Here is a 72,089-nt window from a genome sequence, read left to right as displayed (position 1 = left end):
GTTAGTCAGAAACACAAACAAAAGAAAGTAATTATATTTGAATACAAACCCCTCCCTTTCTGTTTTTTTTAAAAATTTTAAAATGTGGCCATTGGTCCCCGGGCCCCCTCCCAAGTTGTTTGCCTCCCCTAGGGGTAAGTCACCCCTGAGGGAAAGGTCAGGAACCCGGGGGAAAGGGGGGCCCCTTTCATGAACCGTTTCGGCTGGGGAAGGGCCCCCAAAGGGGAAAAGGTGGGGAATGGATGAGGCCCTGGGACTCAAAAAAATACCCAAACCTAATTATGTCATATCATCTCCCTGTTTAACCTAATTCAAAATTTTTATTATTATGTTTTAAGGGGTTTGTTCTGTATATTGTTTTTAAAATTACCCTTTTTTGGCCCCCTGCCCCAACCTACCGGGAAAGGGGTCTCTCTTTGAACCCCTTTTCCCGGGGTTTTCCCCTTTTTTTCCCTACAAGGTTTTTTAGGGGTTTTTTCCTTGTCTTCTCAGAGAGTAAAGGCTGGGGGCTGTAAAAGGTAGGGCCTGAAAAACCCATTGGGGCCATTTCCTGTGTGTTTGGGGGCGTAAAAAATAAATTTTGTATTGTATTTATTTATTGTAATGACTAATGTCTAGTGACCCAAAAAATGGCTGATTCATCACCCAGGTGGTTTACTTAGTTTTTAAAGTTCCCCCGGCTCTCCCTCTCCATGTAATCCATTTTGGGGGTTTTTAAGCCCTATAAAACAATGTCTTTTTTTTGCTGGAGTGGGAGAAAAGGGGATTTTTTGTCGGGGAGGAGGGAAGGATGGGTTTTACCAGGGCTGGGGTGTTTTGGGGGGGGAGGAGGATGTCCTAAAATTGCCAAAAAGAAAATTTTTGGGGGCGTGAACTAAAAAACCTGTACTGTAGTGACAGGGAATATTTGAAAGAAGCGGGATTCAGATTTCATGTGAAAAACATTTGTTTTGATGACCCCAATTGTATTCCATTGAGGTTTTTAACTGGTCTCAAAAAAGAAAAACTTTTTTGAATGTTGAGCGGGCTTGGCCAGTTGATTTTAAGTTCATTTTTTTGTTATTCTTAAATCACAAAAAAAAAAAAATTTAAAACCCTTGATCATAATGTCAAATAAAAAGCATTTTTTAAATTATAAAAAAAGGGATTTTGGAAGTCTAATTTTTTTAAAAAATTTAAAAGAACTGTAATTAAAAGAAATTTTTTTGGTAAGTGTGAAAATTTTTTAACTAGCAAATGTAAAAAACTTTTGAAAATAAGGGGTGGAGAGGGAATTTTAAAAGCTCGGGCCCTTTCCCATCACCTCATTTTTTTATTTTTTGGTCCTTCTTTTGGACTTTTCCCAAAACAGTCGCCATCCCCTGATGTCAATTTTTGATGTCCCTGATTTTTTTCTTCTAGACTCTTCTTTTCAGACATCAGCCCCTTTTAAAGGTCCTCAAAAGAAAATCAGCAGTGACGGTAAAGCTGGTGAGTCTGCATCGGCGGAAAAGGCACAGCGGATAAAAATTCTGTAAAAGGGAAAAGAGGGAAATGAAAAAAAAAAAAAGAAAGGTTTTTTGGGAGGCTTTTCCCTGGGGTTAAAAAGGGATCTTTGTGGTGAACAGTTGACGCCTTTAGGAGTAAAAAGGTGATTAAAACACTACAAAAAGCGTCTCCAGCCCTGGTAATACTTGAAACGTTTCGGTTTCCCTGCGTTTTCCCCGGGTCATGTGGCGTCACCCTGTTTTTCCCTCCCCTGGTGTTGGGGGGGGAATATCTGTGGGGGAAAGGTGACCCGCTTTTACTTTTGGGTTAATTCAAATATCAAAATTGCTTGAATTTAATTTTTTTTTTTTGGGGAAATTAAAAAAATATGATTTTTAAAAAGAATTTTTGGGTTTTTGGTTTTTGGGGAATGGGGCATTTCATTTTCTTTTATATCTTTTTATTAACTTTTTTTTTGGGCAAAAATTTTTTCTTTTTCCCGGGACTTTTTAAAGTTTTTAATTGTTTTTGGGGAGCAGTTCATGATTATTTCATTTAAATTGATCTATTTATGTGGCCCGGGCCTTTTGGGGAAGGTAGTCTCTTTGTTGTCCACCCAAGGGGTTGTATGGACGAACTCAAAAATTTTTGTTTTTTTGTGTTTTTTTTTTCTTACATTTCAATCGGTTAACAAATATGAACAGAAAAAGGGGCTCCAGTGTTGTTGCCCTTTTTTTTTTTATGGGTTTGCCCAAAGCTTCAGAGGTTCGGGGGAGTCAAAGCCCAACGGGCGTGAGCGTCCAAAAAGTTTACACGAAGGTGGGGCTTTTCATTCATTTTTTTGGCTATTTATGAACAAAATTTCTTTTTCAGTTTACAAATTTTATCTATGACAAAATTTTACCTTTGGTATCATTTTAAATTGGCAGGTAAGGGGACTGGGGGTGCATTGGGCAGGGGGGTGAAGGGGGCTTACCTTTAAAAACAAAATTAAACTTTTTAGAAAATTTAAAAATGGAAGACTTTCACATCTTTTAATAAAATTATACAAGCCCCGGGGCTAGAAACTGTACGATGATCAACACGGGTCCCCAGGGGCACCCCACCCTCAAGCGGGCAATTGAAAGAAAAAGGGGGAGGCTGGGTTATATAAACCCACTATGGGCCAGGAGGAATTTCAGTAACCTGCAAAAAAACACCACGGTGAGCCCAAATCAGGGTATTGTTTGCATTTTTTTGTCCCAGATTAAAAAAAATGCCCCTAACAAACAAAGCTCAAAGACAAAAACCGAAATGGCTGTGGGGTCCCCGGGCCCGGCAGAAAATGCTAAAGGGGTTTGAATCTCTCAGTTTAAAAAACGTAGGAAAACTCAAGTTTTTAAAAAGATATGAAAAAGGGGCCCTTGTCATCTTTTTAAAAACATCACTTTTTTAATTTTTCCTTTAAAAGGTGAATTTTTCACTTTGGAAGACCTTAAATCATGGAACAAGTTTTTAATGGTCCAGATGAAAACAACAACTTTTTTATGTTTTTTTTAAAAATGTGAAAAGACTTTTGTTTGGGCTGTTTGGGCCTGTTCTTATCATGTTGTAAAAACCCCCCAAGATCTTTTGACTTTTTCCTTTAAATGTTCCCCGGGGTCCCGGGGTTATCTGGGGGCCTCTCCCCAAAAGTGGATGTGGTCCTTTTTTCAGGCCCTTTCCCAGCTCAGCATATCCCCTTTCAGCTCTCGATCTCCTTTTCCCAGTGGCTCCGGGGCTCCTTAAACCCTTCTTTTCTCCTTCTCTTGTTCTCTGATCCTCTCAGCCCACTTTCCTGTAGACCTTTTTCCAATAAAATGAATGGTCGGTAAGTCTTCTATTTCCTCTAATTCTCTTTTTTTACAGAACCTGTTGGTTTAAAAAAAGACTTTAAATTACCACCAAATAACAACCACCAGTCAAAAGAATTTTATTTGGGGTTTTTTAAAGTGTTTGGGGGAAAATTTAAATAAGGGGGAAACCCCTGGGTGGGGCCCCCAATTATGGAAAGTGCTGGGTGGCACCCTTTTACCAGTCCTCCCTTTTGGGGCCCCAAGAAGGATGGCATGATGTATGTTTTTTCTGAACATGAAAGGGGGTCAAAGCTAGGGGAGCAAAGGTGGGTTATACCCTGAGGCTCTCCCCTTCCCCTTATATTGGCCCAAGTAAGACTAAGGAGAATGGGGTTTAATTTTTTTTAAACCCTTTTGGGTTGTGGAGGGAAGGGGTCAGGATGGGTGGCATTTAAACAGAGGAGCAAAAATGTGGGTTTAGCATGTGTCAATTTAATTATTGGAGCTAATTTTAAACAAAATTCAGTGAGCAGTCAGCATGAGCTTGGAGGGGACTGGGGTCTCCCGTTTCTTTAAAGTAGGAATTCTATTGGGACACAACAAAAGCCACAACCCCTAGAAGCATAAAACTACAGAGGCTGGCTTTTCCAGGACGGCTCCCCCTTCAGTCCTGCCCTTCCCCCAATGTCACCTCTGTGGGGATTGGACTTCCGAGTTGAGTGGGATTTTGAACTGAACTAGGAAGACACACTTGGTGGTGGAATAGTTTTTAATTTTACTTTTTAGGACAGTAGAGGGGTGCTAGACCATTTAAATTTTGATTATGAACCTAAAAAAGCAAAAAAAACTGCTCATCAAAATGAAAAAGAACAGAAAATGTGTTTTAATACTGTTTTGGGAAATCCTAAAGAAAGGATAAAAGGAAAGTCCTCAATTCAGGCGGCTTGGGCCCCTAATGGGAAGCAATCCTGGACGGTGTGCCAGTCCTTTCATGGCAGGCCCTCAAAACCCACACGGGAATCATAAAGGGGCCCCTTTTTGGTCAATGGCAATTTAAATGGACAATGGGTTGTATTATGGCGAATGGGAAAAGAAGGGTAACCTACCCCAAAAGGACGTGATGGGCAGTGGATCAGAGGGCAGCAGAAAAGGCCCCCTGGACCACCCCCTATCCTGTGTCAAAAAAAATTAAAAGCTGGTGGAGATGCACACACAATCAATTATTGGGGGCACCTTAAGTTTCTGGTTAATAAAAAGGGAGCCCTGGAAAGCAGTGAAATTAAAAGGAGGACAAAAACAGCATATTTTTTTTGTCCCCCTTTTTTCCCCTACGCCTTTTACCAGTGAAGTCCTGAAGCTCTCCTGTTTTTTTTTTATTTGGCCCTTCTTTAAATATGAAGTATTTTTTAACCCTCCCCTTCCCATCTGTTCCACGCCCCCTGTCTCCTCCAGTGTCTTCTCCCCCCAAGCCCGTTTCCTAAGCGTCCCCCCAGCGTTTCTGTTTGTAGACAAAAGGAAGACACACTTGGTTTAGCGAGTTCAACGCCCCTTTTGATTTCATTATTTCTTTCTAAGTCTGCCCCTTTCTTTTTTATGTTTGGTGACACGACTAATGACTTTTCTCACACTTGCCCATGTTGACACAGAAAGGGTGAACACAAGTTTAATTTAAAAAAATAAAGCAAAAGGTCAAAAAAAAGGTTTAATGTGACAAACTGAAGTTTGGAGTTTGGGCGAAGAAAAAAAGACTTTTTAAAGGCACACTGGTTTTGTATCCGTAGATCTTGGTTTAAGGGGAAAGACTAAAAGGGTTATTTTTTTAAACTTCTTTTTCCCTGGTGTCCCCAAAAAGTTATCATTGGAAAGGTTATGTGTAAATTCTACATTTTTTGACACCTAATTTTCAAATTTTTTTTAAAAATTGTTAAAGGGGTTTGACTTTTTTTTTGAAACTTTACCCAAGGCAAAAACCTTTTTTGGGAACTGTGGGGTATCGTGATGGATTTGAGCCCACACCCTCAGGGTTTTTGGTCAAAAACCTTAAACCCCAACCCTCCCCTAAACAGCTTTAGTTTTTTTCCCGGGTGCCATTTTTTTTTTCCTCTAAACATAGCCATTTTTTTTTCCTTCCCAATTTGGGGGACCCTTTTGGGGGTTTGGCCCTCAGAGGGCTGATGCCGACTCATGGGGGCCGGGCCCGGGGCCTCCCCACCCCCGGTTTCCCCCCTCTGCTTAAAAATCCGGGGGAAGGGGGCTGCACAATACCCCCCTCCCTCCTTTAGCGGGTTTTTGCCCAATTTACAGTTATTCCCAAACCCCTCCGCAACCCTAAAAAATTTAAAGGGAAAAATTCTTAAAAACATATAAAAAAGGGGGGGAGCCCCAGTGCTATTACATTTGGCGGTTTTGGGGGCTCTCCCAGCTTTTTAATCATTTTTTTTCAACCAAAATTCCCCCCGTGGGTCGTCAATGAACTCAAAAGGGTAAATCGGGGGGTTGGGGAAATAAAGAGGGAAAAAAGAACAGGGAATTTGACAGTATTAAAGAGATGAGGGAATTATGGACTAAACTTTTTAAATTTGGGGGCTGATAAAAGGTAAAATTTTTAGTTTCCCTGTTTGGGAGTTTTGAAAAGGGAAGGGAAAAGGAGGGGGGGTACTTATTTTGTGGTTTTTTTAGGCCCTTAAAATTTAAAGGGGGAAAAGAGGAGGATGAGTCAGAATCCTCCCAGGTTAAGCTAAATAAAAGAAACCCAAGAGATGTGTTTATGGGTTTTACACCCCCACTATGCCCGGGAAATTTCGAAAAGCATATAGCATTTAAAAAAAATAAGAGATGTCAAAAAGGATGTTAGTAATCAGGGAAACGTAAATGTCCAGTATTGGGGAAAGCTCCACCAAAATAAAAAAGGAATCAGAAATGTTTTTGGGGCGGGTGACTTTTTTCTCCCCCAGTTTTTCTCGAGCCCCAACCGCCCAATGGGTTAAAAAAAAAAATATTAAAAAGGCCCAAAAAAAAGAAAAAAAAACCAAAAATGTTAGTGAGCCCAAACAAACATCAAGAAGGTTTGCAGAAAAATGACAAAAAAAATGGGGAAAAAAAACCCTGGGGGACACAAGGGAGAAATCTTTTGGAAACAAAAGGAACCTTTGAAAAATTTTTCCCCGGGGGTTTAAAAAGAAAAGAAAAAAAGGGGAATTCTCTTGAAAAAGAAAAAAACACACTTTGGCCCATAGATTTTAAAACAGATCAGTAAAGATTTGCGGTTTTGGGGAAAAAAAAAAAAACCCCAAAAGGACTTAAGGGGAAATTTTCCCAAATTTTTAGAAAGCAAAAAAGGCTCATCCATAAACTCTTTTTTGGCGTTTTTTGCTGAGCGTGTTTCCCTCTAAATTTTTCCCCTTTTATTAAAACCTCACTGCAAATTATTATCATTTTTGTTGATGGTTTGTTTTTTAATATTCATAAAGATGTGAAATTCACACCTTTAAAAAATTTTCGCCTGCTGGACTTGGGGGGGTTTTTCGCGAAATGTTTAAAGGGGTTAAAGTCCACCTCCCCGGGTCAGACTTTTGGGGCCATTATCAGTGGGGGTGTTGACATTGAAAATTTTTTTAGTCAATCAATAAAACAACATTTATTTAAAAGCACATATTCTTCAAAAAAAATGTAGCTAAAAAGTGCACAAAAATAAAAAATAAAAAAAATAAAAGACACAATAAAAAAATAAACATAAGTCAACATTTTTAAAAAGGAATAAGAGAAAGGTCAGAGGGGCCCCAAGGGTTGGAAAAAAAAAAAAAATCTCAAAGGCTGGAAAAAAAAAAATTTTGGGGGTTTTCCAGACCACGGGGACCACCCAGCCCCCTCTGGGCAATCTCCCAAACCCAATAAGTAAAACAGTCCTTTTTGTTTTTAGGGTTTTTCATGGGGACCCCCCAAATGATGATGGTCCGTGACTTCCCTTTCCAGTCCATAATTTGGTCCCACCATGATGCTTTAAAATGGGGTTTGGGGGGTAGGGCCCCCACCAAACGGAAAAAAAAAAAAGAGAAAAGGGGGTCATTTGGTTTTGGAGCCACTGTGAATAGTTTTTATGATGAATATAACATACAAGTATAAAAGGTTAAAGTTAAATTTAAATTTAAAAGTAAAAATTAAAAAAAGGGCCATGTTAAAATAATGTATTTTCAGCGGTTTTTGGCCTCACAAACCCCGGCAAATTTCCTAGGCAGGCTTTAAAATTTTTAAATTTCCCAACAGCAAAAGGCCCGCCTCACCCCCCTTTTTTTTTAAAAATTTTGGTTTTTTTGGAATTATAAAGGAACCTTTTCAGGATCGGGGGAAACGATTTGGAATAAAACTTAAAGGCTTTTTCCCGATTTCTTCCCCTTGGATGAAGGTGTTTTAAAAAATTAATAATAATACAAATTTACTCTACTATATCTACTACTTCTGCTACTAAATAATAATAATTTTTTAATATTAATAAAATGACCTCTGATCAAAAATTGGGTGGTGATTACAAAAAAACTTATTAAGGTGAGATCATCTGTCTACAACACTGCACGGGGTTGTTTTAGGAATCTTAGATTTAAATTCAAAAAACAATACAACCCCGGTGAAAACGTGTCTCAACAAGTCTCTTAACTCTTTGGGGGTGGATGACAGTTTTTGTTGAGAGGGGGGGTTGAGGTGGGTAATAAACTGAAAAGCGGGGACCAAACCCACCATTGTTTTTTTGTTCTGCTCTATTTGCTAAAAAGGAAAGTTAATTTTGTTGGGGGGAATGGAATTCCCTGCACTCCGTAAAAAGCAAAGAGGGGAATCAAAAGTGAAGGGGAAAAACCAAAATACTCCATGGAGGGCTTTTTGAAATTTTATTCGAGTTGGACCCCCGATTGTAATGAAAGGGTCAAAAAATGTGGGTACATCAGCTGATCTGGTCTGAACACTTTAATTTCGGCACCTACAGGGGGTTTCCCTGGGATGCCCACCCCCCAACAGCGGGGGGTTTATTAAAGCAGATTGCATGGCTTTTCCAGGGACCACTGCCCCTGCACCGCCCCCGGAAAAAACCCCCGTCAGCCTGCCAAAATTCCCAACCAGCTGTTCTGGTGGTTTGCGCCCCACCATCTACTAAAAAGCACGTGATTTTCCCAAAATGATAAATTTGGTTTAAAAAGCCAGAAGTCTGTCCCAATTAACATAAAATGACTCTTGAGAACCTAACTAAAAAGGGACTGTTTCTTTTTATTTTAGGTAGAATGACCAGAGGGACTGGGGGGGCCCGGGCCCGGGGAACCCCAAAATTTTATTTTTCCCCACCCGCCCGGGTTTTTTTTGTTTTTCTCTTACCCCGGCCGGCCCTTTTCTCTTTTTCTATGTTTTTTTATTTTGCCGTTTTTTTTTAATTTGTCTTTTTTTTCTATTCTTCTTTCAAAGCCCCTTTTTGACTTTTTTTGGGTTTTTCAAAAAATTTTTTTTTTTTAAAAAATACCTCGGGCCTGAATCCCCCAATAAAAATCTTTGTACCCACTTATGGGCCTGTTTCTGTGAATCCCAAAAACCCCCTAAACCCAAGCCTAAAAACTTTCCCTTCTCCACATTTCCTCGGCGGGCCCCCTCATCTCCCAAATCCACGCCAACAAACACTGGGGGCCGGACCCCCAAATTCCCAAACACAGAGCTTTTTGGACCCCACAGGGCCGTCTGTAATGTCATTGGCAGTTTGGGGGGCCATGTTTTATATCCCCTTCCCTATCCCCACAACTGCCTTTTTCTGGACAGGGGGCCGGGGAATTGGGCCAAAAGTAACTTGCCTGCCCCTCTAATGTCCTAGAGGGAAAAAATGCATACTTTATAAAAAATTGAAATTTTTAAAAGTTGGGCAATCTCTAAAAGTATTTTTTCCCCAAAAAGTAGACACTATTTTTTATTAATTGTTAAGTTGTAAGAGTTAAGTAAGAGGATTTAAAAAAGCTCATGTTATATATATATATATATATATATATATATTTTTTTTGATGGGGATTCTTTTTAAAAAGTGTTACAAAAAAAAATTTTTTGGGCCCATCCCATAAAAATTGATAAAAATCAAAGCACGATTCAAAGTCTAAAAATAAAAAAAAAATTTTCCTGGTAAAAATGGGGCTTTATAGGGGGAAGGATTAGGGGAAAATGGTTGGGCGGAAATTTTGGTTAAAAAACCCGGAAAACCTCATAAAGGAGGGGGGCCTTGAAGGGGAATTTGGGATGGGGGGGAGGCGTACCCGGGGTTTGGCCCCGGAAAGTGGCGTCGTCGCGGTTTTGGAATCCAAAAGGGGGAGGGTTTTTTTTTTTTGGGGTTTTCCTGGGGGAAAAAGGGGTTGGGAAAAGTGCGTGACAACCCTCTATCCTGATTTTTCCTCCCCTTTTAAAGCTCTTACACTGCCCCCCCTTGTACAGGGGCCGCCCCCTCAGCCCACCCCCCTTTTCGGGGGGGCTGACCTCACCGAAAAGGTGGACCCAAGGAGAGCATCGGGGTTTGGTTTGAAAAAGGAAACCCTTTTCACGTTTAAATGAACGAAGCAATAAGGTTGAAGTTTCCCAAAAACCCCCAAAAAAATTGATAAGGGTTAGTCTCTGATGAAGGACACCCCTGTAAATGTTGATCCCCCCGGGAAACTCCCCCCCCAGTAGGGTGTTCCTCAAAGGCGGGGAACCCCACTTAATCCCCCAAGGCTTCTCGGTCCCTGCAGCATGCTGGTCCCCGGTCCAGCAGTTTCCCAAAAGGGTACATAACGGTGTTCAGCACCACCCGGGGCGTGGCTAAACCCGGGGCCCCCAAGCCTGTCCCGATCGTGGTAAAAAGTGGAAAAGGAATAGAAAAATCGGAGATGTAAAACGGGTGCTGGGGGAGGAAACTTTAAGTCCCCAAATGCTTTCTCCGGAACCCATCCCCATTTTGCACCCCGGCCCTTGTTCCCCACCCTTACACCCCCAAGGGCCTTCCGGGGATAATTTGAAATTTTCCTGCCCAAACCGTCCCCTCCAGATAAATTTTTCCCACAATTCCCCGGGAAAAATGCAAAAAACCAGTAGGCAGAATGAAAAATTCCAGGAATAAATGTTTTTAGATGGAAAAGGAAACCCCCAAGACAAATGCCCCAAATTTCCTCCCCCCCCAACAACCCCCAACCCCAAACAAAAATATATATATAAAAACCCCCTCCTTTCCAAAACATATAACACACCCCACACGGAAAAATGTGAAACAGAATGATGGGAACTTGATTGACGTGAATAACTGTCCTGAATCTGGTTCTGATTAAAAAAAAAATTTTGTGATTTTCCGATTTTTTGGAACAACCTCCACGTGTTTTCCTCGGGCGGGGCGGGGTAAATTCAAACCCGGGGTTTGAAAGGGTTTTTCCCGGGGGTGAAAAAAAAACCGGATCGGCCCCGGTAAAGGGTAAAAACAAGTTGTAGTTGTGAATGGGTTGGTTCCCTCTTTCTCTCTCTCCCCCGGGTGCTATTTCCCCCCTCGTCTCCTTTTTTTCTCCAAAAATAGTCGGGGCCCGGAATTGGATTGTTAATACCGGGGGTCTTTCCAGATTAGAAATTTGAAAACTCCCCCTTTTCCCCTTTCCTTTTTCGGGGACCGGTTTAACTAACATTCAAGGGGAAAAAGGGCAAAAGACACAGGGCTTTTTAAACACTATGTGGCACCGCTACAACTTTTAAAGGTGCTCGCTTTCTGTCAAATTAGATAAGGCGCAGCAATTTCTGAGAAATGAGGTACAAACACGATAGTAACCTGCCAATCCCAAAATGCTTGTACGCTTATTCATCGGACGGGCCAATTAAGAATGGCATCAATTTTGGAACATTGTGGTTTAACAACACCCTCCTACTAGGTAGCCCAAATATTTGGCTTTCTTAATCCAAAAAACATTTCTTGGATTAATTCAAGACCAGCAGTCGCTAGCGTGGAGAGTATTGTTTAACCTGCCATACATGATCCTTCCACGTGCTGGAATAAATGACCACATCATCTAGGTAGGCAGCACTATATGAATTGTGGGGCCTTAGCAGTGTGTCTACCAGACGTTGGAAGTAGCTGGTGCCCCGCAAGCCAAAAGGAAGGACCCTGTACTGCCAATGTCCACAGTACTAAAAGTGTTTTTCTTTGGAGTCCGCTAAGGAATTTGCCAATTACCCTTTCGTCATGTCAAGAGTAGTTAGGAATTGAGCGTTCCCCAACCGATCAAGTAAATCATCTCCGCGCATGGGATATGCATCAAATTTAGAGACCTGATTAAGTCCGAAAGTCATTACAAAACCTCCACACCCATCAGGTTTAGAAACTAAGACAATTGGACTAGACCAAGGGCTATGGCTTTCCTCAATAACCCCTAATTCTAGCATTCGCCTAATTTCCAACTCTACTTCCGCTTTCTTTGCCTCCGGAGCCTATAAGGTCTCTCTCTGACAATCACTCCAGGGTTAGTAATATCATGAACAATCAACGAGTACGTCCTGGTATCTCGTCCACAACTTTAGGGACAGACAAGATAGCCGTCTCGAGATCTTGTCGTTGTTTGAATGTCAAATCGGGGCCAAAATTAAGGTGGGCACATGACATAAAAAGAGAACGAGGCTGATTGGACGGAGGGATCAGGTTCCCTGTCCTTCCATGGTTTCAGCAAATTAATTTGATATACTCGTTCAGTAGGTCGCCGATTAGGTTGTTTAACCAAATAATCAGCGAGACCTTTTCTTTCTTTAATTTCATAAGGGCCTTGCCAATGTGCTAACAACTTTGAATGAGAAGTTGGGACGAGTACCATCACACGATCACCGGGACAAATTCGAATGGTGGTGTTTCGTTATAATAACGGGACTGCGCTGCTTGTGCCTTTTCCAAATTTTCTTTTAGAATAGGTCTGATTTTCTCTAGTCTATCGCGTAATTGCGCGATATATTCAAGAATATTTGAAGTTGGGAGGACCTCCTCTTCCCATCCTTCTTTTAACATATCCAAAAGCCCTCTGGGTTGTCTTCCATATAATAATTCAAAGGGAGAGAAACCAGTAGAGGTCTGAGGGACTTCCCAATAAGCAAACAAAACGAGAGGAAGCAACTGATCCCAGTTTCTTCCATCCTCGTTAACTACCTTGTGTAACATCTGTTTCAAAGTTTGATTGAAACGTTCTACCAACCCGTCAGTTTGGGGATGATAGACAGACGTTTTCAGATGTTTTATTCGGAGTAATTTGGCTACTTCCTGAACGTCTCCGAGTGAAAGGAGTCCCTTGGTCCGTTAAAACCTCTTTGGGGATCCCAACACGAGCGAATATCCCTACTAATTCCGTGCGATGTTTTTGTATTAGCTGGCGCAATGGAACAGCTTCCGAAAGCGAGTGGCATAATCTACTAGCACCAAAATATATTTAAAACCTTTTAACGAGGGTTCCAATGGTCCCTACGAGATCGATACCGACTCCTTCAAAAGGGATATCAATAAGGGGAAGGGGAACGAGAGGAGCTCGCGTCCTTCTAGGAATCTGGCGAAGTTGACACTCAGGACAGGAAGCGCAAAATCGCCGGACCTCCTCGTTAATTCCCGGCCAATAGAATCGGAGCTTTATTCTCTCTAACGTTTTTTCGGAGCCTAAGTGGGCTCCTAGAAGGTGAGGCGTGTGCTAATTCACACACCTTTCGCCGAAAAGTGCGTGGAATTAACAACAACGTTTGCACTTCTCCCTCGTGTTCTGCCACTCTATATAATAATTCGTTTTTAAGTACAAAGAACGGCATCGGTGGCATGGGATCCAGGGTTGTATAACCCTCGGTAGATACTACTGCATTCCTAATATTTTTTAAGGAATCATCGTTCCATTGTTCCCTTTAAAAGACGATGGTGTTAATAGAAATTGAGCAGTTAAATCTTGTATAGGGTCTTGTGCGACCTTAAGTGGTGGTTTCTGTCTCCCGCCTTCTGCGTTAACTGCACTGGTTCCGCAGAGGTCGATGGGACATCAATTTCTTCACATTGGGTACCCGTATGGGTCCGTGCTACTACTGGGACATGGCGTGGAGGCAGTCGGAGCAGTATTCTCCATTACTAAGCCTAAATGTTTCTTAGGTACAGTTACGTTATTACCGCTGGTAATTATTCCAGTCTCTACCCAATATAACTGGAAAAGGGGGATCCGGTAATACAGCCATGGCCATGCTCGTTAGGTGATGATTCACTGATATTACACATCTGGCCGTTTTATAATACCTGATATCCCCATGAATACATTTTAGACTAGTTTTTATCCTAGTCCACTGTTGCGGTAAAACGAAACGGGTGGCAACAATGGAAATGTTACTCCCGGAATCAAACATTGCTCTTACCTTCCTGCCATTTATAATAACTGCACCTGTATATGGAAGAGATAAAGGATTAGTCACAGTGGCACAATACCTTTCTCCCTTAACTAATGAGCAATCCATGGCTCGATGGTACAGTTGGGGACAGATGTCCAATCTCCCACACTTGAAACAGCGGGGAAGACTAGCACCTCTGTCCCGCTACTGACGGCAGGCTCGGGAGCTTGTCGGGTGGGCTCAGGAGTTGCCCCACGTGCCTGTTGGGTTCGAGAGAACCGCTCTGATTTCCCTGATTTGCAAGCCGCCCAGTGACGCCTGTGATCTGGATTAAGGAGTCCATGTCCTCAAAATTATGTTTCTGGACTTGCTGGGCGATATGGTCAGGGAGGGCATGCACAAAAGTTTCACAAGCGAGAAGTTCTGCCATTTTATGTGAATTATTAATATCGGGCGTAGCCAGCGACATACTTTTCCCCAGGCTTCAAAGCCCTGGGTTCTTATGGTCTCTCGGGATCAAACTGCCACTCCCTCCATTCTCTCGCCTGCTGTTCCGGAGATACGCCGTAGCGCTTGAAGACCTCCTTTTTTAGAGCGTCATAATCAGCTGCCTGCTCCTCAGTTAGATCATAATAGGCTCTCTCGCGCCGCTCCTTCAGGTAGGGAGCCAGTATGTAGCCCATTCCGACCTGGCCATGCGTTCGCTTAGCGATACGCTCGAAAATCAAAAAGTATGTCTCATGTCATCCGACTCTGTTAGTGTAGCTATAGCAACAGGTGGTGGCCGGCGACCTCCGTCCGTGCACCTGCAGTAGCAGCAGCAGCAGCGCTGGCTTCTGCTACTTGGGTCCTTGTTTCACCCATCTGTAGCTTCAGGGTTTGCAGATCGTCATGATGGTGCTCAGAATGGTATTAAGGTCCTGTTCTTCCGACATCTTTAAACTGACGAGAACAATCCTGTCACTACGCCAATGTGATGAGGATTCTTCTTTAAAAGAATATTACACAAACAAAAAAAGTTTTGGGGACCGTCCCCATATATTGTCGTCAGACAATCAAAGAAAACACGATTCAAAGTCTCAAAATAAAACAATGAACAATTTCTTGAGTCAAAATGGCGACTTTATAGAGGGAAGGATTATGGGACAGGAAATGGTTGGCAGAAGTGGAGTTGAAAACAGGAACCGGAAACAACGCCATCAGGATGGGACGGAAGTGAGGTGAATTGATGGAGCGGAAGTGACGTCATCATGGTGGGCCGGAAGTGACATCGTCGGCCATTTTGGAATCGGAAGTGGAGGAGTTATTTTTCTTCCAGTTTTCTGTTGGGCAAAAGAGATTCAGGTAAGTACCCGCGTGACAACCCTCTATCTCGCGATGTTTCACTCACCTTTAGGCTCTTTGACTGCCTCCTAATCGCACATGTGTGACAATATATATATATATATACTGTATATATTGTGAACCCGGCCCGACACAGACAGTAGGACATGCTGTTCATCAAAACCACCACATGTTTGTTATTCACAATATATACAATGATTTGGTCACTCAGACCCAGTCCACTAGTGCACAAAACCCCAATACTTAGTCCTGGCCACAAATGCCTGCTCTTCGGGCCGCCTCCACACTCTCCCTCATGCCTCGTCCTCTTCCACCCGACTCTATCCTTGAATGAAGGGAGACGGCCCCTTTATACAGGACCCGGATGAGCCCCACGTGTGTCCGCATTCCTCCCTCTAGCCACGCCCCAGCATGGCGGAAGTGCGCTGTCCTCCCGCTGCTCTCCGGCGCCGTCTAACTTCCCCACAGCACTTCCTGGTGTGGCGGAAGTGCTGGTGTAACAGGTCCCCAAGGCATTGGGCGCCTCCTGGCGTGACCACGGGCCCCTACAGGGTGGAGCTTCCATGCCTTGTACCCGTGGCCCCAGAGCAACCAGGAAGGCACCCCACGCGATCCAGGGTGGGCGCAGACCCACATCCGGTCCCTCATGGTGTCCCGGCTGGGTCATGGACCCTGGCATCCCTGACACCGTCCCACAGCCAGCCAAGACCACTCGGGGAAAGAGCGCCTGTCCCACGAGGGCAGCGCCAGCCCCAAGGGGGTCCTACTTCAGGATAGCCGGGGTCCGGTCCTGCTCCCCAAGCAGGGGACAGGGGCGGAGACACGCCTGAGAGCACCACCACTTGGTGCCCTCTGCGCCGCACAGGTTGCACTCCCCTCTTACCGGGCACCCTGGGGCCTCCTGCTCGCATCCCCTCCGAGGCCTCTGCCTTTGGTCAGAGTTGCTCGCTCCCTTGCAGCCTCCTCCAGCCGTAGCGGCACCCGTGCACCAGCAGAGAGATCCTTCCGCAGACGGTCCAACATCAGAGGGCAGATCCCAGCAGAAGGGGGTCCTACTGCATGCCTGGGGTCCATCCCTACAAAAAGAGAACACAGGGTCAGAACTGCTACCAAGGCACTCTTCCTGTGCACACACGGGCAGCGTTATCCACTCCAATCGGCACCCCGGCACTTGCCAGTTCGGCACCCTCTCTGCGCTTCGTGTCCTCTTAACGATGGAATCGCCGGCACCGCCTCTGCGCTCTCTCCGCCTGGCCTCAGGGATTCCCTCTGCCCTGCAGAGGGCGTCCAGCACCGGACAGCAAGTGCACCCAGCACCGCGTTCCAACCTATCGGAGATACCGGTACCCAGCCTGCCATTCATCCTGTCACTCTGGGACGCCCCGACGGTTTGAGACTACTTACTGCAAAGAAAGAGCCTCTTTCCCGTCTACGTCCCTACAGTGCTGCGCGAGACCGTGGCCGACTCGCGGCGGAGGGCGCTAGGACCCAGGGCACTCAGCAGCCTGTGTCCAGGCAGCATCCTCACAGACTCCCCCTCGCCGCACGCGCAGCCTGCTATACCCCGCACCTCCTGTCGGAGGGCTGCTTACTTGCAGCTGATCCTTAACATCACAGCCATGTTCAGAAGACCCTCCCGCATGCTGCACGGAGTCGGTTGTACTCACCGTCTCCGCCAGTATCTCCCCCGGCTGGAGATTCCAGCGTCACACCGTCCCTGTTGTTGCTAACGCCTTCAGCGCCCGCGAGCGCCTCTCCAGTACCAGCACATCAGCCTGGAGGGCACGAAGTACTCTGCAGTAAATGCTCAGCGGGCTGAAGGCACGCCCAGCTCCGCCAGAGCAGCCGGTAAAGACAGGAAGTTAACCGACGCCGGAGCCTACCTGTCTGTCAGCCTCTGACGCCGCCACTTCCTGTGGGCCTTCTCCTCCCGGCCCAGGTCGCCCCCCGCCCGTGATGGACATTCCTTGGTCCCGCCTCTCTGCAGTCATCGGCGGGCACACAAGACACTAACCGCCCAACCGCGTGCCTATCAGGGGGAGGGACTTCTGGTCCGCGGCCATCTTGCCTCCCCTTCTGCGGCGGCGACGTGCTTGTCGGCAGCCTTGCTGTTGCCAGCGCCTCTCGAGCTGCAGCGCCTCCTCCTCCACAGCCCTCGCGGCTGCCGCCGTGCCGCCGAGCTCCCACAGACCAGCAGGCGCCTGCCACTGACGTGGCTCTGGGAAGTCCCTGCCTGGAAAGAAGAAAACACGCCCGGCCCCCACGGTCGGCTGCCACTAGGTAGGGAACTCACCTCCCTGGACTCGCCCAAACCGAGGACACCTGCTCGGCGTGGCCTTCTCGACGCCATGCGTCCCCGGCGCCTCCAGCAACGCACGCTCGTTGGAGACCGCTGCACTCTTGGTAGACCGCACGCCCGCCCGCATCAGGGAAATATGGCCTTCCTGCGGACTCCTGGTGGTCCGTGGGGTTCCTTTACCAGCTGGGCTGTGTGCCGCAGCACCCGTGGTATGCGTGGGTGGGGTCCCCTCGCTGCTTCAGGCCATCCACAACAAAATTTTCTAATTCAGGTCCCTGCCTTGAAACAGACGCAGCATCCTGCCGACTACCCCAGATGTGAACCCGGCCCGGACACAGACAGGCGGACATGTTGTTCATCAAACCACCACACGCTTATTTACACAAATATATACAAGTATGGTCACTCAGACCCAGTCCACTAGTGCACAAAACCCCAATACAGTCCTGGCCACAAATGCCTGCTCTTGGGGCCGCCTCCACACTCTCCTCGCGCTTCGCCCTCTTCACCCCGACTCTAGCCTTGAATGAAGGGAGACGGCCCCTTTATACAGGACCCGGATGAGTCCCAGGTGTTCCCGGCATTCCTCCTCTAGCCACGCCCCAGCATGGCGGAAGTGCCGGCTGTCCTCCCGGCAGCTCTCCGGCGCCGCCCTAATTCTTCCCACAGCACTTCCTGGTGTGGCGGAAGTGTTGGGGTCAGGTCCCCAAGGCATTGGGCGCTTCCTGGCGTGTGACCACGCTGCCCTACAGGGTGGAGCTTCCATGCCTTGTACCCGCGGGCCCCAGAGCAAGCAGGAAGGCGACCCCACGTGATCCAGGGTGAGGCGCAGACCCACATCCGGTCCCTCATGGCGCCCGGCCGGGTCATGGCCCCTGGCATCCCTGACAATATATATATATATATAAACCTGAAGCCACAGACCACCATTACCTCTGAAAGTTAAAGCCTGGACCTGCAAGAGAGTTGAGAAGACCCCTTAATAAGGAGGGGAATTTAAACTCTTGGGTTGTAAATACTTGGTAAGTGCTGGAAAAGAAGGGGGTGCAGGTAGGGCTTGTCAGACAGATATGATGGCCGGCGAAGAGTTTCACACCCACCTAGCTGAGAGATAATGGTAGATTAATTAGAGGCAGGACTAAAGTGAAATGTTGAGGAGTCAGATGAGGAAGAATAATGGCTTAAATTATAAGAATTATAATAAAAGAAAAAGTGGGGGGCCAATGCTGGGGGCTCACTGTCCCATCTTAAGTTATGTATGCATACCATACAGTAAAGCTTAATTCTGCTGTCTGTTCTGAAGTCTCCGAGTGCCTTCATTGAGACTGAGGACACTCCGCTGCTAATTTGCTTCAACAGATTTTTTGGTGAGCCTGAAGTGAAAGAAAAAGGCCAAATGCTGATCTGAAGGTTATAACGAAGCGTCCGGGAAACACACAGACGGTGTAAAAGGGTAAGCAATATTTTTCGTTGATTGTTTGTGTAGGTTCCATGGAGATCTCGCCCCTCCAGTAGAGAAGTGGCCTTTCTTTTTAAACAGAACAGTATAGTGTGGAGCAAGAGATGGGCACAGAATTGAGGTAAAGCTGGCTGTGCTGTGATGATTGGCACTGTCTGCTGTGGGATCACGTGATTGACTGAGTGTGTATGTCTTAGAAAACTCAAGCTTTAGGGACTGATGGATACGCTCTGCCCTGGTGTGGCAGAAGGCTGAATAGGTAATGAGTGTCAGTGGGATTGTGTAATTGAGCTCCTCTTTCATGGAAACACATTGAGAGCTTTTCAATGAAGACATTGCTGTTAGGAGGTATAACAATCATGGTAGAGGAGGTAGGTGTGTGCTGATTGAGATACCAGGAAAGAGGAGAAGAGGAAGGAATAAGAGGAGGTTTATGGATGAGGTGAGAGAGGAACATGCAGATGATGGGTGTGACAAAGCAAGATGTAGAGGACAGGAAGATATGGAAGAAGATGATCTTCTGTGGCAACCCCCGAAAGAAGAATAGGTGTGTGCTGATTGTTCACATTCAGTATACTAAAGATCAGAGAGAGAGAATACTCTGCTAAAATGCATCCACAAAATCTAAAGGAAAAAAAAAAGTTTAAATGTATTTTGTTTTGCTTGTATTCAGGAAAAAGGAGTAAAAAAGTTTACTTGACAATATTTTTAAATTACATTTAATACCGTGAACAAATATTGGAGTGCAAAGAAAAAGTTAAGTGACCAAAAAAATAGATCCAGAGAAAGTGGGCTCAGCTCTTGCTGGGGGACTAACACAGAAAAACAAAAAGGAACCCAGAGAATCCTACTTGTGAAGGGTTAGGGTTGTGAAGGTCAGTGTCCAATGCAGATTCAGAGCCAGTGACAAATAATGATATTGAGGTGGTAAAGTGTTACTGTAATGATATACACTGGAGCTGCATATACACGTCAAAGAGGGACACAATGCACCTTCCCATGTCTGGAAAACATTTTAAGATGGTGGGATTCTCAGGACAAATGCAATTAATACCTTTGACAGCTCCAATCAAATTCTGATATTAGCTCCTGACAACTTGCCGGTAAATTTGTTGAGAAGGGATGCATTGTGCAAGTTAAATGTGACTATTTGGAGGGTCAGACTCAAATGACAATGTGAGTTATTGCAGTGACACTTTATCTAATAGTGGACAGACCACCTCATTCTATCAGCCAAGCGGTAACTGACCTCTAGAAAGTGTGAGGTTTGTTTATTGAGTTTAAATTACTAAAAACTAGAAAGCCCAAATTGGAGTTTAATTGCCCAATGATTCATGAGACTACAAGTGACAGTCAGCTGGAGCAGGAATGGCTCTCTTGTCAGGCTGGTCAGCTTGCCTCGCACTACGCAGTGATTGGAGAACAAGGAGCCGCAGTGCAGAGAGATCACAAAGGATTTACTAAAAGGGGGTTAGAAATTCCCTCGCCGTGCCTCACATAACTTTGTTGGTAGTGCAAGGGTATGAAAGCAAAAATGTAGGACCCGTAATGAAGAGTGCAGAGTAAGTAAAGTGGAATTCAACAAATTGTCCAATCTATACTAATAAAAGGCAAAGCCCTCACTGACTGACTCACTCACTCACTCACTCACTCATCACTAATTCTCCAACTTCCTGTGTAGGTAGAACCATATGCCATGGCGCAACGCAGGAGGCTTTCACCTCTAGCACTGACGTCCAAGGTTCGATTCCGAGAGAGGGGTGCAATGAGTGTGTAAGCCTGATGAGCCCAGAATTAGGGCGCAAACACGTGTTATGCATTGTTTTCATTATTTGACAGTAAAACTATTTCTATATATATATATATATACACACACACATATATGTGTGGATGTATGTGTATATATATAGATGTATATATGTTAATATATGTGTGTGTATGTATATATATTGTGGTCTTTGGTCAAGCTTGTTATCCCGGCCAGTACCCCCAGGTCAGCCAGATGGAGCCTCCCCTGCAGTATGGAGGTGCCCCAAAGACCAGCAGGGAGTCATGGACTATGTAGTTTTTATACACGACCCTGCTGGATACCACAGGGCTGCAAGAGGGAGCTGCAGGGAGGACTGAAGAATCATTGTGCCCTATAACCCGGAAGTGCCACTGGAAGAGTGACAACTGGAGTGACGCGGCTTCCAGGGTGAGAAGAAGGACTTGTACCTGACCCGAAGTGATAGAGAGTCACATGGACTGGGGACTGGGAACACTTCCAAGTCAGGGTATATAAAAGGATCATGGGAGCTCACAGACTACAAGCTGAGCGAGTGGAAGGGTGGCAACGATCTGGGAGTGGAGGATTGTATTTGTGATTAGTGATTTGTATTTATATGAGTATAGTGGAGGAGAGGGGTGCTTTGTGCACTGTGGCATTTAAATAAAGTCGATTATTGGACTTTTACCTGGTGTCTGGAGTCTTGGACAGGGGTTCAATGGAGCGATACAGCCTAATCTGTCACAATATATGTGTGTGTGTATATATATATGTGGTTTATATGTATGTATGTGTGTATATATATATATATATATACTGTATATGTATGTGTATGTATATATGTATGTATATATGCATATGTATATGTGTATATGTATATACAGTATATGTTTATATGTGTGTGTGTGTATACATATACTGTATATATGAGCGGTAACACTCATAACAGTGACAAAACAATTACATTAACAATCATGTCACGTTATTATTAAAATGTTTCCTTTTCTTTTCTATTACTTCTTTAACACACTACTTCCGCTGCGGTTGGTATTTTGTTAGTGATTAATAAATCTGAGAATCAAAAGCTTCTAAGAATGTTATATTCCTCCATTATGGAAGGAGTGTCTAAAGTAGCCGACCTGCCAGCCTCCAGACAGTTAACCATAAAACAGAGAAACAGCTGCTGAAATCTGAGATGGAGAGTGCAGTCCTGAGCAAACTCAGTCTACACGTGACACAGACGTAGGCTTAGTGGTCACGGCTGATTCAGTTGAGGTGGGAGTGAAGCCTGAAAGCGGAGCCCTTGGAAAATTCAGTATCCACTAAAACCAGAGGTCAAGGGAGGAATTTACAGCAAATAACAGGCTGATTGCAGCAGGAGTGCTAAGAGAGACACCAAGCATTTGTAACACACCCTTCTGAAAGCTGATGGATCAAAATGGAGGTTAGTGCAGGACTAAGAGCAGTCAATGAAGTAGTGCAGGATCGGCCAGCAGATGTCTCTAACCCCACACGCTGCTCACAAATGTTCCAGAGACTGCAAGATATTTTTCAGTCATTGAGCCGTGTGCAGCTTATTCCAGCGTTCTGTTAGTTGAGGCAAATCAGCCACTGGTCACCTTTACATACAGAAAGGCTTTAAACATTCATGGCACATCTTCAGCCGAGTTCTTCAAACTGACCTGGGAGATTTAGTTTTAGACAGCACATCAATCCAGCAGGCTATGTGATGGTCTATTGTTCTGCTCATTAACACTAAAACCAGTGCCATGCAGATTCTATTAAAGTGTTTGAGAAACTGTCAAAGGGGGGTCACAGGGTCTCAAAAGCAAAACTTTAATATTGTGAGCCTGAGGATGAGGATCAGCAGAGCAACGGCTCCGTCACAGCTGGAGGGAATAAGTGAGGTACCTCAGGCAATGACAGTGGGGCAGATGGGGACATTTTGAGGAGACTTTCATGTACTGGCTTTAACTTATACTGATTCTGGAATACATTTTAAAATCAACTCTCTGAGAAACACAATGAAGGCTGCAGGGTTACAAAATGTGAAAAATCATTTGAATTGGACAATTGCTGCTAATGTGCCATTTATCTTTATTAAGTAGGAGCTGCAAACAGCTGCTTTTCTGAAAAGTATAAAATAATAATGTCTTAACATGTGATAAACTGAAAGATAATATAATGAACCAGAGAGTTAAAGGATGTGTTAATGTGTTAAATAGTAATAATACTGAGGTGAGTTTGAGTGTGTTAAATACAGTTTGGTTATTTATGTGTGTGTATGTGTTAAAGAGATCCCTGTGCAGGCATGTACAAACAAGCATAACTGTGTCAACACAAGTGCTGATGTTTGAGAGATGAGTACATTGATAAAATGTGTGCAACAATGGAAGTATATTTGTTTGTTTAAATTGTTTAAATTAAAGGAGCTCTTCATTCTAAATTAAAGAGAGATGAATAGGTTGTGTAAAAGGTCTACAGATTAGACATGACACTGAATGAGCACCACATTCCTTTAAGTACTGGCCAGGCTCAAATGGAGAGAGGGATTTTAATAAATAAATAAATCTTCTTCTTCTTCTTTTGGCTGCTCTCGTTAGGGGTCACCACAGCGGATCATCATCTTCCATATCGTCCTGTCCTCGCCATCTTGTTCTGTGACACCCACCACCTGCATGTCCTCTCTCACCACATCCATAAACCTTCTTAGGCCTTCCTCTTCTCCTCTTCCCTGGCAGCTCTATTGTTAGCACCCTTCTCCCAATATACTCAGCATCTCTCCTCCACACATGTCCAAACCAACGCAATCTCGCCTCTCTAACTTTGTCTCCCAACTGTCCAACTTGAGCCGACCCTCTAATGTCCTCATTTCTAATCCTATCCATCCTTGTCACAGCCAATACAAATCTTAGTATCTTAACTCTGCCACCTCCAGCTCTGTCTCCTGTGCCACTGTCTCCTACCCATATAACATACTGTAGCTGGTCTCACTACCGTCCCTGTAGACCTTCCTGCTCACTCTTGCTGATACCTGTCTGTCACAAATCACTCCTGACACTCTTCTCCACCCTGCCTGCACTCTCTTCTTCACCTTTCTTCCACAAACCCCATTACTCTGTACTGTTGGTCACAAGTATTTAAACTCATCCATCTTCCGTAACTCTACTCCCTCATCCTCACCATTTCACTGACCTCCCTCTCATTTACACACATGTATTCTGTCTTGTTCCTATTGACCTTCACTCGCCTCTAGAGCAGATCTCCACCTGTCCAGAGGTCTCCCTCAACATGCTCCCTACTATCACTACAGATCACATTATCATCAGCAAACATCACAGTCCATGGGACTCCTGTCTAATCTCGTCTGTCAACCTGTCCATCACCATTGTAAATAAGAAAGGGCTCAGAGCCGACCCCTGATGTAATCCCACCCCCACCTTGAATGCATCTGTCACTCCTACCACAGTCCTCACCATTGTCACACTTCCCTCGTACATATCCTGTACAACTTTTACTTACTTCTCTGCCACTCCCAACTTCCTCATACAATACCACAGCTCCTCTCAGTCACCCTGTCATTTGCTTTCTCCAGGTCCACAAAGACGCAATGCAACTCTTTCTGGCCTTCTCTAAACTTCTCCATCAACACCCTCAGAGCACACATCACATCTTTGGTGCTCTTTCTTGGCATGAAACCACACTGTTGCTCACTAATCATCACCTCACTTCTTAACTGAGCTTCCATTACTCTTTCCCATAACTTCATGCTATGGCACATCAGTTTTATCCCCCTGTAGTTACTGCAGTCCTGCACATCCCCCTTATTCTGCAATAAGATGCTGCAGATGCTCTACCAGATGGTTGTGGTGTGCTGGTGAGGCAGCATAAAGAAGAAGGACATCTCATGCCTGGACAAATTGGTGTGAGAAGGCAGTCTCTATTGTAGGAATGAAGCTGGACAGCTTAACATCTGTAGCAGAGCCACGGATGCTAAGCAAACTCCTGTCAATCATGAAGAATCCACTGCATCCACTGAACAGGATCATCTCCAGACAGAGCAGCAGCTTCAGTGACAGACTGCTGTCACCGTCCTGCTCCACTGGCAGACTGAGGAAACCCCACACTATGCGACTCTTCAATTCCACCCAGAGGAGTAAATGCTAACATTACTCAAAGTTATTGTCTGTTTTTACATGCAGTTTTATTACTCTTTCATTTATTTATTTTTTTTTGTATCAGTATACTGCTGCTGGATTATGTGAATTTCCCCTTGGGATTAATAAAGTATCTATCTATCTATCTATCTATCTATCTATCTATCTATCTATCTATCTATCTATCTATCTATCTATCTATCTATCTATTCTTAAACATCAGCACCAGTACTGATATAGTTAAGCTGCTCGATCTTACTTGTACGAATACTCTGGATCTAGTCACTACACTTAAAAGTAAAGGAGAGCCGAGGTAAAGGTCAGTGTTCAGCCCTGGATAAATGACACCAACAACAACAACAACAACATTTATTTATATAGCACATTTTCATACAAACAGTAGCTCAAAGTGCTTTACATATTAAAGAATAGAAAAATGAAAGACATAATTATAAAAAATAAATCAACATTAACATCGAATAAGAGTAAGGTTCAATGGCCAGGGGGGACAGAAAAAAAAAAACTCCAGACGGCTGGAGAAAAAATAAAATCTGTAGGGATTCCAGACCATGATACCGCCCAGTCCCCTCTGGGCATTCTACCTAACATAAATGAAACAGTCCTCTTTGGATTTAGGGTTCTCACGGAAGGGCTTGATGATGATGATGGTCACGTAGACTTCTTCCTTTTAATCCGTCCATCATTGTTGGAGCATCATGAAGCTTTGAGTAGGTGGAGGTGGCGCAGGCCACCACCACAAAGAAACCGGAAAAAGAAACAGAAAAGAGAGTAGGGGTCAGTACCGATTTTAGAGCCACCATGAATAGTTGTTATGATGAATTGAACATACAGAGTATCAGGATTAAGTTAAATTAATTAAAATGAAGTTATAAAAGGCCATGTTAAAGTAATGTGTTTTCAGCAGTGTTTTAAAGTGCTCTACTGTATCAGCCTGGTGAATTCCTATTGGCAGGCTATTCCAGATTTTAGGTGCATAGCAGCAGAAGGCCGCCTCACCACTTCTTTTAAGTTTTGTTCTTGGAATTCTAAGGAGACACTCATTTGAGGATCTGAGGTTACGATTTGGAATATAAGGTGTCAGACATTCCGATATATAAGATGGGGCGAGATTATTTAAGGCTTTATAAACCATAAGCAGAATTTTAAAGTCAATTCTGAATGACACAGGTAACCAGTGTAGTGACTAAAAACTGGTGTGATGTGTTCTGATTTTCTTTTCCTAGTTAGGATTCTAGCAGCTGCATTCTGCACTAGTTGCAAACGATTTATATCTTTTTGGGTAGTCCTGAGAGGAGTGCATTACAGTAATCTAGTCGACTGAAAACAAACGCGTGAACTAATTTCTCAGCATCTTTCAGTGATATAAGAGGTCTAACTTTACTTATGTTTCTTAAGTGAAAAATGCTGTCCTAATGATCTGATTAATATGTGATTTAAAATTCAGATTACAGTCAACAATCACCCCTAAGCTTTTTACCTCCGTCTTGACTTTTAATCCTAATGTATCCAGTTTATTTCTAATAGCCTCATTGTATCCATTATTGCTGATCACTAAAATTTCAGTTTTCTCTTTATTTAACTTGAGAAAATTACTATTCATCCATTCTGAGATACTAGTCAGACATTGTGTTAGTGAATCAATAGAATCGGGTCATCAGGTGCTATTGATAAGTACAGCTGTGTGTCATCAGCATAGCTGTGGTAGCTCACGTTGTGCCCTGAGATAATCTGACCTAACGGAAGCATGTAGATTGAGAATAACAGCGGACCCAGGATAGAGCCTTGTGGAACACCATATTGGATATCATGTGTCTTCGAGTTGTAATTCCCACAACTAACAAAATATTTTCTCCCTGTCAGGTAGGATTCAAACCAATTTAAGACACTGCCAGAGAGGCCCACCCATTGACTAAGGCGATTTCTAAGAATGTTGTGATCAATGGTGTCAAATGCAGCACTCAGATCTAAGAGGATGAGAACAGATAAATGGCCTCTGTCTGCATTTACCCGCAAGTCATTTACTACTTTAACGAGTGCAGTTTCTGTGCTGTGATTTGTTCTAAAACCTGACTGAAATTTATCAAGAATAGCATGTTTATTTAGGTGGTCATTTAACTGCATAATGACTGCCTTCTCTAGAACTTTACTTAAGAAGGCAGGTTAGAGATGGGTCTAAAATTTTCAAGAGCAGGGGTCAAGATTATGTTTCTTAAGTAGGGGTTTAACTACAGCAGTCTTAAGACAGTCTGGGAAGACCCCAGTATCTAGTGACGAATTTACTATGTCAGAACATTATCAATTAGCACGCCTGATACTTCTTTGAAAAACCTTGTTGGTATCGGGTCAAGGACGCAGGTGGAGGGTTTTAATTGAGATATTATTTTTGTAAATCAGGTAAATCTATCCTAGTGAAAGAGTTTAATTTGTTTATAACAGGATGTTGGGGTTTAGGGGATCCTTAGTGTTGGGGAGATATACTATGTTATTTCTAATATCATTAATTTTTGATTGAAAATACAGCGACAGCCTCACAGGTTTCACTGGAAGCACTTAGGAGGCATTCCTTTGAGCTACCTGGGTTTAGTAGGCGATCAATTGTTGAAAATAAGACTCTGGGATTACTAGCATTGTTATTTATAATCTTAGAGAAATAGCAGCGTCTCTCAAGACGGACAGTGTTATTGTATTCTGTTATTTTGACTTTTAATATTTCGTGGTGGATAGTAAGTTTAGTCTTCCTCCATTGACGCTCAGCTCTACGCATGTTCTCTTTAAATCAGACACTCTTTGGGTCTTCCATGGTATAACAATGCTAGAAGATTTTTTCACTGTCTTTTCAGGTGCAACTATGTCAACAGCAGCTCTCACTTTAGAATTAAATCTTTCCACCTTACTATTTACATTGTCCTCGCTATTATAGCTGGCACTATAAACGGACTGATTGCTTAAAATGTTTGTAAGTTTTAAAGCTGCTGCTGAATCAAAGAAGCGTTTTTTAACAATATGCTTCTCATGAGTGTTTTTATCATTATTTCTATATTAAAAAGTAGAAGAAAATGGTCTGATAGACCAATATCAATGATCTGTTTTATATCAACTTTCAGTCCTTTAGTAATCACTAAGTCTAATGTATGACCTGCTTTATGTGTAGGCTGATTTATGAGTTGTCTCAAATCAAAAGAATCCAGGAGGTTCATAAATTCTTTTACTTTTAGATCACACTGATTATCTATATGAAAATTAAAGTCGCCAACTATTAGGAGTGTGTCATAATTAGTAATTAAAATTGACATTAAGTCAGAGAATTCCTCAAAAAACGACGTTATATTTAGGAGGTCTATACACGGATAGTACTAGAACTTGAGAATCTCCATGAATAACAACGGCGTAGATACTCAAAGGACTTGAACTTACCAAAACTGACATCTTTACATTTTAATCAGCTCGAGTAAATGTTAGCCAATCCGCCCCCCCCTTTTTCCCTGGCGGTTTGCATGAGTAAAACTGTAATCCGGAGTGCAGATTCGATTAAAACTGCCGTGGCATCTGAACTAAGCCATGTTTCATTTAGTGCAATAAGATCTATTTTTTATCACTAATAAGATCGTTGATAAAAAACGTTTTGTTAGTTAAAGCTCTAACATTTAATAGTGCCATATTTAATGTTTCGGAGGTGCAGAGATGAGTACTATGTGCGTTATTGTTATTTGGAATAGGAACTAAATTATTATTATTAGCGCCGCTCTGTGTGTATTTTTTGTTTAATCTGTGATCTGTTTTTATAGTTTTAATACATTGTTCCTCTAAAATAGTGATTTTAATTAGATTATTGGAGTTTATGCCGTATTTCCTAGGTTTTCTACGTGCATTGAGATTGCTTATTACAGTATTAATGGTGTGAACTTTAACGGAAGACTCTATTAAACATTCATCATGTCCTGGCACAGCAGTATTATTTCGGAAGGGGTTAAGAGCAGAGATAGATAGTCAAGAAAAACGAATTACCTTCGATATGTTTTCGGAGAGGACCCGGGCGCCGAAACTGTTCGGATGCAGGCCATCACGCTTGAAGAGACGCGGCTTTTCCAAAAAGAGATTCCAATTGTTGATGAACCGACATCCTTCTTCTTGCAGAAACCCCTGTAGCCAGTTGTTCAACCCTAGCAGACGACTGTAGTACTCGTTGGATCGCCTGACGAGAGGTAGTGGACCAAACGAAGATCTTTGCCGATGGGGTCCTCTCCTTCGTGTCTCTAATCAAAGCTGCGAAGTCAGCCTTCAGGATTTCTGATTGTCGGTGCCTTATATCGCTTACGCCGCATGCAAGACGATTGATCCAACTGCCCTCTCCTTGTGTTTTCGTAGACTGCTGGCGCGCTTCATTACATCTCGGACACGAGCACCGGGAAAACAAGAAACAAACGATTTTGCATTAGGGCATGCGACATTAAGGTTTCTAACGATGGAATCACCTACCACTAATACATCACCAGGTGCTGAAGGCGAAATGGGGACGCGGAGAGGGTCAAACCGGTTCTGAGATAAAATGCTCGCCTGTGCCGATGGAGGTGCTCTGGCCTTGAACCCCCGCCTGCATAGCTGAAATCCACCGAGGTCAGCAGCGGCCGCCCTACGAGACGCTGGGTGAGGTCGGCACAACGCTGGGTTGATGTTTCGCCGGTTCCAGATGGCAAGGACGGTTTATCCAACAGCCGGGCCTTCAGATTTCTCAGGTATTTCCGTCGGGACAGGAGTTTCTGAATCTTTTCATCAAGTGCTTGGAGTTCCTCAATTACGATTTCAACGCGAGTTACCCCACTGTCGGCCATTTTCTACTTCGTGCCCTAGGAGAAATGAGAGAGAGAGAGAGAGAGAGAGAGAGGTCAGATAGAAGTACAGGCAGGCTGAATGGAGATGGAAAAAGGACAAACTGCAGATATCTTATGAAATTCTCAGAACTCGCTGGAAGTCCCATCAAGAGGCTGTGAGATCAGCAAAATCACATTTTTTTATCGTGTTTAATTGAATGCTGCCTCGAGACTCTGGGTGCTGTTTAGCACCATTAACACTCTTTTAAACCCACCTGTCAGCGGCTTGACTGTGAGTATGCCTGAGACCTGTGAGCTTTTTCTCAACTATTTTATAATTAAAATCCAAGCCATTCATTCTAACATTACTCTTACATTTGTTGACTACTGTGGGATGACAGCAGCCCCTCTAAGGACAGTGCACAGCCAGTTTATTTCTTTTCAACCTGCTGACTAATCCTGCATATGAAATCTTCCAATTATCTGCTAGATATCTTACCCTCATGCCTATTTAAAGATACTTTTAGAGTGTTTAGTCCAATTGTGTTAGCTGTTATAAACAACAATCTAACATCTGGTATGTATAATGCCAGACAACTTTAAACATGCAATTGTTGAGCATTTGCTGAAGACGCCCACACTTGATCCTACAGCTCTTTCAAACTACAGGCCTATTTCTAAGCTCTCATTTCTGTCCAAAATTATGGAGAAAGTGGTTTCTTTGCAGGTAATTTCATATCTGGAGGATAACAATGTGTATAATGTGTTTCAGTCAGGTGTTAAAAAACTTCATAGTACTGAATCGGCTCTGCTGAAGGTAACAAATGATATTCTATTAACTTTGGACTCTGGCTCTTCTGCAATATTAGTCTTACAGGATCTCAGTGTGGCATTTGACTCAGTGGACTACGGGGTTCTGGTAAAATGGCTTGAAAATGAAGTGGCCATTCAAGTCTGTGAACTTAAAGGGTTCGTGTCCGACCTGAAAGGCAGAACTATGTCTGTTAACACAGATGAGAGTTTCTCTCAGCCATCTCCCCTCACACGAGGCATCCCTCAAGGTTCTGTCCCGGCTCCCCTTCTTTTTTCCCTTCATCTGCTCCCCTTGAGGGCCATCTTTTACAAACACGACATCGCGTCTCATTCTTATGCTGATGATACGCAATTGTACCTCAAAGTTAGTCCTGACTTCACTTCATCTGTAAAAAAGCAGTTGAAATGCTTTGATAATATTAAATATTAGATGGCACAAAGTTTCTTGCAATTAAACGAAAATTAAACAGAGGTCATTATTTTTGGTCCTACCCCATCTGCAGTAGAAATCGGCATGCACTTACGATCTTTGGCAGCAATGATTAATAATGATGTTAGAAACCAGGTATCATATTTGAGTCATCACTAAGTTTGGAAAAACAAATCTCCACGGTAGTAAAGTAGTTTTTACCAACTGAGACAAATCTCTAAACTAAAATCCTTCTGTCACAGAAGGACTTGGAAACAGTCATTCATGCTTTAATGACATCTCAGCTGGATTATTGTAATTCCTTATATGTGGGTCTGCCCAAATCTGCTCTGTCGCGCCTTCAGCTGGTTCAAAACACTGCAGCGAGATTCTTAATTAGGTCAAGAAAAAAGGATCACATCTCCGCCATTTTAGCCTCTGTCTCCAGTGGCTACCAGTGAGGCATCACATTGAGTTTAAAATCTTGTTAATTTTTAAAGCCTTGCATGGTCTCGCTGGCTCCAAAATACATCTGTGATCTCCTTCACCCCGTGTGCCACCAAGAGCACTGAGGTCATCTGAACGACTGCTCCTTGTAGTGCTGAGATCTCAGCTGACGTCGAGGGGAGATAGAGCTTTTTAAGTTGTTGCTCCAACGGCTTTGGAAAGACTTGCCTCTGCAAATCAGGTCTTCATCCTCTATGAGGTTTTTAAAAGTCGGCTTAAGACCTGCTTGTTTTCTTCTCTTTCATTGTGTATGATGGGATTGTGGTGGATGTACAATTGGTTGTTTTATTAATCTGCTTTTTTATGATTGTTTGTATTGTGTTTATTTTAATGCTTTTTTGTACAGCACTTTGGCGCAACCTCTGTTGTTTGAAATGTGGTTTTATAAATAAATAATCTAATCCAATCAGTACACTTCTCCACTCCTCAGGCATCCTCTCACTTTCCAAGATTCCATTAAACAATCTGCTTAAAAACTCCACTGCCATCTCTCCTAAACACCTCCATGCTTCCATAGGTATGTCATCTGGACCAACGGCCTTTCCATTCTTCATCCAGGCCCCAGTCAGCTCGGATGGGCTACAACACTTCCAGCATCATCACACTGAGCACTGGAGCACCGCAGGCTGTGTGCTTAGTCCATTGCTCTTCACCCTGCTGACTCACGACTGCAAAGCCACGCACAACACCAATCACATCATCAAGTTTGCGGATGATACGATGGTGCTGGGACTGATAAGCAGAGATGATGAAAGAGCATACAGAGATGAGGTGAAATGGCTGACCGCATGGTGTGAAGACAACAATCTATCTCTCAATGTCGACAAGACAAAAGAGATAATCGTGGACTTCAGAAAATCACGTCCTGCCCACATCCCGCTCAGCATCAACGGTTTAGATGTGGAGATTGTTAGAATACCAAGTTCCTCGGTGTGCACTTAACGGAGGAACTTAAGTGGACACATAACACCTCATCACTAATCAAGAAAGTCCAGCAGAGACTACACTTCCTAAGGCGGCTGAAGCGAGCACGTCTTCCCCCTTCCATCCTCATCATGTTCTACAGAGGCATCATTGAGAGTGTCCTGACCAGCTGCATCACTGTCTGGTATGGCAACTGCAACATATTCAAACACAAGCGCCTGCAAAGGATAGTGAAGACAGCAGAGAACATTATTGGGGTGCCTCACCCTTCACTACAGGACATATTTTACAAATGCAGTGTCCGCAAGGCCTGCAGCATTGTGTAGGACCTCTTAAACCCCTCACATGGACTTTTCACACTTCTGCCATCCAAGAGAAGATACTGCAGCATCAAAGCCAAATCTGCGAGGCTGCAGGAGAGTTTTTTACCCCAAAGCTGTCAGACTCCTTAACACCAGGCTGCCCCCTGGGACCTTCCACACGGGCTCATCCACCACTAAAAACAGAACTTTTATACATGAAAACCACTATCCTGCTAAGATGAGTGTGCATGTAGAAAAGAACTGAAAATCTCATACTGACCTCTAAGGATTTTGACACTCTTGATATCCTTATGCTATGAAACATTCTGACCTGTCATTGTTTACACACGTCTTAAACAACTATTATCATACACTGATCATTTCTGTATTATCTATATCTATTATTTATTTATTTATTTATTTATTTATTTATTATTTATTTATTTATTATATTACATATCTTACACATCAATATTGCTGCTACTTGTTTGTCCTATCTTTGCACAATGTCTTGTCTTGTTTGCGTTTTAATTTAAAATTTTAAAATTTTTATTCTTTTTTTAATTTACTATTTGCACATCATATTGTTACACTGTGGACCCTGAGCTTCGCAATTTCGTCTATCTGTATACTTGTATATGGTTGAGATGACAATAAAGTTCACTTTGACTTCCTCCTTGCTAATCCGTTGCACTTCCTGATTCACTATCTCCACATCATCCAACCTCTTCTCTCTCTCTCTCTTCAATCATCAGCCTCTCAAAGTACTCTTTCCATCTGCTCAACACACTCTCCTCACTTGTGAGTATGTTTCCATCTTTATCCTTTATCACCTTAACCTGCTGCTCACCTTTTCCAGCTCTGTTCCTCTGTGTAGCCCACTGGTTCTTTTCTCCCTAGTTAGTGTCCAACTCTCATACAACTCATCATACGCCTTTTCTTTAGCCTTCGCCACCTCTCTCTTCACCTTGTGCCTTATCTCCTTGTACTCTTGTCTATTTTCTGCATCTCTCTGACTATCCCACTTCTTCTTCACCATCCTCTTCGTCTGTATACTCTCCTGTACTTCCTCATTCCACCACCAGTTTCCTTTTCCTCCCTCCTCTTTCCAGATGTCACACCAAGCACCCTTCTTGCTGTCACCTTTACTACGTCTGCTGTAGTTTCCCAGTTGTCTGGTAATTCTAAACTGCCACCCAGTGCCTGTCTCACCTCCTCCCTAAATTCAACTTTGCAGTCTTCCTTTTTCTACTTCCTCCATTTGATCCTTGGCTCTGCCCTTACTCTCATCCTCTACTTGATCTCCAACATCATCCTAGAGACCACCATCCTATGCTGCTTAACTTCACTTTCCCCTGCCACCACTTTGCAGTCTTCAATCTCCTTCAGATCAACTCTTCTGCATAGGGTGTAATCTATCCGTGTGCATCTTCCTCCACTCTTGCACATCACCCTATGCTCCTCTCTCATCTTAAAATACATATTTACCACAGCCATGCCCATCCTTTTCACAAAATCCACTATCTTCTTACCTTCTTCATTCCTCTCCTTGACACAATACCTACCCATCACCTCCTCGTCTCCACTGTTCACTTCACCAACATGCCCATTGAAATCCGCTCCAATCACCACTTTCTGTCACTTGGGTACACTGTTCATCACTTTATCCAACTCACTCCACAAATCTTCTTTCTCAGCCATTGCACACCCAACTTGTGGGGCATATGCACTAACAACATTCATCATCACACCTCTAATTTTCAGCTTCATAATCATCACTCTCTCTAACACTCTTTTCACCTCCAAAACACTCTTGACATGCTGTTCCTTCAGAATAACTCCTACCACATTTCTCCTCCCATCCACACCATGATAGAATAATTTGAATCCACCTCTGATCCACCTGGCCTTACTCCCCTTCCATTTAGTCTCTTCACGCACAGTATATCAACCTTCCTTCTCTCCATCATATCTGCTCCCCTTACCAGTCATACTGCCAACATTCAAAGTTCCTAGCCTCAGTTCATTGATGATCATTGGTGTATGTGTGTGTGTGTGTGTGCCCTGTGGTGCGCTGGTGCCATGCCCAGGGATTTGTTCCTGCCTTGCACCCTGTGCTGGCTGGGATTGTTTCCAGCAGACCACCGTTACCCTGTGTTATAATATAGCGGGTTAGACAATGGATGGATGGATGAATAAATAAAATACAAAAATAAATAAATAATTAAATAAATAAAAGGGTAAAATTAACTGGAAGGAGACCTTCTTTAACACTAGAATTACCAGAGCCTACGAAAAAACTCGTAATTCCGTCCCACCTTAAACTGCTTCTTAAATCCCTTCACACCTCTCCGCCAGCGCCCTTTGTCTTCTAAAAGAGCTGATAAAGAGAAGCTCGGGCAGCCGGCTATTCCATCCCCCCACCAATTTAGAACGTGAACGAACTTCTCTCAGCTCATGCCTTGATTGAGTATCTGGGAGTGAAGTGGAGTTTTAGAGTGGAAATAATAGATCGTTGTTTGGAACACACGCATTTCATGTCTGTTCCGTTTCTACAGTAATCTGTGTCAACACATTGTTAAAACAGAAACGTTTGTTATATTCTAGTAGTAGATGACAAAATGTAGGCATAAACTATATAATGTATGAAGCCTGAAGTCCAAATAGCAAAGAAACATTTTCACAAGAATAACACAATTGCACTTTTATTCAAACATATAACTGCAGAAACAAAAAGCAGCCTTAACATGCAACATTGACACCAGTTTACTGAAACTGACTCCGTGGCTCAATAGACTCTGACCCGCTTGGGAATCCAGGGGTCGCGGGTTCGATCCTGCGCCCCTCTGTTTTGAGAAGTAAACTGCTCTTGTCTTACTGTTTTAGAATAAAAGCATACATTTGATTTCAGTCTGTAACAGCCGGTGCAGTTTATGATCCTTGTAAAGGTTAGCTTTTTTTTTTTATTCACTTTTCACTCTCTCAGTCGCGTTCAGAATCAATCCATACAACCCCATCTGACACGGCTGTTTTCACTAAAGAGCGCTCTAGCTCTGCAGTGTACCACGATGCATACTAACGCACAATCACCCCAGCCCCGGTTCTGACACACAAACGCTGGCGAAGCTGCCTTCTTCGTATCTCACCGTCACTTGCTTTTCGTTTTATTGAGTGTTCCTGCCAGTCCCCGCATGTTGCTGTATGCTTTTTCTTTTGTACTACAGGACATGCAGAGGAAAGAATGGTAAAGACCAGTAACTTCGGGCGCTATATGCAATCATCAGACACTCCCCATCTGCCCGTGTCGTTCAAGCACAGGAACATATATTGGTGTAAAAGTATAACAAAAGTGCACTTTTATTCAAGTGCACTTTTTCCATCGCCTTTTCCTGTAAGAAGCAATGTACACACTTCTCTCTATCCAGCATACAGCAACATGCGGGGACTGGCAGGAACACTCAATAAAACTGAATAAAAAGAAAATCAAGTGACGGTGAGATATGAAGAAGCTTCGCCAGCGTCTGTGTGTCAGAACCGGGTGGGGGGGCGTTAGTATGCATCGTGGTACAGCACAGAGCTATAGCGCGTCTGTATTCTGTTTCTTTTGTACTCCAGGGCATGCAGAGGAGAGAATAGTAAAGAGCAGTAACTTCGGCGCTATATGCAATCATCAGACACTCCCCATCTGCCCGCTGTCGTTCAAGCACAGGAACATATATTGGTGTAAAGTATAACAAAAGTGCACTTTTATTCAAGTGCACTTTTTCCATCGCCTTTTCCTGTAAGAAGCAATGTACACACTTCTCTCTATCCAGCATACAGCAACATGCGGGGACTGGCAGGAACACTCAATAAAACTGAATAAAAAGAAAATCAAGTGACGGTGAGATATGAAGAAGCTTAGCCAGCGTCTGTGTGTCAGAACCGGGTGGGGGGACGTTAGTATGCATCGTGGTACAGCACAGAGCTATAGCGCGTCTGTATTCTGTTTCTTTTGTACTCCAGGCGCAGAGGAGAGAATAGTAAAGAGCAGTAAGTTCGGCGCTATATGCAATCATCAGACACTCCCCATCTGCCCGTTGTTTTGTTATACTTTTCAATACTTTTTATACTGCTCAAGCGGGCATGCTCAAAAAATACACGTGTAATGCCACGAAAAGTGCACGCAGACACTTCATTTATAAACAAAACAAGTGCACTTTTATTCAAAACTACCTGTATAACCGAAGAAAAAGAAAGCAAGTTACAGTAGTAGGATTGATACGACATCTTGCATGGTGCAATGCTAAGAAGTGCAGATTTTCATTCCGTGCTATATAAAATCATCACATTCAAATATTAACAGTTCCCACACACCCAAGGACCGTCCTTCCTACATTCACGACACATGTACTTGTTGCCGTGTACACACCTTTCTGTGCTATGGTTTCTATTACACTGAATGAGCACCTGACACTGTACTTTCTTCCCTGGGGGAAGGTCCCGCATCAGAGAATTTCCAGTTCCTGCATAAATTCACACCCGCACTGACGCTGTTCGTTTTCAAATAATATTGCATTAGTGCGATTATATTTTCACATATATTGTCTCTTTCTTTCAGGTGTGTAATAGAAACCACAGCATAGAGAGAAGTGTGTACACTGCTTCTTACAGGAAAAGGCGATGGAAAAAGTGCACTTGAATAAAAGTGCACTTTTGTTATACTTTTACACCAATATATGTTCCTGTGCTTGAACGACACGGGCAGATGGGGAGTGTCTGATGATTGCATATAGCGCCGAAGTTACTGGTCTTTACCATTCTTTCCTCTGCATGTCCTGTAGTACAAAAGAAAAAGCATACAGCAACATGCGGGGACTGGCAGGAACACTCAAAAAGCGAAAAGCAAGTGACGGTGAGATACTGAAGAAGGCAGCTTCGCCAGCGTTTGTGTGTCAGAACCGGTTGGTGATTGTGCGTTAGTATGCATCGTGGTACACTGCAGAGCTATATGACGTCTTTAGTGAAAACAGCCGTGTCAGATGGGGTTGTATGGATTGATTCTGAACGCGACTGAGAGAGTGAAAAGTGAATAAAAAAAAGCTAACCTTTACAAGGATCATAAACTGCACCGGCTGTTACAGACTGAAATCAAATGTATGTTTTTATTCTAAAACAGTAAGACTAAGAGCAGTTTACTTCTCAAAACAGAGGGGCGCAGGATCGAACCCGCGACCCTTTGATTCCCAAGCGGGTGCTGAGTCTATTGAGCCACGGAGTCAGTTTCAGTAAACTGGTGTCAATGTCGCATGTTAAGGCGGCTTTTTGTTTCTGCAGTTATATGTTTGAATAAAAGTGCAATTGTGTTATTCTTGTGAAAATGTTTCTTTGCTATTTGGACTTCAGGCTTCATACATTATATAGTTTATGCCTACATTTTGTCATCTACTACTAGAATATAAAAAGTTTCTGTTTTAACAATGTGTTGACACAGATTACTGTAGAAACGGAATAGACATGAAATGCGTGTGTTCCAAACAACGATCTATTATTTCCACTCTAAAACTCCACTTCACTCCCAGATACTCAATGAAGGCATGAGCTGAGAGAAGTTCGTTCACGTTCTAAATTGGTGGGGGGATGGAATAGCCGGCTTCTCTTTATCAGCACATTTAGAAGACAAAGGCTGGCGGAGAGGTGTGAAGGGATTTAAGAAGCAGTTTAAGGTGGGACGGAATTACGAGTTTTTTCGTAGGCTCTGGTAATTCTAGTGTTAAAACAGTAAGGAGAGGAGACGACTGCAGATAATCAGTGGCTTCCAGTCCAGGTAGAGCTCCATAATAAGATATGGTAAAAAAAACAAAGGATAAGGGGAGTCAAGTAAAAGAAAATCAACAAGAACCATCTGGAATACGTCAGTGACAGACTGTGCAAGGAGGCTATGGGGAGGAGTAATCAGTGTTGTTTAACATAAATAAATTTAGAGCATTTTCTTACATTAAGATTCTGTAAATATTAACAGTAGTATATGTCAGGCACATACTGTCAAACTGTCAATCAAAAAGATGGATGACATTAAACCCTGACCCTTTGCTCTGATTGGTCGATGTGGATGTTGGCCCCGCCCCTCCATCTGATTGGTGTATATGAAGGATGCCCTCGTCCCCTGGCGGTGGATTGGTGAATGACAGCCTGTCCCCACCCAGACTCCCGCCCCCCTTCACCTGCTTGGTTATGCTAAGTGTCAAGAGCTGTTTGATGGATGTGTGCCCCCTCCTTCACCCCACTCCTACCCCCAACCACCTGCTTGACCAAGGTAAGTGTCAAGAGCTGTTTGATGGATGATGCCTCTGCCTTGGCCCCCGGTCAGGCAGCACCTGATGGCTGGCCCCCCACTTCCCGGCCCCTTCTCCCAAGGACATATACAGACACGTTCCAGCCGGCCCAAGCGACATGAACGGTCATGAATGAATGACGCCTCTGCCTCAGCCCCTGGTCTGGCAATATCTGTTGGTTGGCCCCCACTTCCCAGCCCCTCTCCTGAGGACATGCCCACACATGCTCCAGCCGCACCGTTCTACCTTATAGCTGTTCCTGCCTATATTGTGTTGGGTCAGACCCCTGTATTTAAATATCTATTATTTTAAAATATCTATCTAATCTTTGCTTTATCATTTGTAAACTGCTTTTTTTATCTAAGTCAAAGCGACCTTTTTTCATCTCACTGAAAATCTTCAAGTAGAAAGGTCCAAGCGTCCAGCCGCAGCGTGAATCAGGTTTCCACAGAAGACAAGCATCCCCGCTTTTAGCAGCCCTGCTCTCTCTCTACACACAGAAATACAAGCTGACAGGCTCTGTGCGCCCTCGAGTACGAGCTGTTCAGGGTCTCTGCTCTGCGCAGTCACGAGCTGCCAGGTATCCCGCTGGATGACACCCTGCTGTTGTGCGCTCGCCTGAAAACAGCTGTGTGTGTAATCTACCACCCCAACCCTGCCCCCTGCTCTCTGAGGAATTCATTGCAGTCCTTCTGGTGATAGAAAAAGGCACTTTAAAGCTTTAAAACACCTTATCGCTATTTCAAGCACACAGAGGTCATTTTTCAACTTCATCCAAAAACAAGTTTCGCTCGCATGGCTTTGGGAATGATAGGGGGGGCCGATTCACACTTCAGCTGTGGGTTACTGTGTAAACTGGTGGCAGAAATATGATCACCATGCTGCTCTAGAATTCTTTGCGGGCCATCTGGGGATAGAGAAAGGCCTTTAAAAAAGTCTTTGGCAAGCCACGAATATGTTGGTTATTTTTTTAACTCTTTCCAAAGCACATAGCTCCCAGCATCTTCATGATCTTCTTAGAAAAATGATTTTCTTTATTTATGGATTGGGCTAAATTAAATATAATTAATGTTCATACAGACTATTCTCCAGGATCACGGTATGGCATATTTTTGATTATTATATGCGCCAAACGAGTATGTTTTAAAAAAACGGATGGCTGAATATCCTTACTATTCATTTTCCAAGTTGATTCTCTGGTAACTCCCTTTTTAAAAAAAATATGGCTGCTTAAAACGAGAGGGGCTGGGGCTTTAAATTTAAAAATTCTCATAGGTTACCATTAATTATTATGTTCAGGACCATCTCTCTGTGTGCAGGAGCGTGAGCGCGCTCGTGTGAGTGTACAACGATTAATGTACAAATTCATATGACTGAAGCAAACAATATTAGTTTTTTCAAACCGAAACAGGCTTTACAATCAAGTAGTTTTTGTCTTGGCATCTGAAAATTCAAACAGAGCCTCTTCCCTGAGAATATTCAGGAGTGGTTTAAAAGCGCAGGCATGTTGTTCATTAGCTCTGACACAGTAAGACATCAGTATTCTGAACTACGTACAGAAGGGCCCGCTTGTGAAATGCGTACTCTTTTGAAACGGACTCCCGCTGTAACCGGTTGTTTTCTATATGGCGCCACCTGTTTTTAAAAGTCTAAGATAACGAAACATTTTTGCTTTATAAACTCTCATTTGGACAGCCCGTTGGAGACACACACCAGGGGTGAACAGGGACCAGGAGATTTACTGCAACGAGGTTTTCAGTCATTTTTCTAAATGAAATGTAATTATTTTAATACAGACTAGTAGCCCCAAAGTCTGGATGATTTTTAGACGTAGAATCATGGGGTAAATTAATATTATAATAAGTTCCTGTATTTATGAGATTATATCTTAATACATAGGGGATCTGAGACCAGGCTGTCTGTTTTATTTACGCCTTTAGAATTTAAAAGTTTGTATCTAGACATTTTTCTGTGGTACCGATTTCTTTATCCGCTTTTTTCACAAAGGTAAGGTACTTGTCAATGTTGCACCCTAACATGGGTTGTTTTTCTGCAGTTATATTTTTGAATAAAAGTGCTGTGACAGATAGGGGGCGCTATTGTCCCCTTGAACCCTCAGACCACACGTCAGACACCAGATTAAAGTCCAAGAAATTAATTTAACATTTCTATAATATGCACAAAGCACCTCCACCTCCACCTCCACAATACTTCCAATAACAACAATAACAATCAATACAATTCTCAATCCTCCATTCCCAGACACTCCGACACCCTTCCTCCCAACTCAGCTCAACTTGCTGGGGTTTCCCACAGTCCTTTTATATCTCTTCACCCGGAAGTGCTTCTAACCCTCAGTCCATGTCATTTCCCTGCACTTCCGGGTCAGATGAAAACTCCTTCTTTTCTTCAGACCAGAAGTACTTCGTTCTTCCATTCTCGTGACTAGGGAGTACTTCCGGCTATCTAGAAAATCGATTCCCTGTTCCTCCCTGCAGCGACCCCTGGCAGCCCCCATGGTATCCAGCAGGGCTGTGAAGTAAAACTCTAAGGTCCATGATGCCCTGCTGGAATTTGGGGCACCTCCATGTTGCAGGGAGGGCTCCATCTAGAGGCCGGCCATATATCACAGCGCATTTGTTCTGTTATATTTGTGCCTTTTGTGAAAGTGTTTCTTTGATATTTGGAATTCAGGCTTCACACATTATAAACTTCATGTCTACATTTTCTATTACCAAAACATGAAAAACATTTCTTTTTTAAGGATGTGTTTACATAGATCTTGTAAACACGGAACACACATAAAATGCATGTGTTCCAAATAACAATATAGTATTTATAAATGGTGTCATTTTGCTTAACTTCTCACTCTATACAACTGTAAGCAACTGACATGTAGGGAAACAGACTTGAGCTGAGAAAACTGTGCGGGGCTGCTGCTTATCAACACATTTAAAGGACAAAAGACGCTGACAGAGAGGCACGGCGTTTTAAGGTGGGACAGATCTACGAGTTTTTCATAGGCTTTGGTAATTCTAGTGTTAAGACAAGCAGCAAGCAGCCTACTATTCCATCCCCCCATTATCACAGAACATTCGAAAACTTCTCCCAGCTCGTGCCTTGTTTGATTATCTGGGAGTGAGTGAACTGCTGGAGTTTTAGAGTGGAAATAACAGATCGTTATTTGGAACACATGCATTTCATGTGTGCTCGGTTTCTACAGTAATCTGTGTAAACACATTATTAAATTTTTTTTAATATTTTAGTAATAAATGTTAAAAAATGTAGGCATAAACTATAGAATGTGTGAAGCCTGAAGTCCAAAGATCAAATAAACACTTTTACAAAAGTTTCAAGTACAATACAACAGCTTCTGCGGCGTAGCGCTAAGATTTCCTGACTTGTAATCACGAGTCCCTGGTTCAATCCCCAATGTCTCCTATATTTGCCATTTTTTCAGTAGTTAGCTGCTCTTATTTTTAATATTATACAGTATGCACATACATTTGGTTTGCGTCTGTAACAGACCATGTACATTAATAGTACTGTACTTGTAAAAGTTAACGTTCACTTTTTTCTCTCAGTTACGATCACGATACATACTATGCCCCCAAAATAAAAACATAGACGTATGTATATATGATATTTGGAATTATTCATTTTATGACCTTTTATGAGGTCAGTTCAGCGCTATATGCAATCATCAGATTCAAATGTTAACAGTTTACACACACGCAACGACAGTCCTTCCTACATTTACAACATGTGTACCTGCTGCAATGCACACACTTCTCTCTATGCTGTGGTTTCTATTACACACCTGAAGAAAAGAGACAATATATGTGACATTTTGAAGAAATCATTTTATGACCTGAATAGTACCAATCAGAAAACATCACTGAACTAATGCAATATTATTTGAAACTGAACAGCGTCAGATCGGGTGTGAATTTATGCTGGAACACACATGAAACGCATGTGTTCCAAATAACAGTCTATTATTTCCACTCTAAAATTCCAGCACTTCACTCCCAGATAATCAAACAAGGCACGAGCTGGGAGAAGTTTGTGAATGTTCTGCGATGATGGGGGGATGGAATAGCAGGCTGCTTGTCTTAATCGGCACATTTACAGGACAAAAGACGCTGACGGAGAGGTGCTGAACGGATTTAAGGTGGTCCGGATTTACGAGTTTTCTCGTAGGCTCTGGTAATTCTAGTGTTAAGAAAGTCAAGTCTAAAAGACTGCTTTGGTGCTTCTCAATATCCCATAATGCACCAGTCACAGGACCCGCATCACTTTCAGCTCTTCAGTCACACCACACTCACGTAATGCTTTCTGCAGGCTTCTCTTTCACATCATAATCCTGGTCTGAGATATTAAAAAAGAAATAATGATAAATGCAACAAATTCACAGACTCACATTGTAAAAACTCCTCTCTGCTCTGAGGTTCAGGCTGTAGGGTGAAGATTGGAGCTTCACAGCCTAAAAATTAAAAGAAAATAGAAGAATGAAGAATGTGAAGAAGGGCTTTTATAATATTAAATGCTTAAACACATATTACAAATGCAATGCAGTTAAAATAACAGAAGACATGAAGATCAAGTTTGCACACAGAGCCCATTGGCATGTGGATGATGCAGTGAATTTAGACCTGAATTTTACTGGCCAACACCTTGACAAAGATCTTGTTTGTGGACTTGAACTTTCAACACCATCATCCCAGAGCTGCTAGATAAGAAACTCACCCAGTTCAACCTGCCCAGTCCAATCCGCCATTGGATCTCAGACTTGGTGACAGACAGTAAACAGTGCAGGTACAATTGGGCGCTCACGTCTGACTCATTAACTTCTCTGTTTCTGTCGATGGTACACCTGTCAAACCTGCTCCTGTTGTCAGAAATCTTTGAGCTACACGTTAGGTCTCTTTCCAAAATTTCACTCTATCATCTCTGTCACTTTGCCCGCCTCCATCCATTTCTGTCCTTTAATGATGCTCAGACTCTGCTTCATTGTTTCATAATGTCTCGTATTGATTACTGTAATTCCCTTTTCATCGGCCTCCCTGCAAAATCTTTACAGCAGCTACAGGACATTCAGAACTTCACAGCCACACAAAGTGTTTTGCTCACATCTCCCCTGTTCTCCTCCAGCATCACTGGTTACCGGTATCTTCAAGGATTAAATTCACCTTCAAAGTACTACATAACCTCACTCCGCTCCTAGCTCTGTACACTCCTTGCCGCTCTCTCAGGTCCTCAAGCACCAGATTCTCCACCCTGGGAGGGCAGGCAGGTCCTTCAGTGTTATGGCCCCTCAACTCTGGCACTCTCTGATGGGCTGCATCAGGAGTGGGCAGGAGGAGGAGTACAGGAAGCTAATCAAGGACTTTTTTAAATGGTGTGACTCAAACCACTTACACCTGAACACCAGCAAGACCAAGGAACTGGCAGTGGATTTTAGGATGCCCAAGCCCCTCATGGACCCCGTGATCATCGGAGGTGACTGTGTGCAGAGGGTGCAGACCTATAAATACTTGGGAGTGCAGCTGGATGATAAATTGGACTGGACTGCCAATACTGATGCTCTGTGTAAGAAAGGTCTGAGCCGATTATACTTCCTTAGAAGGTTGGCGTCCTTCAACATCTGCAATAAGATGCTGCAGATGTTCTATCAGACGGTTGTGGTGAGTGCCCTCTTCTATGCAGTGGTATGCTGGGGAGGCAGCATAAAGAAAAGGGACGCCTCACACCTAGACAAACTTGTTAAGAAGGCAGGCTCTATTGTAGGCACGAAGCTGGACAGTTTAACATCTGTAGCAGAGCAACGGGTGCTAAGCAAACTCCTGTCAATCATGGAGAATACACTGCATCCACTGAACAGTATCATCTCCAGACAGAGTAGCAGCTTCAGTGATAGATTTTTGTCACTGTCCTGCTCCACTGACAGACTGTCAGTTCCACCCAGGGGCGTAAACGCTAACATTATTCAAAGTTATTGTCTGTTTCTGCATGCATTTTTATTACTCTTTAAGTTATTTATTTATTTATTTTTTTGTATCAGTATACTGCTGCTGGATTATGTGAATTTCCCATTGGGATTAATAAAGTATCTATCTATCTATCTATCTATCTATCTATCTAATTGAATTCCTTTACTGTTATTGTATGGTACAATGAGATTCAATATACAAATTCTCCATAAACTTATTTTCCTATAAAATGATAAAATAACAATAATAATGATAATATGATAAACAATGAAGAATATACAAAATGAAAGCATAAGTACAATACACATGTACATATAGTGCAGACAGTGCAAATGGTTCATAAAGTGACTCAGGTTGTGCAATATTACAACTGTAGTGTAAGTTTACAGTGAGGTGATTGTAATTCTAAGTACAAACAGTTCTACCAGGAGCACTAGATGGACTGATTGAGTGTGTTTAGAGCTCTTGGGATGAAGCTGTATCTGAACCGTGCATGAAAGGCTCTGAAGTTTTGCAGTATTGGAGCAGTTTAAATAGACTGTGCACATGGTTGAGGCAGCATGTGCTAAATGGTGTATCCCGATAATCCTCTTTTCGATCAGCTGTTGTAGAGCTGTGATTTCCCACTCAGATGGAGTGGGTTAAAAATACTCTGAGAGTATGCACTGAGAGTAACAACGCTAAAGCAGCTATGGTATTTGGAACAGTGTGGCCATTCCATGGACCATTATATGGTTACAGGTTGATTACAATCAGATGCCTTACACTAAAAAAATGATGTGCAGTTAATTTCAGTGTATTTAATAAAGAAAACTTGCGTACACAAGGGATTGAGCTGGTGTGAGTTTGTGTGTGGCTTTACGGCAAGTTTAGTTATTATACATCGTGATGTGAGCATGGAAACAGGAATACACAACATTTTTTGTACGTATGCACTCTTTATACATGAGGCTCCTGGTGCCTGACATTTGTGTCAGGGCATAATGTCATCCAGTGTCCACCAGAGGGCAGCAATGTCCAATGAACAGAAGTAACAAAAGCAAAACCAAGAGGAATGTATTGGCTAGCATGTCTGATGAACAGATGTTCTTACAACATGATCAAAACAGAAGGATCTATCATTAACCCTGTTATAAAAATGGGTGTTTCACTATGCTAATAAGAAAAAAAAAATACTTTGAATATTAAAGAATCTGTCCCTGTTATTGTCATTCTGGTCCTCGTAATGGACTTTAACAATGAAGAAAACTGTACCTAGTGGACTCAATGTGATGATGTCCCACTGGCTGATCTTCTCCAGACTCTTTTTCAGGCATAACAGCTCCTTTCTCAGGTCCTCAGAAGAGAAATCAGCAGTGACAGTGAAGTTGAGTGAGTCTCCGTCAGCAGGAAGGACACGACAAGATGATAAAGTCTACATCAGTAGAGGATAAGGAGAAATACAAAGTAGCACAGATAAGAAGGACCTCCTCTTAATTAAGTATTAGTGTGGTGGAAAATCATCTTGGGTTTATATTGACAGATTACTCTTCAATCATTTATTGGTTATTTATGTGAGAATGTTTCATTATAGTGGAGCATAAAATGTCATTGGCCTTGACTTTCAATAAGCTTTTCACATGGAAGTCCATAAGAGGTGAGTCATCAGACAGTAGATAAGAACTGTGAAAAGAAGGCACTGGGCTTTTTAATATTCTGAGATGAAGTTAATTAGATAGCTGGACAGAGAAGGGATTATATAAGAGATTAAAAATTACTTCCTCAAACAAACAACTGTAGATTAGCCTGCCTGACATAGAAATGAAGTCAGGTACTTCGAGATTTTTCCCTATATTTTTGAACTATTAGGTTAATGTAAAAAGATAATCTGTATTAGGCTGAATGGTCTGTTCTTGCCATTTGTAAAAACTCCTCAGGCCCCACACACCCCAGTCTGGTCAGATTCCTGATGATGTGTTGCTCTCACATGCAGGAAGAAGATGTGGTCCTTGGTGTCTGTAAGCTCCTTCAGTTCAGCATCTCTCCTCTTCAGCTCCTCGATATCTTTCTCCAGTCGCTTCATGACAGCTTCAGCCTTCTCCATTTCTTCCTTTTCTTGTTCTCTGATCCTCTCAGTCAATTTCTTGTGGGCTTCCTCAATGCAGTGAATCAGATCAGCGAAGGTCCTCTCATGTTCCTCCATGTCTCTTTCCACAGAAATCTGATTGGATAAGAGAAAAATATTGAATTGAGTCACCTAATAAAAGATAAAAACAACCACAAGACAATTTGTTGGTATTTTAATGTTATAAATAATAGTATGAATTCAGAGAAGGGCAGTAGAAGACTGCCTTACAAGCTATATATTCCCTTAGCACTCTGGCTAGGCAGCATTTTCTTAAAGCACTTGCAGGATTGTATGGAATGTGCCACCTTAATTAGCAGCTCAGTAGGATCTGTGAGAGCCATTGGCATGAGCTACTAGGGGACAGCTCTATTGTCCTGTGAGGACTCTGCCTGACCAGATTGTGTTACACAAGTCTGCCTTTAAAGAGAGCTTTTACTGGTCATCCTGGGATTGAGAGTGGAGATGGAAAACATTTACATGAAGTAGAAAATGAGACAAGAGGAATAATAATAATAATAATAATAATAATAAATGAATGGGTATGAGGGAGAAAAACTAGTCTGATGTAAAGTAATTATGCGAGGTGTTACCATGTCAAACATGGGAGACAGAAATATTAAAGATGAGTGTCTAGGTGTTTGTGAAGGGGTTTCTGATTTATTTTCATTTATGAACTCTTAGATTATTAACCTTCACCCATCTGTTGTCCATTATAAACCTTAGAGGTTTAAACCAGGTTGATGTATTTCTATTTCCTTTATTTACTTTACATTATTACAAATAACTGCCATTGTAACTATGGCTCATATTTGTATGGCTCACCCAAGTGTCATTGGTGTGAGTTTAGTGTGCAGGTGGGACACAATCGGATGACAGTAAGTATAAAGTATAATGTTCAAACTGTCCAGGATCATTAACCCCAAAGCTGGAGGTGTTCAGTTGTTTAAAAGGACCTTGCAGATCTGAACAGTGATTCCGATATCTCTTAGATAGTAGGCAGGGATGAGAAGCTCTAAAAGTAGTTACAGTCAGGATTTGGTTATTATCAGAACTGAGATGTTTATCTCCAGGCATAGAGATTCTTACATGATTTGTTGTCCTCAGGATACACAGTTAGAGAACCTCTGTGGACAGCTGAATAGACTCCAGGCCATAGCAGCACAGGATCCTGATGTCATTATCAAGCTTGTCCAGTTGTCATTGACAATTCAAGCAGGTGAATCAGACTGCCAGTTCTTCAAGGCACATTTAAATAGTTGAGTGCAAAGCTGGGGAGCAGAACAGATAAAGTCGTCATCTCTGGACATCTACTTGTGCCACACACCTGTCCACATGAGATTATGGAAATTAGAAGGCTTAATGCACATCTGAAATCTTAGTGTCTGAAGAAGTTGGGATGGGTTATATTTTATCTGGAGAGGCAATAATGTAAGCTTTATATGTGTAACATATAATTTTTTTTTTTGAAATTGTATTAATTTTATTGCAATCCATACAAATCAATCAATTTTTACAAAAAGTAAAATTGTGTTAGGAACTAAGAACAAATCGATCCCCACCCCTGAGAGAGAGAGCAAGGCAAAAGGCGTAAAATTTAAAGCTTGTAAACATACGCAAATTAATAAATTTGATAAGCCAATAGAGATAAATGCAGAAGACAAAGAAATACGGAAATAATTGCTTCCTCTGTGCTTTACGAGTTTATTTTAAAATATTACTGATTAGATCCTGCCATGAAAAAAGTCTGTACGGATCCTCTAACTGAGTATTTGATTTTTTCCAATTTCATATAATATAACACATCGGTTTCCCACTGACTTAAAAGAGGAGAGTTTGGGTTCTTCCAGTTTATCAGAATAAGTCTGCGTGCCAAAAGTGTAGTGAATGCAATCACAATTTGTTTGTCTTTCTCCACTTTAAGCCCCTCTGGAAGATCCCCAAACACAGCTGTTAATGGGTTAGGAGGGATTGTGAGTCCAAGGCTGTCTGAAAGGTAATTAAAAATTTTGTCCAGAATGATGTTAATTTGGTGCAGGCCCAGAACATGTGACCTGTTGAGGCTGGGACTTGGTGGCAGCGTTCGCAGGTTGGATCATGCCCTGGAAACATTTTGGAGAGTCTTAGTCGAGATAGATGTGCTCGATATATAATTTTGAGTTGTATAATTGTATGCTTTACACATATGGAGCTCGAGTGAATTCTCTGCATTGCTACTTTCCACTCCTTTTCTGATATATTAATTGAGAGATCTTTTTCCCAGTGTCCTCTTGGATCTTTGAAAGGGAGGGACTGTAAAATGATTTTATATATTGCAGAGATGGTGTCTGAGTCCTTGAGATTGAGCAATATTTTTTCCAGCATGGATGAGGGTGCAAGATAAGGAAAATCTGGAAAATTCTGTTTAACAAAGTTCCTGATTTGAAGATACTGAAAGAAATGTGTAGCTGGAATGTTAAATTTGGAATGTAATTGTTAATAGGATGCAAAGACGTTGTCTATATAAAGATCTCTAAGCAAGTTAATTCCAAATTTTTTCCAGATATTAAAAACTGCGTATGTTCGTGAAGGTTGAAAGAGGTGGTTCTCTTGCAGAGGTGCCACAGATAGAAGCTTCTCCATCTTAAAATGCTTTCTACATTGGTTCCAGATTCTAAGTGAGTGGAGCACAATTGGATTATTAGTGTATTGCCGATAACGTGTATTTATTGGAGCACAGAGCAAGGAATACAAAGAAGTACTGCAGGATTTTACTTCTATTGCGGTCCAAGCCTGTGTATGTTCTTCTATTTGTGTCCAAGTTCTTATCGCCTGTATATTTGCTGCCCAGTAATAAAACTGGAAGTTAGGTAGAGCCATGCCACCTTCTGCCTTTTGTCTTTGTAGGGTCGCTCTTTTGATGCATGGATGTTTTGAGCTCCAAATAAATTAAGTTATTGTTGAATCTAATTGCTTAAAGAATGATTTATTAATTTATATTGGAATGTTTTGAAATAAAAAAGGAGCTTAGGAAGAATATTCATCTTAACAGTGTTAATTCTTCCAGCTAGAGTGAGATGAAGGGTTGACCATCTATGCAAGTCTTGCTTAATTTTTTCCATGCAGACGGCGAAATTTTGTTGATAAAGAGCTTTATGTTTACTTGTGATGTTTACCCGAGGTATTTAAACTGTTCTGCAATGATAAAAGGTAGGGTGTCTAATCTAATATTATATGCTTGAGAATTCACTGGAAAGAGTACACTTTTATTCAGATTAATTCTGAGACCAGAGATCTTTTGAAATTCTGTGAGTGCTGCTAAGACTGCAGGCACAGAATCTTGTGGGTCTGATATATACAGTACCATATCATCTGCATATAATGAGATTTTATGTTCCAGTCCTTCTCTGCTAATCCTCTTTATCTGATCAGTATTTCAACAGTGTATTGCCAGTGGTTCAATGGCAATTGCAAACAGTAGCGGTGACAAGGGGTATCCTTATCTAGTACCACGTTCTAGTTTAAAGTAGTCTGAGCAAATGTTGTTGATGCAAACTGAAGCTTCTGGGTTAGTATACAGTACATGCACAAATGTTCGGGCCAAACCCAAATTTCTCCAATGTAGTAAAAAGGTATTCCATTCAATCATGTCAAATGCTTTTTCTGCATCCAATGATAATAATATTTCTGAGTTGTTTGATTTAGTTGGTGAGTATATTGCATTAAACAGGCGTCGAAGATTTGAAGATAAGTGTCGGCCCCTGATAAATCCAGTTTGATCTTGTGATATTACCGAGGGGAGCACTTTCTCCATCCTTCTAGCTATGATTTTAGAGAGTATTTTAACGTCATTATTCAGAAGTGAAATTGGTCTGTATGATGCACATTGTAATAAGTCCTTATTTTGTTTTGGAAAAACGGTGATTACTGCTTGGCGAAAAGTTTGAGGAAGAGTTTGGTTGTCTCTGGCTTCTGTACATGTTGCTAATAGGAGGGGAGCTAACTGAGCAGAGAATTTCTTATAAAATTCTGCAGGGTAGCCATCAGGGCCTGCTGCTTTCCCGCCTTGAAGTGACTTTATAGCATCTAGTAATTCTGATAATGCCAGAGGTTTATCAAGTTCCTCTGCACTAAAAGTGTCTATTTGTGGTATCTGTAATGTATCCAGAAATGCATTAGATTGTGTATTGTCTTCTTTAAACTTAGTAGTATAGAAGGATTTATAGTAGTCTCTGTATGTGTGCATTATATATATATATTTTTTTTTTACCATGTCCTGTTCGGCTGTGAAGCAATCAGAATTGATGTCTGAATGCTGGCGACTAACCTTACAGTTTTTCTCTCAGGTGGAGCGTTACAGCTTCTGCTGACTTCATGCCTGATAGCAAAACTTTATTAAAAATATTTGTAGATGTTTTTAAGATTCGAACCGGACACGGAGACAAAAGTGAAAGAAAAGAAGAGAGAGAAGGAAGAGATGGAGGTAAAGGGGGAAGGGGGGGTTTTCGTATAGAATAAACAATAAATGAACCAGAATCCGCTTCTAGACCTGCAGAAAGAGGGGGGAAAAAAAACCAAAAACCAAACCACAAGACAAAAACATTGCTGCATCAGCTACATGAAGATATACATGAAGATATATAAAAGTAAAAATGTTTGCTGACAATCGTACAGTAATTATTACTAAGGCATTTAGGGCCACCACAACCTTAGATTATGTGCTGAAGATGTCCAAGTCATACTTATGAAATCACCATGTGAGCACCTGTGTGCGTATGCGCGCTTGTATGTGTAAGGTTTCTCTATAGGAGCATCCAATAGTGAGTGTGAAGGGCCACAGACCTGCCCCCAAAAACGTGCGGAAGATGGAGGGAGTTCCAAGCCCAGAGATCCAGAGGTCACCCCAGAGCGGAGACCCCAGGGAGGCCGTCACCAGAGAAGCCCCAACCCCCACCGAGAGGCGCAGAGGATCACCCCGGGGGTCACAACCAGCAGCCGGCAGAGTCCCGGGAGATATCAACGGCAAGCCCTCAGGCCCGCCCGCAGCCGCTCTCCCCCGAGTCGGCCGGGCCCGGAACCCAGCAGCCCGGGACCCAAGGCGACCCACCCGCCGAGGACCCAACAGAGCCCAGGGAACCAGATCCCACCAGGCAGCCACCGGGAGCGACCAGACAGATGCTTAAGGCAGGGGGAGGGTAGGCAAAGATGTTGTAGTATTGCCAGATGTCCCAGGAGAGGGGAGGAGTCCAAAACCCCACCTGACATATACAGTCACACACAAACACAGTCATACACTCCCTCCCTCATGCTCTCACATACACATACAACCCAAGACTTACAAGGATGTACGCCAGACACCCATTCACACTCCCCACACACCCTACCTAACTCTGGTCCCGGTGCTGCCGTACCTGAGGTACAGCCATTCCTGGGCCAGAGTTAGCCCGTTCCGCAGGGGTAATAGTGAGCAGGCACCCCCGTCCAACGCAGAGCAAAGCAACCCACCACTCCAGACCACAGGCAGACGGCCAGCTCCCACTCCTAGCCTCCAGCCCGGCAGCTAACTGAGAACAGAGGTGTAATAAGACCTCTAGTCTCCCTCCGCCTGCTCTAATGTAGTGTTGGTGTGTGTGATAAGGTGCATTTTGTGGTTGGGGGATGCGGCCAGTGCCGGCACCATGTGGCCTACACCAGCTGATGCCAACACACAGCCCCACCTCCCCCCCAAAACTCTCCGTGACTAGGTGCAGTTTAAAATTGGAAGTGGACACCGGCACTCGGAGTGAGGCTGAAATTTCCCCCCACCGGATGCCGTTGAGTGTGCCCACTCCCAAGGCCCTAAGTGTGCATTTGTGTGGAATGTTTTTTGTGGAAGTGTTTAATGTGCAAATAAAATTGGGGTGTAGGCTGCCACAGGACTGCGGAAATGGGATCCATACCCGCACCCCTGACTTACCCACACCCCAAGGCCCTATGTGCATGTTTGTGTGATGATGTGAAGGAGCAGGAGGAGGAAATGTCTGAGGATGGGGAGGAACGGCTGAGGGGCCTGAGCCCTCCAGGGAGCCAGCTCCCCTACTGGCCCCAATAGGCACCTCCGTTCCCAAAATCCACCCGGGCACGGAGGCCCCAGCCTATCTAGCCATGGCCCGAAGCAGCAGCATCACAGAGCCCCACGGAGTCTGAGGCCACCAACCCACACCACCCCAGCAGAATATTTACTCCCATCCCCACATTTACTCAACATTCAGATTAAGTAAGACATAAGACACCCAGGTAAAGCTGGATCCTCCCTCCCGGACATCCCCTCCCCATGGTGGAACTGCCGCACGTTCGGCCCTCTTCCCGGCAGCGTACATGCCAGGACCCAATCCCCAAGGCCCCACCCATATCCCCATCCAGGGACGGCCGCCCCCATACCCTAAGCCACCAGGCCCACACCCAGACCAACCCAGGGGCATTGCAGCCACTAGGCAGCGACCGCAGCCACCGTCAAGACCCCCTAAGGCCCCACACACAACCACCAGAAGCCCACCCCCGGAGGTAACCCAAGCACCACCAGAGTCGGGCAGCAGCCCCCCAGCCCAAGACCCCCCTAGTGAACCCACCCCAGGGATCCTCCAGATACTCCAAGCTCAGACTCTCCACCACATCAACCACAGCATCCCGCAGGACCATATCAATGACCCTCCATCATCGCTATGTGATGGAACCGATCAAAGGAGCCCAGAGAGATTGATTTGAAGTGGAGGCAGAGGCTGTCTCAAGTGTAATATGATCCAATAAAAGATTTCTATACTGGTTAATGCAAAGATTATCTTTGTTTTTCCAGTTTATGAGGATAGTTTTCTTAGCGATGCATATGGCAGTGAGAACCACGTGAACCAAATTTGTTTCAATCGGGACATCCTCTAGGTTCCCCAGCAAGCAAAATGAGGGGGAAGTTGGGATATCACATTTCAGACACTTTGACAGGTCTTCACATACTCTATACCAGAATCCTGAACAGGTGGACATGACCACAGTGCGTGGATATAACTGTCAGGAATGTTGTCTGTGCAGTGTGTGCAGGTGTCAGATGGCACAAATCCCATCCTGAACATCCGATGACCTGTATAGTGTACTCTGTGTAGAATTTTGTATTGAATTAGTTGTAAATTGGGGTTTCTGATCGTTTTAAAAGTTTTTAAACAGGTTTGGGACCAGAAAGTCTGATCAAAGCTAACTAATAGATCCTCCTCCCATTTGCCTATAGGAATTGCTATTGTATCATCTATTTTGGTCAATGTTTTATATACTTTAGACAGTAATTTGGGGTGTTTGAGATTACAGAAGTCTAATACCCTTGATGGTGTTTGTAATTCTACTTTAAGCTTAAATTTTTCTTTAACTACTGATTTAATTTGGAGATATTCTAAAATCTATTCTTGTCTATCCCAAATTGGGAGACTATTCTGTTAAATGGAATGAAATCCAATCCTTCAACTATGTGTTCCATGTATAGAATTCCTTTACTTTTCCAGTATGGGAGGTTCATCATTTTATTGTTTTGCAATATGTCAGGATTATTCCAGATGGGTGTGTCTGCATGGAATTAGTGAAGACTCCGTCATTTTTAGATATTCCCACCATGCTGTCAGTGAGGTACTGATATTAATACTTTTAAAGCTTTCATGCTTTCTTATTTTTGAGCTAATAAACGGTAGGTCCGAAAGCTCTATAGTATTGCAAAGTGTCTGTTCTACATCTAACCAGGACTCATCCAGCGGGTTATGTTGTAACCATCTTGGTATATATTGGAGCCTGTTGGTTAAGAAATAATGATAGAAGTTGGGTAGATCCAACCCTCCTCTATCTTTGGTCTTCTGTAGTGTTTTTAAGCTAATTCGTGGAGGTTTATCCTTCCAAAGGAATTTAGTGATGGAGGAGTCCAGGGATCTAAACCAATCAGATGATGGCTTGTTTGGGATCATAGAAAATAAGTAATTGATTCTTGGTAAAACCATCATTTTAATTGTGGCAACCCTCCCCATAAGTGATATCGGTAAGGATTTCCATCTAGCAAGATCATCTTCCACTTTCTTTAATAGTGGGATGTAGTTTAGTTTAGTTAGATCTGCCAGCCTGGGAGAGACATGAATGCCCAGGTATGTAATATTCCCTGATTCCAATTGTGTATTAAGGGAATTGACAAAAGAGAAATTAATTGGAAGAACTGTGGATTTTAACCAGTTTATTGAATAATCTGAAACTCTTGAAAAGGAGTTTATTAGTTCAATTGCCTGGGAGAGAGAGGATTGAGAATTCTGAAGATAAAGTAACACGTCATCTGCATAAAGACTGATTTTATGTTCTATGTTCTTACACTTTATGCCTTTAATAACTGTAGTTTGCCTGATTGCTGCTGCTAGTGGTTCAATAAAGATAGCAAATAGCGAGGGGGAGAGAGGGCATCCCTGCCTGGTCCCCCTCTGAAGACAGAAGCTATCTGATGTTTGGTCATTTGTCCTGACGCATGCTGTTGGTGAACTGTATAAATTTTTAACCAGTTTATGAAGAAGTTTCCAAAACCAAATTTATGTAAAGTTGCAAATAAGAACTTCCAGTTAACTCTATCAAAAGCCTTTTCTGCATCGAGAGATAATATACTGGTTTCCATGTTTCTGCTATAAGAAAAGTCTATTAAGTTGAGTAATCTACGTGAATTTGTGGATGAATGTCTCCCCTTAATGAAACCAGTTTGGTCTGGATGTATTATGAAAGGGGTTACCTTCTCTAATCTTTTTGCAAGGGCTTTACAAATTATTTTCAGGTCAACATTAATAAGAGAAATTGGGCGATAGCTGGTAGGAAATATAGGATCTTTGCCTGGTTTTAACAGGAGACTAATGTTGGCTGAATTCATGTTTGGCTGTAGTCTACCATTTTCTTCTATTTCACTCATCATTCTGAAGAATGTTGGAGGCAGAATGATCCAGAATTCTTTGTAGAACTCTGCTGGAAACCCATCTGGACCTGGAGCCTTCCTATTAGGCATGGAGTTAAGAGCTTCCTGAAGCTCATCTGATGTTAATGGCGAGTCCAGGACTGTAGCTTGGCTATCTGATAATTTAGGAAGTATTATCCTGTCTAGAAACTCATTGATCTCATTATCTGATGGGTTAATCTGTGGTGAGTACAAGGTTTTGTAAAAATCTCCGAAAGTGTTGTTTATTCTTTCAGGGTCATATACTATATTCCCAGTTGAGTCTTAACTGGTTGGCTAAAAACTTGCCTGATTTATTACCGTGTTCAAAGTTTTCTATTCGTAGTCTTTGTGCTAAAAATTGTGTTTTTTTGTCAATAATTCCTTTAAGTTTTAGTTTACTTTTACGCAATTTTTTTTGTAATTCTTCTTCTGGGGATGCCTCTAGAGACTTAATGATTTCTTCTAATTCCTGAATACGTTTGTTTTCTATTTTTTTCTTATGTGATAAGAAGGAAATTATTTTACCTCTCATCACTGCTTTCCCTGCCTCCCAGAGAACAGATGCTGATGTTCCAGGAAGGTCATTGTGTTCTAAATATAAAGCCCATTCTTTTTTATAATATTCCACAAAACCTTCATCTTTAAGCAGTGACGTATTAAACCTCCAGTTTTTACCTGATGGGATTGTTTTCTTATTTAACAGAGTTAAGGAAAATGGAGCATGATCGCTGACAACTATAGGGTGTATCTCAGTGTCTGAAATGTCAGCCAATAATGAGCTGCTGACTAGAAAATAGTCCAAACGTGAGTGAGAGTGATGAACGTGTGAGAAAAAAGTATACTCTCTACGGCTGGGATAAAAAGATCGCCATGCATCACAAAGCCCATAATCACTCATATACTGTTTGACTATATTAGTGGAATGCCAATTACGCTGAGTCCCAGCTGTACTGAGCCTGTCTAAAGAATGATCCATCCAAAAATTAAAATCTCCCGCAAGTATAAGTGGACAGTCCAAGTGTTCGGAGAGTACAGAGAAAAAATTATGAAAGAATGCGGGGTCATCTATGTTTGGACAGTATATGCTAACAATACATAAGCTTTGATTTTGTATAGATAGTTTTAGTATTATAAACCTACCATCTGGATCTGAGACTGTGTCCAATACTGTGAAATTTGTATTTTTGTGTATTAAAATAGCTACACCTCTTTGTCTAGAGTTATAGGCGGCAGAGAACAGTCTGGGAAACTCAGATGTTTTAAGTTCATCTGCAACTGTGGCAGACCTATGAGTCTCTTGTAATAAGACAACATCTGCCTGCAGTCTTTTAAGCTGATCAAAAATCTTTAATCTCTTCTCCCTAGAGCCAGTTCTGTGAACATTCCAACTGACAAACCTTAGTGTACCCATAGTTGTGTGTGTGATTAGCTAATGTATGGTGCCTTCATGTGAATAAATTAAGTAAATAAATGTATAATTTAATCTGAAGAAAAAAAAAAAAAAAAAAAAAAAAACATATATATATATATAAATAAAAATAAAGCAATAAATAAGTAAATAAAAATATATGTATAATAATGCTAATAACAATAATAATAAGCATTTAACTTTTGTCGAAATTTGCCGCTGCATTTTTAGCTGTGTCATTATTTTCTCTTTCTGTTTTATATTCAATATATATTGGTGTGGCCGCCCATGCAGTTCTTGCTTTTCTTTCTCCAAGTAACCGATCGCCACACAATCAGCTCTGTAATAGAAGTTAAGCCATCTATAAACTTAGAGCACTGATTCTTTAAAAAGTTTAAGGAACATTGAAATATCTTCGTAGTACATGTTTAATTATTCTATCATACTGACACTCCCAGTGAAGAATATAGATTATTTAAATGAAGTTAAAGTTTTATCTGTATAATATAATAAACATATTTTGCTGCATTTCATCTTAAAAATGATATTGTCATCATATGTAAATACGCGCTTTATAAAGTGGCGCAGGTTGTGTAATATTATAACTGTAGTGCAAGTTTACAGTGAGGTAATTGTACTTATAAGTACTAACAGTTCTACAAGGAGCAGTGATTGAGTGTGTTTATAGTTCTTGAGATGAAACTGTTTCTGAACCTCGAGGTCCGTACAGGAAAGACTTTAAAACGTTTTGCCGTGGCTGAGGTAGCGTGTGCCTGATGCTGTATACCGATCATTCTCTTTCCGAACAGCTGCTGCTGTGATTCACACTCAGATACAGTGATATAAATACTCCGAGTCGTGCAGTGAGAGTAATATGGAAAAAGATGATCCGCTGTGGCAACTCCTAACGGGAGCAGCTGAAAGAAGAAAAAGAAGAAGAAGGTGCAGTGAGAGTAACAACGCTAAAGCAGTTATGGTATTTGGAATACTATGGCTATTCCCTGGACCATTATATTGTTACAAGTTAATTACAATCAGATGCGTTACAATAATAAACAATATGCGGTTAGATTCAGTGTATTTATAAAGCCGCGTCAGGAAAATAATGAGTAACCACACAGGAACAGTAGCACTGCTTTGACGCTGGGTGCCGCCAGTCTGCAAAACCGAGCGGAGAACTTGCGTACGACAAGGTATTAGGTACCGTGGAAAAGTGCGTGGATTTACGCCAAGTGTAGGTTTTATGCATCGCGATTAGAACGTGGAAAAGTTCTTATGCAACATTTCTGTGCGTACGCACCGTTTATACATGAGGCCCCAGGACTGGCTCCAGCTACCTGCTATCCTACACAAGCACATTCAGACACCCCAATAGAATGAACAGATTTCTGTGCCAAACTACATTCATGTTTCACTTAGCTCCTTTTGTTTATTTTGTTTCCATCAAACACCAAACCCCACTCACCTGTTGTTCTTGTCTTTCCGTCTCCAGCTCGACCTTTTCATGAACATCATGTTCAGTCAGTCCACACATCATGCAGATGCAGGTCTCGTCAGTTTTACAAAACATCTCCAGACTCTTCTGATGTTTCACACAGAGTTTCTCCTTCAGATTTCCATCAGGATCAGTCAGCTTGTGTCCTTTCCAGGCTGCTATCTCATAGTGAGGCTGCAGGTGACGTTGACAAAAAGAGGCCATGCAGGTCAGACAGGACTTCATCGCTCTGAACTACTTCCCAATACAGAAGTCACCCTCCACGTCTCCAGACCTGGCATAATTCTTAGATGGAAGATGGAAGTGCCATCTTCTTTGATTTCCTGATGACTTCATTCAGCAGAAGGTTTCTGCTCAGTTCAGGCCTCGTGGTGAAGGTGTGTCTGCATTGAGGACAGCTGCACTCTTGGCTCTGATCCCAGCAGTCTGTGAGGCACTTCAGACAGAAACTGTGACCACAGGGGATGGTGACAGGGTCATTCAGGGCATCCAGACACACTGAGCAGGTGAACTTGTCCTGTGATACAAACAGCTGGGCTTCAGCCATCGTCAGTCTGAGGAGAAGCAGAGAGGATCAGTCAGGCAGATAAGAAGGAGACTTGTGAAGAAATGAATGTGAAAGTTTGTCTTTACTTGGTGAGAAGGAGGAGGAGATTTAAAGAGAAATCTTCAATGTGAGCTTCACTTGGTGAAAATCACAATGTGACGATAGGACTTACAGTAACAGAAGAGATGACCTGTCCCAGGGTGCCTGTTAAAGTTTAATTCACATCAGTATTTCTTATTTATGTATTACATACTGCAGTCCACATTTGGCAGACTCAGAGCTCAGTGCACATTTACAAACGGAATAAAATGAAAAGAAAACACAACACATAAATCAGTAGAAACAGAGTTGTATGTCGCCATGTTGGTCCCCTTTATTAGTCAAATTGTCCGTCCATAAATGCAGAAACAGATTGGTGTTGTGACAGCCAGGTGTCCCTCAGCAGGCGAGACAGCAAGCTGTGACTAGCGGAGAGACTAGCAACACCATTTCAATAGAACAACACACTCACACACACACCCCATCTTATTTGATGTAGAACATGTACGTTTATTCACCTTATCTTTCATGTCATGCTCCGTGTTCAATAAAGACTGATATGATGAACTTTGGCTCCTGCTTCTGATGATTTATTTATATAAGTAAAGCTAACCCATTCTGACTAAGTAAATGCTAAGTAGTAATATTGATTTATTCATAATTATTATTATTACAATACAATTTATTTTTGTATAGCCCAAACTCACACAGGAAGTGCCGCAATGGGCTTTAACAGGCCTTGCCTCTTGACATTCCCCCAGCCTTGACTCTCTGAGAAGATAAGGAAAAACTCCCAAAAAAAAAACCTTGTAGGGAAAAAAATGGAAGAAATCTTGGGAAAAGGAGTTCAAAGAGAGAACCCTTTCCAGGTAGGTTAGGCGTGCAGTGGGTGTCAAAAGAAGGGGTCAATATAATTCAATACACAGAACAGAACAAATCCTCAATACAGTATACAAATACAAATTTTAGAAGTACGTAGCAGAATTTAACAGTAGATGATATCCCATAAAATGATATGTTTAGAGCCATGGAGGCCTCATTCATCAAGCTGCCTTCCCCTATTGGCCATTCCACAGCTAAAACAGTGCTGGGCCAGCCAATCTGATGAAAGGACCCCTCTTTCCACGATTCCTGGATGACTTTACCTTAAGTAGGCAGAACAACTTGGCAGGTGGACAGTGGCACCAAGTGCCAGATTTGAGTACCGAGAAGAGAAACAGAATGGTCAATGGTGTCAAATGCTGCACTTAAGTCTAACAACATAATTACAGTGGAGTTTCCTTCATCAGAGGATATCAGAATGTCGTTTACAACCTGTGTTAGTGCCGTTTCTGTACTATGACCAGTGCGAAAGATCTGGGATCTTATATGTCTAATTTTCTCATTGAAGAAGTTCATAAAGTCTGTACTGCTAATATCTCCTGGTGTTTTGCACTGTTGATCTGAATTGCCATTTGTTAATTTAGCCACTGTTCTAAACAGTACCCGAGGATTTTTATTATTGCTATCTATTAATGTAGAATAGTATTCTGAGCGAGCTTTAAAGAAGGCTTTTTTATATTTAATTACACTCTCTGTCCATGCAATTTGAAAGACATGTAGCTTTGTTGTTCTCCATCTGCGCTCCAGTTTTCGACACTCTAATTTAAGAGCTCGAGTGTTTTCATTAAACCAGGGAGAGTTTATATGTGCTTTGATCACTTTTGTTTAAAGTGGAGCCACTGTGTCCAGAGCATCTCTCAAGGTCACATTATAATGCGATATTAGCTGATCTAAATTGTATTCCATGTTTACATTTGATGTTAACTGATCTAAATGGCTTTCCACAATTACACTCGACTTACTCAAAATATCTACAAATTTTGAAGCAGAATTACAATCTAGATGTCGTACTGTCTTTGTTTTAATCTGTGAGTGTGTTGGCAAGGGCAGGACTAAATCAAATGTAATTAAGTAGTGATCAGAAATAACTTCATTTAATGGAGTAATATTTAAATTTAGAATTCCAACTTTGTAAGTTATAATTAAATCTAATGCTTGGTTATGATTATGAGTTGGACCTTTGACAATCTGACAAAATCCTACCGAATTTAACAATGAAGTAAAACATTTGCTAAAAGTGTCAGTTTCCACATCAATGTGTACATTAAAATCCCCCATCAGAACTACGTGATCATAATTTATAGCCAAATCAGACAGAAGGTTGCTAAATTCAGTCATGAACAATGAATATGGCCCTGGTGGTCTGTAGACTAACACTATAATTGTGCTGGAATCTGTTTTAATATTTAAAATGAATGCCTCAAAGGATGTAAAGTTGCCTACATTTTTAGAAGTGATTTCCATTTTGATACAATGAATTATTCCAAGGCCTCCTCCTCGACCAGAATCACTAGACTTATGAATGAACGAGTATCCATCTGGTGACGCCTCTGCTAGGGAAACAGTGTCATATTTACTAAGCCAGGTTTAAGTGAGAAGACACAGATCAGATTTTGTACTTAATATGATATCATTTACCAAAACAGCTTTAGTGCCAAGAGAGTGAATGTTCAATAAACAGCATTTAAAACTGCATGGTTCTTTCTGAACTGGTGATATATTTTTTGTTTTAATTTGATGTAAATTTCTATTATAGATGCAGCAATAAGGTAGATACTTCATTGTCAGCGACACAGCCCAATGTGACCTCTATGCCAGAAATCTTGGCCCCTCAGGTAGGCACTTAACATTAACTGCTGGTTTAACATAGTTTGGAATTCTAACATTCCGCACTATGGAATCGCCAATTATGAGCACTTTCCTATTCTCAGTTTCCATAGGCGCGCTGCAGAGTTCTGAGAATCTGTTCTGGGTCCGAATTTGGTGACCTGGGTACCAGGGGACTAAATGTTGGCTTCTTAGACCCCTGTCTTACTGTTACCCACTCGCCCTGTGGCTGAATTAGTGCTACTGACTTTGGCCGCGCACTGACTACAGTGGGACCTGGAGAGACTGAAGCCGAAGGGCTACATGACTGTGGGAGACACCGACACTTTGTGCTTCTGCTCGCTGCTCCATATTAGGTAGATAATGAATTGTATGTTCACAATGAAGAGTTGCTGTCACATCAGAATATCTGAGTAATGAGTTTTGTTGTGTTTTAGAAGACGTTATGTATGTTTCACCCAATTTCAGAGCTCTTCGATTTTAGTACTCTTTACAATATGGCATGACATCTGCCCAAACAAACTGAGTTCACATTGTTAAATCACATTTATTGAGTTGATTCTGCAGGTTGTTTTTTACAGTGTACTCTACACTGGTGGTCTTGGCTCTTCCTGCAACCCCAGTCTTCTGTTCTTCTCACCTTTGACCTTCTCATTTCCTCTCTCTTTGGCTTTGACTGCTCTACAAGCTAACACCTCACATTTCTCTGTCACTCTTGACTTGAGTTTGCTGCCACTTTTAAGCCCCTCTAGCCATTACACTGCCCCCCTCTGTTACTTCAGACATCTTGTCTTTCATCTCCTCACTTTCTCTTTCTAAACTGGTGATGGCCGCAGTGACCAGCCAGCCGACTGCTCCTACTGCTTTCTTCTCTCTGTCCTACAATTTCAGTGTCTTTAAAGCCACCAGTGCTCTGTTCACATTGTCTGGACTGGGCTCCTCTGCTCCATCTTGAAACACAACTGGCTCAGGCCCAGTTTCCTTAAACACTTTAACCACAGGTGACCAGTTTGTCATCTCTGGCCAAAAATAAAACACTGATGCGGACATACTGATGTTTACATCGCATTACGTATTCCAGCAACCCCACTGAAACTTTGCTGTTTTCTTATCTGACCACAGGATACCCCATAAAATGAACCCAACCTGTCCTGTTTGTCACACAAAGTGTGAGTGTTCACGAAAGGCACTTTAGCTTCTTTAGGATGGACAAATTAATACTGGAGGTGCCTAAATTGTTAGCCTTGATTCACAAGTATGTCCTGCAATTCTTGTCATTGTCACATTCAGTCAACACTGACATCCTCAAATATATAGCAACAAACATCTCAATAGCCCTAGGAGAGGGTCGACGTGACTTGGTCAAGGGACATCCCTATCAGGATTCACTGACTTTTCGGCCCCAAGACTTACACTCCAGAATTGCACAGCAAAAGCCAAGAGCCACCACAAGGACTACACCTGCCAAGTGAACCTCAATTTAACAACCGAGCTGAAGCCAAGGGGTTACTTGACAGGTTTCCTTGGCCGGGCTACACTCAAACCGCAACATCTGATAGAACTCAACCTGAACGAAAACAGCGTTAATATCAACACTCACCCGCCCTTCCGAAATGTCAGTCGACAAGACAACTTCAGTGAGATGATCCCCAAATGTTTATTCTAATCATTGCTTGTATTCGTTTGCAGTAAAACCAGATAAATGATAGAAAAGAAACATCCAACCTGAACGATCCAAATCAGGATCACACAGTGAGCCTTGTATCAGGCCGCAGCTTCAGCGTTTGTAGTCTTCGTCTTCTTCAGTTGTGATGCTTGTGAGTGTTGGGATGGTAGACGGCACAAAGAGTTGTCTTCTCTCTCTCTCTGGCAGTTATAATGTCTCTCTGCTAACACGTTTAAAATCCTTTGAATTTATAGTGTCTTCTCACATGTCTTATGTTTCGAGAATGTGGGACAACTGATCAGTGCCTGTCGATTGTTAATTAAGTTGCTTTTGAAACCTTCATATTAAAGTCCCAGGCCTCCATGTCACATCTTCATACAAACACACACGCTGGCCATTTAATCTGAGCTTTAACATACGCTTTCTAGTAAACGGTGACATTCTTTAACAATGTTTGGCTTCTTTTCCCAGAATTCCTGCCTGTGCCTATTTTGCATATGCCTCAGGATTTGACTTCCTCCTAAACTGGTAAACTCCCTCATGAATATTAATGAGCTACCTGCTGCTTCAGTTACATGACATTTAGATTACGAAATGTCAGCATTCCCAGCTGAGTCATCATGTTAATAATTGTAAAATAAAAACTCTCTGAAATAAAACACAACACACAAATGTTAAATATTACAATTTGTATTTAGCACACTATAAAAGCACACACATTAACAGCATTACATAGAGTAAGCTGACTTGGTCCTTTTCTCTGACACTTCAGCAGGCTACCCCTCACACTCACACACTTGAACCTTTGCTCCCTTCTGTGCAGATCTCACTTTCATTAAACACTCATTTCTATTTCTCTTTTTTCTTCTTCTTTATTCCCAGTATATCCTAACAAATTCCCAGTCCATGTGGTGTACCTGCCCAGTAAGGTCTCTCTGATTCTGGTCATTCCTGGTTGGGGTCACTAAGTGGCAGGGCCAGTAGGAGAAATTGAACACAAGCAGGATGGACAGGCCATCATAGAGGGTCCACATTCAGGGGGTCTAACTAACCACCTCAGCACCTCAAAGTCTTTAAACACCAAATAAGAAAACTGTGAAGGAAAAACTATTGAGAGAAAAGGAGAAAATGCATGTGGACCCCAGTTCTCCTCCACATCCTAAACATGTCACTTTCGTCACTGAGTTTTGACCTTAGCCGGCTAAGCTGGTGCCGGACATGGCGTCAGGCCAAGTCTTCAAGGGAGGTGTCCTGAGCAGATGGTGGACCACCGTAGATCCTCACGGTTGTTGTCCCCTTCAGTCAGATGACTTTCTTCTCATGAGGACATGAGCTCTCAACCCTGACTATAACAACTCTGTTTAATTATCATGACCAAGAAAAGACAGTAGGCGAGGGGGAAAAAACACAAAGTTTTGAAGAGTTTAGAGAGGACTGACAATTTAGAAATAGGACAGAAATACTGAAGGCTCTCAGGCCAAGTCTGTGTTTTTAAGCACAGGCTGGACCATCGCATGTTTAATTGACAGTGGCCACTAGAGGGGGCAGTTTGGCTACAGAAGAAGCAGCTCCTCTGTCAGCTCTGAATGTCATGTGACTGTGTGATCGGGACACCATTTTGCACTTTTAATTCAGCTGAAACTTAATTAGTCTTAGATGTAATACTTAGAGTGTTTGTTCCAGGTGTTTTATTCTTGTGTTTTTACTTTATTTTTATTTCTTGTATACTGCACTGTATATGTTTACCCCCCGCCCCTTCACTGCTGAGCTTTCCCATGTGTGTAATATGGCGAGTGTCCACTAGACGGCGCCGCTGCACTTCTGTTGAAGACTCCATTCGTCTGACTCTCTGATTGTTTCTCATTCTCTGCTTTCATGTTTCACTTCTCAAGATTTCATTGAATGCTTTTTGCTTTAATTGTTTTTTAATTCCTTTTTATATTAATCCCTGTGTAAAATTTAGAGTGGCCACAAAATCCAGTAGTTTGGCGGCTGACCAATCAGGGACCCCTTCTGTCTCTCCGTTCTCTTTCTTATTTTAGGTTTGTGGACAAGGCAGGGCCCAACGCTGGACTGGGTACCAGTTCACTGCAAGGCCTACACACACTTGTACTCATGTCAAGTGCATTTCAACTGACCAATAATTCATCTTCTGAGCATTTTGGAGCCATTAGTAACAAATCTGGGAAGAAGAAGAAGAAGTTGCAGTTTAATGTCAAATGTGACATCAAGTGACTCAGTAAAACAACAAACTACACCAGTATGGCTGACGTCTGAGTGAACAGTGGGTCCTCGTCTTCAGACATTCAAAGTGACTTCACTCAGTACAACACTCTAGTCACATCTGTCACTCTGTGTTCCTACATATAGTCACAGTTCAATTGATACTTAGTCTATATAGTGACTTTCAGTAGTGCTGCTCCAGCAGGATAACACGTCTGTCATACTTAACAGGTGACATTCAATGACAGTCAATGGCCAAGGCAGTTGTTGGAGTTTCAGCATGAAGGACATGTGGCTGTGTGTCAACAGTGATACCTGCTGGTCAGACTAGCATTTATAGGTCTGAAGTGTCGACGCCCCTCACTATGACACACACACGCCCGATTGGCTACTCAAAACCAATAATAATGAAGACCCTGACAGTCGCACTTGCCCTTCATTCTTATCCCCTAATTCAGTCACAGAGGTGCTGAAAAATGCATTTTGACCCCAAACTTCAAACATAAAGAGGACCTGTGCTTGTGGGAACATCATGTCACCAGTGGAGGGTACTGGTCAGTGGTGTCATGGTGACAGATGGCAGATTCTTACACTACAGTTTAGATTAACCCCAAATCCTGGATAGAGCAGCTCAGTGAAGGAGGTGTTCATAGTGTGTGAGACGCTATAAAATGACAGACATCCAGCAGGCCAGTCCAGATACACACCTACTCTCAGTCTGTAGTGGGCACTGATTTCAGTTTCCTTGTTATTGTGACACACAGAGTACTGGGAACTTAGACACTCAAACTCCAGGACTTGTCGTTGTTTCCCAGCCCTCTCCTTTCCTGCTCCAGTCATCATGTCGTCTCCACTGCACTCCACATCCCAGTAACAGAGAATCTCAGTCAGAGCCTCTCTGCACAGAACTTGGGGCCAGCGGTCAAATCTGTCAGGATGATGAGGATATTCGGACCCTCACATGTCACCTTCTTGTCCCCTTCAGACAGATGGAGGTCTCTGTGTGTCGCATTGATGTCCAGCGTGAGTGGACAGAAGTCTGAAAGGAGAGGAAAAGAACAAAAGTGAGAAGATGTGTGAGTGTGTAACAGGACTGGACTGAATGGAAATTCTTTTTGTCTTTGAATATCTCAGACCAGGCCTGTGATATGAAAGCATAATCATTAGAAAGCGTTGCGTAAGTGTTGTGTGACTAATGAGTTCAAATTGATAATGGCTGTCTGACTGGTGCACCCTGGAAAAAGACGAGAGGATGAGTGTTGGACTCGAGTCTCTTAAGTGACAAGTGAAGTCACAGGAAGTAAAAAAACAAAAGCCTCAAATGAAATCCTGCCGATTACGCCAGTGTTATGAGAAATGGCGGAAAGGGGTGAGCAGGCCACAAAATAAACCTGGGGCCTCACGGTCAGCCAAGGAAACAGGCCTCACTCCAGGCAGCCTGACCGTTTACTCAACAGGCCAAGTTCAAGGCCTGCACTCAGTGAAAATGGGGAGAGATGTTGAACAGTTCAGGAAACTTTTAATGCACAAACATGACATTCAATGAAGATGAAAACCGCAATACCTTTCACTTGAACAGCAAAAACATTATAAAAATAAATAAATAACAAAAGAATAACAACAATGTGATGCCAGTAGTAAAAAGGCAACAATAAGGTAAAATGCTTCATGTAAAAAGGAAAACCAAAACTAAAATGTTCAAATATACAGTCCAGAAATCAGAAAGTAAAGAGAGGGCAAAAATCAAAAAACAGAAGAAATCCAGAAAATCCTTACAGTGGAAAAGCACTGAGCATCAATTACAATGAACTTCTGTGTGAACCGCCATCAGGGCTGTTCTTAGCAGTTTGGGGGCCCTTAGCAGTTCAGAAATGTGCAGGCACCGGATGGGGGTGGGGGGGTCTGGTGGGGCGGAGGCCCCCCGGAGCTCAGGAAGGAGTTCTAATAAAATGCCAGAAAAGAATGATAGGATGAGGAGGGTATTGTGACACATGACGTGAGGGACTGGCACAGACGGCTGCAGTGCCAGAGGCATCACTCGGGCCCCAGGCCCACAGCCCGAAGACAAAAAAAAAAAAATTATAAGTCGGGGCCGGGCCGGGGCCCCCCTCATGGTCGGGGCCTTACGCAGATGCGTAGTTCATGTATGCCTAAGAATGTCCCTGCCGCCATCATGTGAAATATAAAGGCAGAAGATGGTCCCTCAGTAGTAATGTCGTGGTGGTCCTGCCTCTTGGGGTCCCACCCACAAAACACAAGGAACAAAGACAAAGGAGAAGAAAAAAAACCCGTCAGCCATCCGTTTCCCGATATCGATAATGGGGCAGTGGACAGGGTGCCAGTCTAGAGCTGGGTAAACACACACACACACACAGACAGACAGACACACACACACACAGGGACACACACAGACACAGACGCACACACACAGACACTCCCTCTCTGGCTAAAAAAGGAGTAGCAGAATAGAATACACACTTTTCGGTCATGTGGTATAATTGCTGCCATCCAATTGGGTCTGCAAACAGCTGGAGAGCTTCCTGGTCACATGGTATGAGTTTCTGTAATACTATTGGCTTAGGTCCCAGGGAGTGGTGTATTTTCAGTTTCCACATGTAGTTTCTGCATGCAATTGGAGAGAGTGACGCTGAAGCTGAAAACTACTAGAGAGAGGAGAGGGAAGTAAAAAAGTAAGTATGAGTGGAGTGGTGGCTCTGAGGCGAAGGCTAAGGATCTGCACTGGAAATTGGAAGGTTGCTGGTTCGAATCCTGTAAATGCCAAAAAGGGACTCTGCTCTGTGAGGCCCTTAACCTGCAATTGCTGACTGCTTTGAGTAGTGAGAAAAGCACTATATAAATGCAAAGAATTATTATGAAAATGTTAGTTAACCTCATATCTTATAAGTCATTATAATGTATGTTCTAATGCTGAATACAAAATGTTGGGTATTTTTACAGATGTAGGAAGAGCAAGATAAGGCACAAGTATGTTTTGCTTATGCTGTATTATGCTTGAGTAACGTAGTAAAAATGTAGTTTCGCTTTGCTGTGATTTTGTCGTAATAATATCCGGATTCTTGGTCTTTCACTTTGTTTTTTAAGCAATCTAAACAGAAACATGATGTACTTGATGTAGGAAGTGCAAGATAACGTAAAAAAATATGTCAGAATTGTGAACATTAAACTACTTTGATTGAATACCCAAGCTGTTGACATGTTTGCCTTCATTTTACTGTGACAGCGTTGTGAAAGTGAAACTAAATAAAAGTATTCTGCGACAAATGTGCATTTTATTTTCATGTATTGAACTAATTATGCGACACTCAGTTGTTCCTCGTAGTAGCCGCCTCTGCAGAATTTAATGTTTCTTTGACATTAAGGTTTCATAATTCATTAAAAAGCTGAAATGCACAAAATGCTTTCATGAAAGAAGGGCGGGGCAGGGCTCTGTCATGTGTTCTCCATGACGCTGGAGGAGGGTTACAGTGGGCGGTCGGGGCTCTGTCGTGCGTACCCTATGGTCGGGCGACTTGGTCAATTATATATACAGTGGAACCTCGGTTCACGACCATAATTCATTCCAAAACTCTGGTCGTAAACCGATTTGGTTGTGAAACGAAGCAATTTCCCCATTGGATTATGTAAATACAATTAATCCATTCCAGACTGTACGAACTGTATGTAAATATATATTTTTTTAAGTTTTTAAGCACAAATATAGTTGATTACACCATAGATGCACAGCGTAATAGTAAACTAAATGTAAAAACATTGAATAACATTGAGAAAACTTTAAACAACAGAGAAAACTAACACTGCAAGAGTTCGCACTATAGTGCTAGGAACCGCTCGCTAAGCACAGGGAAAAAAATGAACATTTGAAAAATCCGTAATTTAATAAACAACTAAGAAAAGTAACATTGCAACAATGCACGCGCGCGCCTGTGTGTGTGTGTCTCTCTCTCTCTCGCACGCCTGTGTGTGTGTCTCTCATGTGGACTGTAGCACAGACGAAAGCGACTGAGGCTGTGTTTGGTGAGTTGTTGCGTGCGGGCACATGCCTTGAGAGTGATGGTGAACGCAGGAGGAGGGTTACATTTGGCGGGCGGTGCTCTGTCGTGCGTATCCCATGGCACAGGAGGAGGGTTAGAGTTGGCAGGCAAGGCTCTGTTAGTTGGCGTGCGTGGCTCTCTGTCTTCCTTGCGCTCAGTGTCTTGCTTGCCCTTAGTGAATTATATATATAGATATTCACTGATAGGCTGAATAATTTTATAACTAAATAATTAAAAGGGTTTCATAATACTGCTATTGAAGGGCACTAATGCGAGGATGCTTTAATAAATTAACTGTTGCTAAATAAATAAGTATAAATGTGTCAAATGGAAAGATGTCGTTCTTAGTGTTATTCTTGAAAGGTTCAACCTAGAATAAAAACTGAATTTTTATTCAGGAAAAATTTTGAAAATATACCAAAAAAAAAATAACAATACTTCTGGTTTCTCACCTTGCCATTATGATCTATCTAAAAAAATATATGTACATCTAAGGTCAATATGAAAAATGAAATTAACTGTATTTTCTTTGGTTCTGGTTTATGTAATATATTTTTAACTGTTGTAGGTCCATGTAAACCGAAGCTGCAAGCAATATTTCAGAAACCCCCGAGTTAACAAAACAAAGGTTAAAGTGTCACTTTTTCAAAAGCTATACCACAGTGTGCCATATTGGGTTTCAGGTGTGAGCGCATTGTTTTATCAGTTCTGATCTGTGGTGACACTAAGCACTCAGTTCGGTGTATAGGAGATTTTTATCTATGATTATGCCATAACAAAATGTGCAGGTAATTTTAGCTAGATGTAAATGTCACAACTTCTCAAAGACCCAACTCTATTAACTGATAGTTTTGTGTAAAATAAAAGAAGAATCTGGATGATAGTTCAATAATAAGACCTCAATGCGCTTTACAGATAGTAACATTGGTTGCATGTTACACAAACAACAAGTTACCTTTCATTTCTGTGTCATTGCATTTTAGAAAAATGAATATGCAACAATCATTATGAAAACTATATACAGCTGTGTATATCCATCCATCCATTATCCAACCCATTATATCCTAACTACAGGATCACGGGGGTCTGCTGGAGACAATCCCAGCCAACACAGGTCTCAAGGCAGGAACAAACCCTGGGCAGGGTGCCAGTCTACCGCAGGACACACACACACCAACACACCAAACACTCACACTAGGGACGATTTAGGGTCTCCAATGCACCTAACTTGCATGTCTTTGGACTGTGGCAGGAAACCCACTCAGACACGGAGAGAATATGCAAACTCCACACAGGGAGGACCCGGGAAGTGAACCCACGTCTCAAGTCTTGGCCACACTCGGTTTTTTTATTCCACATTTTTTTACATGTGCCTAATGCCTGTGCCCAGTACTAAAAATGTTGAATTTGTTGTGTACTTATGTGCTCAGTGCCTACTGAGAAGTCATTTTCTAAATTTGAATGAATAGTTCCCAGCAGCACAGTTGAGGAGTACTTTGCAGGGCTGTCGCAGAGCTCCAGACATCTGTGTTCACATCTTGGCTCATCACCGCCATGTTCCTCTTAGGCTCGGGTTGGCTTTTATAGAGCCCAGTCCCCAGTCTTTTTACACACTTGAGAAGGACAGTTGTGGTTATGCTAAAATACTTCATTCTAAATGAACTCCACATGAGGAAGTGTGAATGATGCATGAGTCTAATTTTGGTTTGATTTCTGTCTTACACTCTTTTCGATTTGGATGGATGGATTTATTTTTCTAGAGGTTCCAATGAAGCTACGTATATTTGCACTGGATAATTTGAACCGTGGTATGTGACAGTTTTATTTATTTGCATATTTCCTTCTGACATTCTCATTCTTTCTCTCTTTCTTTCCTAGGTCACGAAGCGGAAGCGGAAGTAGAAGCAGACAATGGCCGACAGTGAGAGGAATCGTTGCGTCGTTGTCGAAGAACTCCAGGCACTCGACAAACAGATTCAGAAACTCCTGTCGAGATGAAGGTACCTCAAAGACTTGAAGGCTCGGCTGCTGGATAAACCATCCTTGACATCTGAAGTCGACGTAACATCAACCCCACCTCGTGCCGCTCAATTCCAATGGCAAGTAAGCTTCACCCCCGCGCCTCGTAGGAGCAATGACAA

The 72,089-nt window shown here is 42.4% G+C and overlaps 1 protein-coding gene across 1 annotated transcript; it reads right to left on the bottom strand.

The window, feature by feature from the left end:
• Positions 1-18,212: 18,212 nt before the first annotated feature.
• Positions 18,213-59,015, bottom strand: LOC120522273 (tripartite motif-containing protein 29-like). The gene is made up of 6 exons (XM_039743324.1): positions 58,683-59,015; positions 46,725-46,958; positions 46,013-46,172; positions 43,189-43,251; positions 29,515-29,532; positions 18,213-18,238 (listed from the first exon to the last, which is right to left on the bottom strand). Exons 1-6 carry the CDS (start codon positions 58,935-58,937, stop codon positions 18,213-18,215), a joined length of 756 nt encoding a protein of 251 aa, XP_039599258.1. The 5' UTR covers positions 58,938-59,015.
• Positions 59,016-72,089: the final 13,074 nt, after the last annotated feature.

Source organism: Polypterus senegalus, unplaced genomic scaffold, assembly GCF_016835505.1.
Source record: "Polypterus senegalus isolate Bchr_013 unplaced genomic scaffold, ASM1683550v1 scaffold_5736, whole genome shotgun sequence".
Taxonomy (NCBI): Eukaryota; Metazoa; Chordata; class Cladistia; order Polypteriformes; family Polypteridae; genus Polypterus; species Polypterus senegalus.
The sequence above is the reverse complement of the archived record's forward strand: the minus strand, read 5'-3'. Positions and strand labels throughout refer to the sequence as shown.

Coding starts and splice junctions, on each gene's coding strand:
- LOC120522273 (XM_039743324.1), bottom strand. CDS start 58,937: ATGAAGTCCTGTCTGACCTGCATGGCCTCTTTTTGTCAACGTCACCTG. Junction 46,959..58,682: donor CGGAAAGACAAGAACAACAG/GTGAGTGGGGTT, acceptor TTATCCAATCAG/ATTTCTGTGGAAAGAGACAT. Junction 46,173..46,724: donor ACCACATCTTCTTCCTGCAT/GTGAGAGCAACA, acceptor CTACTGATGTAG/ACTTTATCATCTTGTCGTGT.